Here is a 72,089-nt window from a genome sequence, read left to right as displayed (position 1 = left end):
AAATTGTTATTAATTAGCCACAAATTTCATTCATTACTAAATTCCGTTGTTAAATTGTGTGTTTCTTGTAGCGATTTATGGTGGCTTACATGACTTCATTCCCTCTAGCTCTTTCAATGCTTTTTCAAGTGCTAATGGCCCATTATGTACGATTCAATTATGAGCAACTACATACTTAATTGGTAGAGTATGTACCAAAGCCATAGGTAATGTCCATTCCTTGTTGTATGTACCAAAGTCATATCAGCAATGGCCATGCCTTGTTGTGGGGAATGGTTGAGGCAATGCACACCCAAGAGGCTAAGAGCAAAACTTTTTAGATAACATTTGAAGTTCTTTTATGAACATGAGGAACAATTCCCTACCCTATTCAACCGTTCTCTAAAATCCTTCAACTTCATTTTAATTACAGGAAAAAAAATCCCTTTGACCTTCTGTACCAGGTTTTCCGATTACAATTCAGAGGGATTTTATCGTGTGCATATTATTACAAAAACCATTTGATTTGTGTTTGCTTCCAAGTTCTTCATCTTTTTGTTTCTTGTTCTTGTTTTCAATTTCTTGAATTTAGGAGCCCCTGCTTGTTATCTCCAATAAACAATGATCATAGGGGAGTGAACAAAGCATTTCCAGCAAGAAGGATAAGAAGAGGAAGAAGAAGAGGAGGTGGGTTTTGTGTAATTGTGCGCTTTAGTTTGGATTTTTTCTTCTTTTACTTTGAGACCAAAAAAAAACAAAAAAAAAAAAAAACTAAGTTACTTATCTACTACTTTTGTATTACTGTGTGCTTGGATCTTTATTGTTTGTCCATTTATTTACTATTGTGCATTTCTCAATAAACCTATATGCTAATGGCCTTAGATTTTGAACTTTAAGTCGGGTTATTTTTTTTCCTTCACATTGAATATTTTTATTGTTTGCATATGTTTGATTCTAAGAAAAAGAGTTGGAAAGATTGATAAATCTTGCACATAGATTTTTCATTCAGAAATTTCTCAACTTTTACTGAATTTTACATAATTTGTGAAGGGCTTGTATCTAAGGCAATTCCACTCTTTCTTGCCCAAGTTTCTAAAACCAAAGAAATAGGTTCTTTGTTGGGGAAATACACTATCTCACCTTCATGAAGTTCTTGCATGTGTCCATGGCCTCAAATTAAAAGCATCATGACTACCATTATCAAGAGCTTAGCTTCAAGTGCTGGGTCTTTTTCTCTTTAACAAGCATGCTCGAAAGTTGTACATTGTTCAAAACTAAAGCACGCAATAAAATTTGCATTATTAGAATTCAAGTGGTATTTCATAACTTCATCAATAGTTTTTGCAACAAGCACTTATATTGTTCAACAATGAGCATGCCGGTTGATTTGGCTTGTTTTAGGGTTTGTGATATTTTGATTGGATTTGAATTGTTTATGGGTTGGGATTTGTTCTTTGGCTAATTTGGGAAAAATTTTCACTGGTAAGAGAGATAGACAAGAAGGAGAGTAGAAACTAGATAGAGACGACAAGATAGGAAGGAAAAATGACAAACAGAGATGAGAGGGAAAAGGTTTGCCAAAAGAGGGTGTTTACAGAGTAAAAAGATGGACAAAGAAACGAGGAGTAAAGAGGGAAAGGGAAGAGAGAAAAGAAGTAGTGGGTAACCGGGAAACTTACTATAGGAGGTTAGAGAGACTTCTTTTGTTATTACAATGAAGTTGAGAGATTTTATTTTAACAAATTCAAGTTAGGTGACTAAAATAAAATAACACCCAAAGTTGAAGGACTATTCATGCAATTAACCCGTCATTGCCCTCCGTCAGTAATTATGGATTTGAAACTTAGTTGAGTTTATATCTGGATCAAAGCCTATTTGGCATTGTGGTTGGATGGCCAAAACTGTTTTTTAGTAAAAAAAAAAAAAAATTCTATTTTAGATACTATTGAAAAAAACAGTTTGAAAAAAATATATATTTTGATTATTTTAATATTCTTATGCTTAAAACTTATCAAAATTAATTTTAAATTATTTTTAATATTCTCTAACTAATATATTTCAAAAAGTATTTTTCTCAACAATTTTAACAATAATGCTAAACAAACCCTAATCAATACTTTACTTGATTCTAACTATTATTGCAACATATCTCCAATGTTGAATAGAATATTTGTGATTCATTTTTCTTAAGTAAAATAGTTAACTTTTAAAATTTAGTAACCGATTTAAGAGTAGATTACTAAATCGATTTATAATTGGTTGCTAAATCAATTGCTAATCGATATTAGAAAACCTTAAATATACGGTTAGCAATCGATTTTAAAATCGGTTGCTAAAATCTATTGCTAATAGCAATCGATTTTAAAATCAGTTGCTAATAGTAACCAATTTATCGAATCGATTGCTAAATTAAAGAATTATTTTAATTGGTTCTAAAGTTAGCAACTGATTTGCAATCGGCTGTAAAAATTAGTTGCTAATGTTACTAAAATCGATTGTTATTTGCCTTGTTGGTTGCTAGTAACAACCGATTTTTGTAACCAATTGTAAATCAGTTGCTAAATTTTTTCTTCCAAAAATTTTTGCCCAAGTTTTATTTATTTATTTATTTATTTTATTGCAACTGATTTGCAAATTGATTGGTAGTAATAACCGATTTTTGCAACCAATTAAAATCGGTTGCTGTTAGCAATCAATTTGCAATCGATTTTTTTTCCTAAAAAAGTTTTCGTCCAATTTTTTGTTTTCTCTTTTTGATTTGCAACCGATTTGCATATCGGTTACTAACAATAACTAATTTTTGAAACTGAGTAAAATCAGTTGCTATTACCAACAGATTTTGCAACCAATTTTTGCCCCCTAAAAATTCCCGCCATTTCTTTTTTTTTTTTTTATTTGCAACTGATTTGCGAATATGTTACTAACAGCAACCAATTCCTGAAATTGATTAGATTGTCGGTTGTTATTTGAAACTGATTTGGTTGTAAGTTGCTATTTGCAACCAGCCTCATTGCAATTGACTGAATTAGTTGCTAAATCAATTAACAACCAGCCTTTTTTTTTTTTGGCAGTGACTTGTATATTACTGTCTTAAAAGGTAACTGAGAAAGCACCTATATTGCCTCATATGTCTAACCTCTTTCAAATTGTCATCCTGACTGAAAGTAAGAAGACATATTACTGCCTTAACAGGTAACTGAGAAAGCACCTATATTGCCCCATATGTCTAACCTCTTTCAAATTGTCATCCTACCTAAAAGAAAGAAGACATACGTACTCAATCTCCTTGATAATAGTGAAACTAGGAAAAGAAATTGTAGAATTAATTGAGACTTCTCGACCTATTGGCAAAGGACATTATTTGAATAGTAAAATAGTTGTTAAGTTTCCACTATCAGGAAATTGTCATATTTCTTCTCCATCAAAGTATTGATTTCTTCCTAGTCACTGTAACATTCAATTTGGAAAATCTAAGGATCCTAGACTAAAGTTTTAAGAAGTGTTGAAAAGTGATAACAACGTGTATTTCTATACCTACTCTATTCTTCAGTACATTTACAATTTTCTATGAAATATGGAGGAAAAAGAGCAAAATAATTGCCAACAATACATTATATAATACAAATAAAGCATTTAGTTGTGCATAAGGGGAAAAAAGGAAAAACAAATTTATAATAAATAGATTTTGTTAAATCTCAAAGATTACCATGATAAGTATATTATGCATGAACCGCAAATGTAATTGTTATTATGTTCTTATCACTTCTTTCATAGGGAACTAGAAATAGCTTTACACAACACATGCAAGCCAAGTCTGAAAGTTGCACTTTTAAGCATGTAATTCTAGGAATTGAGATATAGTAGTTTTGAAGAAGTTGATTCATCCTAGTAGGACTTGAAAAAGGTAGATAGAAAATCAATCTTACATATTAAGTAGTTGTTCTATGACTAACATAAATAATATTGAATATTAAAGCAATTCTATCAAGCACAAATCAAAATAGCAGAACGAAAAATGAAACTATCCATGGGATTACACATAATTTTGAGTTTGAGACCAAAGACAAATGGAAATTTAAGACATGTTCACTGCAACAAAATAAACAATTTAATATCAACATATCAAGGAAATAATTCTGTATCAAATGATACAAAAATTTATGAGGCAGCATATAATTGCTGAATATGCCTTTATGGCTCTACGTTCTCAGTTCTTCCCTATATGTGCATGCCCATGCCCATTACTATTGTTTAAATTATATGTGACAAAAAGGTTGAAAATCATACTTAATTCCCTACTAGTTCCTCCCCAATCACAGTAGCTCACAATCAACTTTTGAAGTTGCCACACACCTCTCAAAGCCATCTAACATTCAAAGATAATGAGCTATTGATAAATCTGGTAGGATAAAAATGTAAAATGTTCCTTAAGAAATTATTAGTGCATGTAGAAATTTTAATAGTCCGCATGTAAAATTTATTCATTATCATTTCAATTTCCATCCAATTGGTGGGTTATTAGTGCAATCAAATCTCTATTATACCCATGGTTTTAATTTTTAAATTGCAGTCACAGTCTCGAGTAACGAAGTAACATGAGTAATAGAGCCATAAAGATAATGACATGTCCCATGCATTTTTTTTTTAAAATTTGCAAAATTTATAAAATAAATAAATATTCAAAAATATAATTAAAACTCCAATGAAGCATAAATATATCAAATGAAGACACTTTTTTTTTATTTGCTTTCCTTTTTGTACTAGAAGAAGAAGAAAGTTAGAATAAAGACCAACCTCAATGAGTTAGATCGTTCAAAGATATAAACAAAGGGAACATGAAGCAAAGTACAATAGTGCTGTTTATCTAGTGAGATTCCAACTAGACATGAAAACCGAACAGCAATTCGTCATGGAATCTTGCTTTTACTTGCCTACTTACACATGCCTTAACTCTATGAAGAAGATGACACCAAAGCTAAATATTTATTTTCTACCAATAATAAGTTAATTAATTTACCATGCCATTTTAAATGGAATAAAGTCCAATTTCATTTACTTATTAGGGAGGTTCAATTTAGCCCAATTTTAACTTTTGGTTTAATTTAATTCAGAAATTTCAATTTATATTTAATTTAGCCCAAATTTGAGGAAGGTGCAACTCACTCATCACTTTGGTGCATGAGTTGCCTTTTTTTTTTAAATATTTTCAAAGTTAATTAATTTTTAATGTTAATTGCTTAGCAAATTATTTTTTATCTTTTAATATTAAATAATAATATGGAAAAAAATAATATTTTTATATTTTTAGTTTTATTTAATTATAATTTTCTAATTTTAAATCACTATAAGAAATGTTAAAAATAACTAAGAAAATTATCGACCACAGAATTTCCCTGGTAATTTACTGACGCTTTACGGATGAAAAAGAGAAATAAAATTTAAACCAATTTTTACCTACGAAATTACTAGCTAATTACCGACGAACGCTTTACCGATGATGTAATTTCGTAGGTAAAAGTGATGCCTAATATTGACGGTAAAATTAGCAACCAAATAAAAAAAAATACCAACCAAATATTTCATTGGTAATTACTAATGAAACGCTTTTCGTAGGTAATACTAAGGAGAAAATAGAAAACAAAATTTTTAAAAAAATACCTACAAATTTTTTTGTCGGTAATTACCAATAAAACGCTTTTCGTAGATAATATTAAAGAGAAAATAGAAAATAAAATTTCTAAAAAGCACAAAAAATTTTATCTATGAATTTTTTTAATCGATAATTACCAACGAAACGTTTTTCATAGGTAATATTAAAGAGAAAATAGAAAATAAAATTTAAAAAAAAAATACTTATGAATTTTTTTTTGTCAGTAATTACCAACGAAAAGCTTTTCGTGTGTAATATTAAGAAGAAAATAAAGAAGAAAAATTCTAAAAAGTTAAAAAAAATTTACCTACGAAAACATTTTCATCAGTTATTACCAACGAAAAGCTTTTCGTATAGAGAACAAAATTTCTAAAAAGCTTAAAAAATTTTACCTACGAAAATTTTTTCATAGGTAATTACAAACGAAAAGCTTTTCGTAGATAATATTAACAAGAAAATAGAGAAGAAAAATTCTAAAAAGCTTAAAAATTTTTACCTATAAAAATTTTTTCATTGGTAATTAACAACGAAAAGCTTTTTGTAAGTAATATTAAGAAGAAAATAGAGAAGAAAATTTCTAAAAAGCTTAAAAAATGTTACCTATGAAAATTTTTTCGTCGGTAATTAATAACGAAAAGCTTTTCGTAGGTAATATTAAGAAGAAAATAGAGAAGAAAATTTCTAAAAAGCTTAAAAAATGTTACATTTGAAAATTTTTTCGTCGGTAATTACCAACAAAAAGCTTTTCGTAGGTAATATTAAGAAGAAAATAGAGAAGAAAAAGCTGCAGCTCAATTGGTGAGAGGCGAAGCAAACCCGTGAGTGATAAGGGTTCGAATCCTAGCTCTGCAGGGCGAAGGGATTTAATTCCACAAAGCGGACAGTACCTTGTGAGTCGCAGGTCCGGCCTCTAGAAGGGTACGCTGGCAAGAAGGCCACCCATAGAGGGGCTTGAGCTGGGGCCCCCTAAGCCGGGGTGTGACAGACCTCATGGAGAAAACAATGACTAAAGCTTTAGAATTACTGGAAAGGTTGCATACCATAACTTCAAGTGGTTAAACGAGAGGGGAGATGTAAGAAAGATAGCAGGGATCCTAGAATTGGATGCCTTCAGCATGATTAATGCCTAGTTTGACCAGCTCACAAAAGACTTGATAGGATGTAGGCCAACGTAGTGGGATCAAGCAATCAATACTGCAAAAGCTGTGGGGGAGGTTATGCAACTTTAGAATGTAGTCATTACAATGAGCCTTCAACAGAGCAGCTGAACTATGTGAACAATAGAGGGAACTTCAACTAGAGACAGGTCAATAACCCTTGTTTAAATACTTATAACCCTGGATGAAGGAACCACCCCCATTTTCATGGTCCAATTCACAAAATCTGCAAAATCATCCAATAAATAAATAGCAGGGATATAGGCCACCGCCACCAGGTTTCTAAAATAGAGGTCAGAATTGTAACACCCCTATGTTCGGTAGTGCGTTCTACTGTTCCAGTGACCAGTGTTGTCCGGACAGCTAGGATGCCTAGAACTACACTTAGATATGGATGAGGAGACATAGAATAATGAAATACAAGAAAAGGAAAGACAAGAAAAATAAAGGAAAAATAATAGCAATGAAATGTAACCAAGTTAAACGAGCTGAGAACCCTAGCGATGGGTGACCGCACCGAGAAGTCACGGCGTGGACCGTTGACTAGCCCTGAACCGCGAGGGACCCTGAAAAATATTTTTAGGACTTAAATAAATACCTATTGAAGTATAAATACTATTAGAAATATCAAATAAAAATTAATTAATTAGTACAAAGAAAAGTGAGAAATCGAAAAACGGACAAAACCCTTGTTATCAGAAAAATCTGAATGCAACCCGAACAGGGGCATTGTGGTCATTTGACATCCTGAGTTGTCTTTTGACCTAAATGTCCATTAAAAATACATGATATTACACTTGGAAAATATAATGAAAAATTAAATTAGTGGTACCTAATGTAAATAGTAAAAATGGAGAGTTAAATGTGGGAAAATGAAAGTTAAGATTAAACTAATAGTTAATTTTGGCATAGTGCTCCACTAACTCATTTAAGTGGACCACTAACTCACCCTTTGGATAGCAGATTGAACTTCATCTTCAAGCTCCCAAATTCAGCCGAAAATGGTGAAAAGAAGATCCACCATAGTCGTCCACTTGAAAGCTTTATGCAAGCTTGATTTAAGCTTCGTTCTTGGCACCTTTCTTCACTAAAAGTTGTCCATACACCTTGGGCAGTAGATTGGCAGCAAGAAAACCAAGTTTTGGAGAGATTTTGAAGAGTTTCCAAAGTGGTAAGTTTGTGTTTTTGGTTAGTGCTTCATTAAAGTTAGTAAGGAGGTTTCATTAAAGTTAGTAAGGAGGTTATGGGTACTTGAATTGTAGAAAGAATTTTGGAGTTTGATGTTCTAGGGGAGATGTTTATTTTTGGCAGCCATGGAAATTCTTTGAGGACAGTTTATTTTGCTTGTAAATGGTAGATTAAAGGATTGATTAAATGTTTATGTGTGTAGGAAATTATTTGGGTAATGTATACTTAGTATATGTGAATGTGTATTTGAAATTTGAAGCTTGGAAATTAATAGAATGTAAATACATGAATCGGCAGCCTGGTTTGGTGAACCATAAGGATGTTGTTTCATGTTTGGTTTATGGAATATTAATGTTGAATTGCAGTAGTTGTTAAGGCAGCTTGGGTATATGTATGGTGGTGTAAGGTTGGACATGTAAATGAGCATGAATAGATGATTAAATTGTTGTAATTGAGTTTGACAAATTCTGCACTTATTGGTGTATGTTGAATGTGATTGTAAGCTTCCAAAACGATCAACAATATGTGGTAAAATATGTTTAGATTATGGTACAAACCAGAATGGGCATGAATGTGAAGTTTGGTAAGTGTTAAAGGTGACCTTTGATGAGTATGAACAAAATACAATAGGGCAGTTTGTGTTTTGGGCTTAAAACCTTAAGTGTGCGGCTCTAATTGGTATGAGACCAATTGGAGGTGAAACTAGGCACAAAATGTGCCAACTTTCATGAAGGAAGCTTATCAAAATTCTGCTTGTAAGGTAACTTGAAAAATGACCAAATTCGGATTAGCCATCAATCTCTTGAATTAAAAATGCTAGAAATTGTTTCTAGTGTCCTGTTTACATCTTTAATCTCTTAAAAGGCAGAACTTGATTTTCTAATTCATAAAAAAAGCTTTAGAAGCTATTCAAGGGCTGCCATAGGTGTTCTTGGTGTGGACAAGCTAGAGGGATAATATTTGGTGTCCTGAAGACGAATCTCAAAGGCGCAAACACACTGCAGTGCATCAAGAGGTTAGTGTGTTTTTTCTTGATTTAATCTAGAGTTCTAAAATTAATCTGATTAATTTTAAAATCTTAAATGGCAAATACAGATCCAAAAACATATTAAAAGAGTTTTAATATGTTGTTTATCATTGAAATCAAATAGATAAAAATAAATCTTGCATGATGCATGTGACCCTAGGTGAAAAATTTTTGAATTCAATGGTATAAACTTGTGTTTTTCACGCTTCTGTTCTTTCACATTCTTCCACTAACTGACTCCTTCACAGAACCTTAACCATAGGGATCTGCTTTGATCGAAGTTGTCTTATCTGATAATCCACTATGGCAATATGTTGCTCCTCGAGCATCAAGTCCTCATCAACTCCACCGTATCTGGCTACAGCACATGAGAAGGATCAGGAATGTACTTTCTAAGCATGGAGATGTGGAACATTGAGTGGACATGAGAAAGGCTCGGTGGTAACTCTAGCCAGTAGGCAACTGCTCCTACTCTGTTTGTGATCTCAAAAGGCCCTATGTATTAGGGTGCCAGTTTGCCTTTCTTTCGAAACCTCATGACTCCCTTCATAAGGGAGACATTTAGGAACACAGTCACCCATTGCAAATTCTACATCTTTTCACCTTGGATCTGCATAACTCTTTTGCCTACTGAAAACTGTCTTTAAACGTTCCCCAATCAAAGGAACCATATCTGAAGTAGACTGCACCAAATCTAAATCATATACTCTCACATCTCCAACTTTTATCTAACATAGAGGGGATCTACACTTCCTACTATATAATGCCTCATAAAGTGCCCTTCTGAAATAACTACCATTACATGCACCTTATCGAAAGTCATTGTTGATCCTATTTGGCCATTGAAGTATTAGCAAGACTTTTCTCCATGATAAAAGCACCTGTACTTCTTAGTTCTGTGATATTATGAGCTTCTAGTCTACTTTTTACAAAGAGGTCAATGTACCAACTCTTGCCTGTCTTATGTAATCAGCTGCATAGAACTCCATCCAAATGCCGAACATCCATATGCAATCTATCAATATTGGAAAGTGGACTGGGTCTTTTCTCTAACCTAACAAAAGTCTATGTATTCCAGAATAACTTAGTTAGCATGACTTTATCATTTTCTATTCCTCTAGAATGAGTTTTCTTTTTTTTAACTTCAACCTGAAATCTCCTTACTATTTGACATACTTTTCAACACTTTGGCACTTAGATTAAGGCTCCACTACTCTCTTAACCTATCATTTTCCATAAGTTCTCCTTTTTCACCTTTGTGCCTCTTCCTTTGAAGATGTCCGTCCCATTATCAAATTTGAGCCTTTATTTATATCTTAGTCTAACATGATTACTAGCTTCACTACTTTTAAAATTTTAGCACTACGATTTGTTCCTACAAATACATCATTCATGTTATATAACACAGTAGTGTTGACCTACTACTTGTGCTCTACAACACATGCAATTCACCATGAAAAGTTCCAATTGTTCCTCCTTCCCCTACTTGACCATTTGAACATTATTATTCCCTACTATCCTTTGTAGAAAATTACTCATTATTGTTAGTTAGGGGCTCCTTAACCTATAAGTTCCATCAAAACTAACATGGCAGTGGGAAATATGTGTTGTACTACAATCCTATACAAGATATTTCACGTGTTCACTCTCCTTGATATAGCCACATTTATTGCCCACAGCTTTTCAAATTTTAGCCTTAAATTTATCCATCAGTGAAAGTTTCATCCATTGAATCTCATCCATAGATAGCACTCCCTCCAGCTTATAGTTCAAAAGGGCTACAAGCCCTGGTAACTAATTTCATCTAACTCCGATAATTACCCTAATCGTCCATCCATCCTTAACATTAGGTATGCACTTACCGTCATTCTTATATCAAGAGATTGTGTATGAACTGGTGCTTACCAAACTCTCAAATAACTGGGTCACCTCGACCCAGCCTCTGTTCCTTACACAACCCTCTAAAGCCAAAAGCACTTACTAAACTTGAAGAGAAGGAGAAATATCCTCCTACAGTGAACTACATATGATTTCATATAATAATGTTTAACCCATGTCTCTTGGTCTTTTTCTTCAAATTTTATCATCTCATTGCAAAAATTGTGCTCTACCCATAAGGTATCAGTTGCACCAGCCATCTATTGTACCACCCTCCTACCTGAAAAAACATTTTATAATTTATTAACTTTGCTTATACTCGATCTATATTTTATACCTATCATCATTCATATCGTGCCCCTAACTTTTACTATATTCTGAAAGATATCTCTCACTACTAGATCCTTCCAATACAAACTCCACCCTTACCTATAATCATTATTTTGATCATTGAACTTCCTAATGACTTACAACCACCTATACCCGTCACTTCCCTTTCTAACCCTACTGTTGTTCTGTCATTATTGCTTTATTGAAAAGTGACCCTGTTGATCACACTAAAGACATTCCCCTAACATTCATAACAAATCTTTAACAACCTTCTCATTATCTCAATAGTCTACCTAAAGCCTATGTGTCATTATCCCTTATTCTTTTCTCATCAGGCATAATTGAATCCATTAGGTTGACTTTTATTTAATTTACTACCTACTGACTTTACTTCTCTGCCTAATAGGATAGTTCAAGCTACCATTGCACACCCTATAACTACTACTTGCTTTGGTTGCATACTTTACTTAACTTTCCTCATATTGTCAATAATCTAAAGGGTTCTTATCCCATTGCCCCTTATTCTACTTTAGGGACAGAAAACAGATGAAGTCTAATCCAAATCCTACAACTCTGAGCTCTAGGTTCAAGCTCCTAACATTGCATCAATTATAACCTGCTAGGAGTTATGCACTTCTGGGTTCCATACCTTGACAAAGGTTTTCCCTAATGTTGTCCTTTTCTAAGCTCTCTATCCTTACTTTTTTGTTTACCTTGTTTAACTTTCCTAAAACTGCATTTTGCCTCCTCTGTATCTTGACTCTACTCTTCCTAATCTTATTATAATTTGAACCTTTCAGTTTGTTTTTGAGCTAACTCCTTTTTATCTTACCCAAATTTGAACTTTGACCATTTTACTTTTTAACTCTATGCTCTTTCTTGACCTGATTGTAATATCGGAAATGTATCTTTTTATTGTCTCTACCAAGTCATCTACACCTCGATGTTACTTAGAATTGGTTTTTTTACCACTCTAACTAGTGCTTCCACTAACATTCAGGCTATCTCTCCTGTTACATTTGGACCCACTATTTTAACCTTCCTTTTTACACTTTTTCTATCTACTAATATCCTATGATTTATCTTTGTTGACCTAATGCCCTTACCCTTTCCTATGCTTAGAGCATACTCTTGTGTTGAGCAGTAAGAAGCTAAGAAAGAACTCAGGGATTAGTAGTCACACATTCACTACGCAATCTTTGTTCTTGTCTATTAGACTACAGGCTACGCTCTACTACCTCGAGGAGGAGATCTACAAAGATACTATTTTCCCATTTCCACTCAATTAGCCAAAACTTAAGATACTAGGTACCTAAATCCATCATTAAATTCAAAGACTTTATGTCCATCATGATTTGATGATTTATGTTTCCTACAGTGAAACTTGTACCCCTCTAGGACAATAGAGCCAACAACTCTCTATCACATACTATAATCCCACATAGGATGCCATTCTGTAGGTCACCAACATTGGTAGTAATCTGATATCTCTCTTGAAGGATATTACCATACTCTGCAGCACAACTGATGGTAAAAGAGGTACCATATCTACTACATTGCCACAACTACATAAGGCTATCAGCTTTCTTATTATACTATAGACTTTTCTAAAACATCTTTTCATAGGCTATAACAGTATTCGTAACCTTCAATCTACTTTAGGAATTAGAACCACACTCTACATTTCACTGTCACACAAAGAGTACTATCTTTATAAAACTCTAGGTAAAAGTACACTGTAATGACAAAACTAAGATCCCATACCTGAGACCAAATGGTCCCACTCTGTGAATGCTACCTTTACTTTGTGACTATACTGAAACCTCTAATCTTAAAGCAACTCCTCATATAACTCTAGCTGATGTGAGAGTGACCGAGTCATTAACTCTGGTTACCATCCAACTATAATCTTTTAACATTCTAACTGAAGGGTTTTAAACCCCTATTTAGGAGTTCCAAACTCCTTTGTAGAATTAGAACTCTGTTCTGGCATAACTGTATCAAAATAGAGGCTGTCTGCAAACACCCTTAGGAAACACATTAGGGATGCACGTAGTTCTATACAATAATCCTATGTCAATACTGTAATCTGCAGCTTACAACACAAACATTGAGAACATTACATAGTTACTACGGTGCATTTCAACAGACTAGGTTTCCTAATCTCTTGTCTCTCTTAAACTCACTAATAGCATAAACTTAATGTGATGGGGCTATCCACTGATGACTGCCAGTAGTGATAGCCTCACCCCTATTTAAGGCAACTATACTACCATAGCTCGCCTTTATGTACTCATTCCTTGCATTAGATCGGCACATCATTTAGCCCTACTATGATAGAAACGCAACATTTTTTTGGAGTACATATTCCTAAGGCAAACTTTAACGCATTTGCTAACTTTAACTCACATCACCATGTACTCCACAAAAATTGAACCACTAAACTAAAGCACTCTTACACTCTCCAAGGAATAATGCAAAATCTAAAAATAAGGAATTATAAAAAAAGACGAAATAGAATCCCATACTCTGCATATGACAACTCTAGTTACACACTTTCCCATGAATCTAAAGCCTAAGCTCTGATACCAACTTTGTCACGACCTAAATTATGGGTTGGACCAGCATTAGGACTTGGGTCAGTATAAGACCCCCAAAGCCCATAGTAAGCCTAACTATTTTAGCCCAACCATGAAACCCATATTCTAAGTCTCAATTTAAGAAACTAACCGGACAGAGTCTGACCTTAACCTGGATTATCCAACTAGGAGTTCTTGACTCACTCGACCTGTAATCACAAAATATATCCATTTGGGGAGCTCAGCTCACCCTCATAATACTTATTAAGGGCTCAAAAAAAATACTACGAAGTTGATGGGACCCATCAAATTTTTTATGTCAAAAAATTTTGAAATTTATATCACCGCAAAGCTCTTGCCAAGTAGAGCACGCCGGTGATCTCAGAATCTCCGTGGAGTTCCTAGTCTAGGAGAAATCTAGCCCAAAAGTGGAAATAGGCTAAAACTTTCCAGGCTTGAATTGGACAAATAACTTGACAAAAATTTATGTTCTTAGTGTCTTTGGAAAGCTCTCAAAGTGTAGAGGTTGATTGGGACTGGACCCAATCCGATTGGTGACCAGATCGACCATAATCGACCTTACAAGTTGAAGAGTCGTGCTGCTCATAGGAGGGACTTCAACTCGATTTTTCGGCTTCCTAGGGCTGCAGCCAGCGGTGGGGATGGTTGCTGGTGGTGTTCCGTTGAGCTGGGGAGGAGGGGCAGGTAGTGGTCGGTGGTGGGGAGGAGAGAGGAGAGAGAAAATGAAGAGGGAAGGGGAGGTGCCTAGTGCGACACAGGAGGGAGGAAGAAAAAGGGAAAATGGGCCCTTTTGTAAGGGTTTGATAGAGCAGGAATCTACAAGTATTAATTCATAAAATTTTCTATTTTTGTAAGGGTTTTCTTGGATAAAATAATGGTTTGGTTGAAATAAGTTTTGGATGATGTTTGGGTAATTTGGGTTATTAAAGTTTCCATTAAAAATTTTGAGTTCTAGGATTGTAATGTGTTTTGCAATAGGTTTAGTATAAGAGGCAAATTTTGTTTTAATAATGCTTTTTGTTTGTTGGGTTAAAGGTTAGTCTTTTTAATAATGCTTCAGTGTAATTAGAGGCAAATTTTGTTTGTGGGGAGGAGGAAGAGGCTTTAGAGCTGGAGGCTTTGTGTACTAATGTAAAGGAGTCTTTAAGAGATGTATTGGAAGGAGAAGTGGGTCTAATTAATCTTGAATTAATTGGAGGAGGTGAAGGCTATAATGGTACATAAGTATTTTTTATATAATCGTTAACTGTAATTTTCTTTTTAATAGGAGTGCTCATTAATTTTGATCTTAAGCTTTCCCTGTAAAAATTCATGTGTAAGAAAATCAAGTAAAGAGTTAGAAGATCCTTTGATATATTCAATTATAAAATCAAAACATCCTAAAAGAGTTTGTCATCTTGCAAAAACTTATTTCGAAATCAAATTTCTAACATATTTTTGTAAAACATCTTCAGCAACTGAACAATCAATGCATAATAAAAATTTTTTGTTTACTAAATCATCTTGAAATTTTGTAATATATAAAACAATAGATAAAACTTCTTTTTTAATTGTAGAATAATTTGTGTGGGTTGCATAATCTCTTTTTGGGATGTTCCAATTATATAATTGATTTTCAATTTTAACAATATCAGAATCTAATATATCAAACTCTTGATGGTTAAAGTTCAGATGGAATGGAAGAAGAAGAAGAAGAAAGATCTCTTCTACTAATGGACCGGAACAAAGAAGATATTATAGTAATAGGAATGAGAAACTTATTGCGATCTAGTAAATTGATTATTTATATAAACAAAATTTCATTTAATTAGAATTTATATATATAATTTTATCATTTATTGGTCTTTGTAAATATATGAACGTAATTGATATTTTTTTTTAATAATGTAAATAATATAGATTAAGGGTATTTTTTGTTAGTTTGAAAATTCATTCACTCATTCACACATTTATATATAAAAAAATAAAAATAAAATAAAAAAACTATATTATAGAATAAATAAATTATAGATTTATAGTATCAATCTAAAATTGATATTATATAAATGACTTCATTTTATAGTTTTCACTAATTTATAAGAGTCATTTTAATTTTTTATATAATATATATTCTTAAAACACAAAATAATAAATATTTTAAAATTTATTAATTGATTAATATTTAAATTTTTTAAAATTATATATATAAAAATAAATTACGGGTATATACAACAAATTAAAATAAAACTAAAATTATGAAAAATGCTTAATGAAGAATATCATAGATTTAAGTTATAATTATTAATTTTGTTTAATTAAAAAATATTTAAAATTTAGCTTTTTAATTAATTAAAATAATTAAACTATATTAATATTAACCATTATAAAAATAAAAAAAAAAATAAAATTGACCTGCATTCATTAAAACAACGTCGTTTCACAAGAAAAATCTAAACCTAAACCCTCAGATTTTTTTTTTGTCCCTTCAACATGCAGCCGCCGCCTACCCAGTCACAAACCATATTTGAGGAATGCACTGCTTCTCTCTAAAATCGACACGCCACAAAGACACCGATACCTATTTTTTTTAATAATGTAAATAATATAGATTAAAGGTATTTTTTGTTAGTTTGAAAATTCATTCACTCATTCACACATTTATATATAAAAAAATAAAAATAAAATAAAAAAATTATATTATAGAATAAATAAATTATAGATTTATAGTATCAATCTAAAATTGATATTATATAAATGACTTCATTTTATAGTTTTCACTAATTTATAAGAGTCATTTTAATTTTTTATATAATATATATTCTTAAAACACAAAATAATAAATATTTTAAAATTTATTAATTAATTAATATTTAAATTTTTTAAAATTATATATATATAAATAAATTACGGGTATATACAATAAATTAAAATAAAACTAATATTATGAAAAATGCTTAATAAAGAATATCATAGATTTAAGTTATAATTATTAATTTTATTTAATTAAAAAATATTTAAAATTCAACTTTTTAATTAATTAAAATAATTAAACTATATTAATATTAATCATTCTAAAAATAAAAAAAAATAAAATTGAGCTGCATTCGTTAAAACAACTTAGTTTCACAGAAAAATCTAAACCTAAACTCTCAGATTTTTTATTTTTTATCCCTTCAACGTGCGGCCGCCGCTGCCCAGTCACAAACCATATTTGAAGACTCGTTTCTCTCTGAAACTGACACGCTCACAGCACACCGATACCCTCACTGTCATCGCCCCGCAATCTCGTAGAGTCATTCCTCACCCATCAAGCTCGTCCATCCCACGACCCTCAAGCTCGCCGCAGCTCAGAAATCTTTGCTTCTTGCCGCTCGTCCCTTCGACTCCTCCCTCTTATCTCAAGCTCCTCCCTGCGCTTCAGCTGAGGTAAGTTCATCTTCCATATCTTCTGCTAAATATTGTCTAAACATGTCTGATTTTGAGTTATTCTGGTCATTACAAGATTCATGGGGTTTGAGTCACCTTATAGATAAACCTGAAATTGAAATTTTTTTCTTCAAAGGCTATGGTTATTGATTTCGGAAATGGGATGTGTTTTGTTCTATATTGTCAAAAACCATTTTTATTTTTCTCAAAATTATTAACTATGAATTATACTGCTTTTGTAAATATGTTTATTTTTTCTTTTTTATTTCCCTAACTTTTTTTTTACCCATTTCTTCTGCTAGGCCATTTTTTTATTTTATTTCATTTGTTCTTGATTGATGCTATCACCTTCAAATCATTTCTTCAAGTTGAGAACTTGCTGGCTGCTGCTGATAATTTATGTCAACATTTAGTACCATTTCTTATTCTTTAAGTTATAATCTTATAATTATAATTGCTTAACATTTTTTTCCGTAATAATTGCTTAACATTGGCTTCTGCTATTTAGGGTATTTTGAGATGTCAACATTAGGTAACAGTGAGGCTGCCTCTGTTTCTCGGCCATCTGAGAGTTGTAAAGATTACGTTTCCATGAATATTTCAAAAGATTAGTGTTGTATTTATGAACTTGTTGTTTTATAATTCGTGATTTAATATGTTGTTATTTGACATGTTTGATACAATTTATATACTATGATTAATATTTTTATCATGTTTTATGTATTATGTTTGTTTAAATTATATAAACTTTGGTGAATATTTAATGTGATATGTTTAATTGTTTCTAAAAGTTTTTCTTTTGCAACACTTTATTGAAGTTTCTCTATAGTTTCAGGTTCAGGTTTCCTATCTTTTTCCCCCCTTATTTTCCAGCAAAAAGGATAATAAAATAATGGGTTTGGGCCGGTTAGGGAAGTATGCTGTTACTAGTTATCGGATTTGGTATGGGTTGGGGTAATGAAATATATATTTCATTTGGGTTTGAGACAGGCATGGGTAGTTATATTCTTCACGGGTTTGGGTTCAGATAAATTGAAATTCCTGGGTACCCTACCCATTGTACTATTTGGTTCAACCTCCATACTTATCTGGTTATTCTCTCTCTCTCTCTCTCTCTCTCTCTCTCTCTTTATGTTTGCATAAGATTGTGTGCGAGTAACAGAGGTTTTAATTTGTTGGTCTTGTGAATTTTGCTGCAATTTTAATACCAAGATGGAGACTCAAAGAAAGAAAAGAAAAGAACACAAAATTTGTTTTCATGAACTTGTAGTCTCGGTCTCCCCCATTTCTTTGAATTTATTATTTTTTGTTTTCTAGTTGAAGGCTAATTTATTGGGAAGTGAAGAAATGTTACGGCCATGTGGGATAAAGGGGCAGAAGCGGAAGAAGAGAGAGGAGAGATATGATAAAGAGGAAGATGAAGTGGAAGCTGAAGAGCAATCCATAGAAAGAGCGAAAAGAGCTATGGTTGAAGAAAAAGAAATGGCTATGGAAACCAGCGGGAAGGAAGAAGAAGAATTAGAAGGGCAAACACATGAAATGGCAGGCATCCCAATTGCTCCAAGTGATTTAAAAACAAAAAAGCCTGGGCTTATATTTGTGCTTGAGAGGGCCTCTTTGGAAGTTGCTAAAGTTGGAAAGGTGTGTAATGCTCATTGGGGTCCTTTTTTCTTATAGATGCTTTTGGGTCGATGAAAGTTTTGCATAAATGAATATAGATGTTTAGAGTTGTGTGACTGTAAATTGCATTAATTGGAGTCGAATTATGGCTTTAGGCTCTTAAGATTGTAGATTTTTGTCCAAGATTTCTACTCTATCTAATTAGTTCTCTTCGTGCAGAGTTACCAGATTTTGAATTCTGACGATCATGCAAATTTCTTGCGGAAAAATAACAAAAATCCAGCTGATTATAGGCCTGATATTGTTTATCAGGTTAGTGCATTTTAGGATTCATTGCTATTGTTTGCCGCCAATGATTTTTCTTTAAGTCCCAGTTTAGAACCATTATTGGTCTCGGTTTTATTTGGTTATAGACACAGTATAAATGTTGGTCAATGATGTGAGTTGCCTTAATAACTGAGGCTTCTTTTGGTTAGCTTGCTTTTCTTTTTCTGAGCAAAAATCAAAAAGCGAAATTTGTTAAACATGCAATAAAAGCAAACAATTTATTGAAATATAAATCAATAATTCTCTCTCTCTCTCTCTCTCTCTCTCTCTCTCTTATGAAGTGTTATACTTTCTTATTCTTACATTTGTTTTTAAGCAAAATCAAAATCAGTAAAAAGTGCATTTTAGAAAGCGCAAACAAACCAGGTGGAGGCTAAAGTTAATGATATGTTATTTCTGAAAGGAAGAAATCATTTTGGAATAGGGATGACATGGAAATTTTTTTTGCCATGTTAAAACCTCATTTCAAATTAATTTTGTTTCTTATGTTATGATTGTTGATGATGATGCCAGGCTCTCCTATCAATATTAGATAGTCCAGTAAATAAGGCTGGGAGGTTGCGAGCTGTGTATGTGAAAACAGATAAGGGTGTTCTTTTTGAAGTTAAACCACATGTGCGTATACCAAGGACATATAAACGATTTGCTGGAATTATGTGTAAGTTAAGCTAATCTGATCCAGTCACTTAAATATAATGCTGATTGTCATGATCTTTTGTTTGCTTTGAGGTGCTCTTACTGTTTACTACCTTATTAAATCTTGCAGTGCAGCTGCTTCAGCAACTGAGTATAACTGCTGTTGGTAAGCGTGAGAAGCTTTTGCGTGTAATCAAGAATCCTGTGACCCAGTACCTGCCTGTCAACTCTCGTAAAATAGGTAAGCTTCAAGTTTTTCGGCTGTTCCCTTTAATGGACAATTACTACTTGCTAGCAATGATAGATTTTCTGGATTTTGCATCAGGGTTCTCATATAGTTCAGAAAAACTGGTTAAAATGAACAAGTATGTAGCTGCAGTCAGTGATGATGTGGATATTGTTTTTGTGGTATGTTCAAAACTAACAAATGCTTTTATACCACTTGCTTTCTCATTGAGACTTGTAGCCTGATCTCTCACCTTATAATTCCAGGTTGGTGCAATGGCCCATGGAAAAATTGATTGTGATTATATAGATGATTTCATAGCAAGTAAGTTCTTCCTAGATCACTTACTTCCTTTTATGTAATTATATTTCTATTAAAATTTGCATTTTTCTTATTGTGCATGTGAATTTTTCCATTTTATATTAAAACAAAAAATTCTTGTTTTGCCCGTGCTTTTGTGATAGCTTTTTCCCTCCCCACTTTTCCTGTTCCTTAGTCTAAATCTTATAAGCTGATGGCTCACAATTTTTAGTTCATGTAAAGATCCAAGTCTTATCCATCAAGATCTGGCTGTGTTGAAGGCTATGGATCAAAAGCTGACTTAATGCAATTGTAACACTTTCTTATCAAGTATTTTCTTGCTTTTATATCTGATTAACAAGAAAAGTAATGTATAGCATGCATGCCTGTCTTCTTGTCAATACTTTTGCTTATTTCTGGAATTTAGACTCGTAAGTCTGGTTATACTTAGATTTGAGTTAATTTGGTTGGCTTTCTGAATTATATTCAGCTTTTCATCTATTTTATGGTTTGAATCCATTTCCAACAAGTGCATATTATCGCTAAGATGGGCAATGGAAACCTAATTGGATAATGTTAGCAATTGGATTACCAAAACAAGTAGATTGATTTTAGGGGACAATTAGTACTATTCTTACTTTTAATCTATTGGAGAGAAGGTTGCAGGATTTCTTGGCCATAGATGGGGAAATTTTTAATAGCCCTATGCATTATGATTGGTTCTTATCTGTCTTAGCATAACAGTTCACTACAACTCAATTCAACTCAATTAAGCTTTTATCTCAAAAATTTGGGGTCGGCTACATAGATTCTCTTTCTCCACTTTAAATGATTTTGGATTAAATCCTCCGAAATGTGTAATGCTTCTAGGTCATGTTGTATTACTCTTCTCCAAGTCAATTTAGGTTTATTCCTTCTTTTCTTTCTATCCTCTAACCTAATGTGCTCTACTTGTCTAACTAGAGCCTCCGTGTGTCTATGCTTCACATGACCAAACCACCTCAATCTCTCTTCTCTCAACTTATCCTCAATTGGCACCACTCCTACCTTTTCTCTAATTCTCTCATAATCATTACGGACTTTATCTAGTCTAGTATGGCCATTCATTGACCTTAACATTCTCATCTTCGCAACTCTCATTTTACATATATACGATTCCTTCAGTGTCCAACACTCTCTACCATATAACATGGCCAGTCGTATGGCTGTACGGTAAAATTTTCCTTTCAACTTATTGGGAATTTTGCGATCACATAAAACTCTTGTGGCATGTCTCAACTTCAACCATCCAGCTTTAATCCTATGACTTAACATTCTTCTCACATCCCCCATCTACTTGAAGGACTGAGCCGAGATATTTAAAGTGATTACTTTGGGACAGTACCACTCTATCCAAATGAACTCCTTCCCTATCATCAGTTCGGCCTTCACTGAACTTGCAATGTATATATTCTGTCTTCGTTCTACTTAATTTAAAGCTTTGACTCTAGAGTACTTTTCCAAAGCTCTAGCTTTCTATTGACTCCTTCTCGTGTCTCATCTATCAAAACTATGTTATCTGCAAACATCGTGCACCAAGAGATATTGTGAATATTCATGAACTTGATCCACATTCAAGATGTCTAATCAACCTAATGCAATGTATGTATTGTGAATATCAAAACTTGCCTTACAAGAATAAAGGCTGTTACGGCTTTTAAGTAATAGTCGGTGATAGCTTTTACCTTTTAGTAACGGCTGTTATGCACCAAATTTTAAAATCCCGTTATTTAACAACGATAACAGTAATGGTAGGGCAATTTTCCTTTACATAATGGTTGTTATGTAATGTCCGCTATTTAAAACCATGATTCCTCCTTCCTCGTTTCTGGTTAAGAACATCTCTGTTGATTGAAGCTTAAGCTCCCGTTCTATTTTCCTTGCCACATCCATCTGGGATGTCCATTTCATGCGAACGGATTCTTACTTGGATGTCCTCTCATAATCCGTTGAGAAAGTACCCCATATAGTACTGGTTGGAGATCCTTGAGCCGTGCAAGCTACAAAATCATCAATAAATTCTTGTAGACCCCAGCTAAGGCCATACGGTTTCTTGTTGCCTCTCACCTCAATAACACTGCTCAATGATAAAGTTTCCGTTAAAAGTTGGGATATAAACTTTCAAACGGAATTCTTAAGGTTCCCACTGATTTTGTCTATTCTCTCCATGTTCTCGCCAAGTCTTTTGTCTCTTATTACCACGAGTTCCAACAACCTGAGCGTAGCCACCATTTTCTTGATCAAATTCATCATTGCTAACAGTTGGTTTACAGCCTGCTGGATTACGTTGAGCAGCAGATGGGTTGTGAGCATATTCTTGTTCTCCTCTTCCTCCATCTTCTGCACTCATTATCACCCATCCTAATTGCATCCAGCCTGTTGCAGATTTCCTCCATTTGTCACTTTGAATCTCTGTTCCATAGCCTGCAGCTGTGACAGCCCTTGTTCTTGAGCAATAGGCTGGTTGTGTCCTACTTGTCTGCCACATCAGATATTCCTGCTCTGATGCCAACATATGCAGTGAATTGCTAAAGAAAATTAGCAAACACTGATTTTCTAAACATAAGGAACTCTGAAACTGGGTATTGATTCTCTGTTCTTAGTAAAATTTTGAAGTCTGATACAAAATAACAGAAAGACATGCTTTTATATTTCATGTGGAATCCTAAATCTGCTGAGAAAAGGAAGTGAAGACCCTAAACAAAAAAATAACTAAGAGGAATAAGAATCCTTTTTAAAATAAGAAACCAAAAAACCAAAACCAAAACCAACCAACTTAAAATAGGAAAACTAACTGAGCTTATTTTTCTTTTCCTACATCACAATCTTTTGTAGCTTTTTGGAGCACAATTATACAAAGTTGTCCTGGATGTTGGCATACAATTCATGTTGAGAATCCATTAATTAACATGGTTTGGTATGTTCACTAATATGCATGGGATTTGGGCAGTGATTTCATTATTTTCATTAGAAATTTGCTTTTCATGTCATGGGGATATTTATCTGATAGCATCAACTTCACTTAAGATTGTACCATCCATATATATATATATATATATATATTATTTGCATTCCGACCAGTTCATTTATGGCTTAATTTTTTTCCCACCAGTTTCTGGATATCCGCTGAGCGCTGCCTGGTGTATCTCAAGGATTTGTGAGGCTGTGGCTGACAAATGGGATGTATTGTAAGCTGTTATTGTTTAAAGTCGAATGAGAGCTGGTTGTTGCCCGACTGCCATTTTTTTCCCCTCAACCATGAGCAGAATTACAAAAGTTGAAGATTATCGTGAGATGCTGAAACTAAAAGTTAGAATAGAATAGTTGCAGATATAGCGAAATCACCAAGGTTGCCCATTAGAGTAATTTCTTATCTATCACCTTATCGATTATTTATGTAGAAGTATTCTTGCGTATATCATTTAATATTTGTTATGAATTTCTGATTAAATAACTCATTTTAAGAAAATATTTTTTAAACTAAATTTCCTCTGTTTCTTGTTAATTGAATTCTAATTTATTAGTTGGATATTAAATTTAATATCAATAATATCAAATCAACAAATTTGATTATACATGAGAACTATAAGCATTCTCTAAAACTTTCCCATGTTAGGATAGTTAAAACTTAGTTAATAGCAAAAAATAAGATTAATTGATACAATTATTTTTCAAATTGGAACATATTATGCAGTTATTTTTTTAAATTAGAACATGATATCCTAAGTTTAATATGAAAAAGGTTGAATAAATAAGTTCATTTTTAAATTTTACTAAAAATTTTGGTTATATTTTAAATTTTTAAAACGTTTAATGTAAATGTTTTCATGTGTAAAAATGAAATTAAAATTCCCCTTACATTTTCAGTCAGCAAATTACGATATAAGCGTGAATGGAATTTATACTCATTTTAAGGGTATTTTAATTTCACTTTATAGAAATTGAGGCATGTTAAGAGATATTTTAAAAATTGAGGATGTCATAAAATGTTATTAAGAAAATTCAGGTGTGAAATTGTGTATTCGATTTTATGAAAAATAATAAAAATATTATATATATAAAAAATAAAAATTTGAAGAAAATATGTATTTATTTAGGATCATTAACTAAATATTAATTTCAATTTTATTAAAAAAAATTTGTATATTAAAATTACAATAAGAAAAAAAAAAGTTGATTAAGTGAAACTCTTTGGTCTAAACAATACGCCAAAATCAAAAGGACGCAACTCTTATGTATTAGAAAATATAAATTTGCATGAATTTAATTTAATTTTTTTATATTCCCATGTTGTAAATATAGTTAGTGAATATTTAGCTAAAAAAATTATTTTAAAAAACTTAAAAAACAAAATAAAAGTAATGTGATTATATAATAATTCAATTCAATTTTTATTTTTTACTGAGGCGAAAAAATAACTTTACAAAAATATGCCACCTCTCTTAATAGAGTGCGAAAATGCCACCTCTCTTAATAGAGTGCGAAAAGAAGTACCACATGATATAACTTATTTTTTATATTTATTTTTTTTTATAAAAAATTAACTTCTTATATTAAATATTAATTTTTTATTTAAATATTTTTAAATTTTAGCTACTAAAATATTATTTCTAAAAAAATAATTATCTAAAATTCATTTGGGGTCGGGTATATAGATTCTCTTTCTCCATCCTAAACGATTTTGGGTTAAATTCTTGGAAATGTGTAATGCTTCTGGATCATATTGTACTACTATCCTCCAAGTCAATTTATGTCTACCCTTTTTTTTTTAATCCTCTAACCTAATGTGTTATACTTGTCTAACTGAAGCCTCCGTATGTCTACGCTTCACATGACCAAACCACCTCAATCTTCCTACTCTCAACTTATCCTCAATTGGCACCACTCCTACCTTTTCTCTAATACTTTCATTACGGACTTTATCTAGTCTAGTATGACCACTCATCCACCTTAACATTCTCATCTTCGCAACTCTTATCTTAGACACATACAACTCCTTCAGTGCTCAACACTCACTACTATATAACATGGCCGGTCGTATGGCTGTACAGTAAAATTTTACTTTCAACTTATTGAGAATTTTGTGGTCACATAAAACTTCTGTGGCACTTCTCCACTTCAACCATCCGGCTTTAATCCTATGACTAACTTCCTCCTCACATCCCTCATCTAGTTGAAGGATTGAGTCGAGATATTTAAAGTGATTACTTTGGGGCAGTACCACTCCATCCAAACTAACTCCTTCCCTATCACCAGTTCGGCCTTCACTGAACTTGCAATGCATGTATTCTGTCTTCATTCTACTTAACTTAAAATCCCTTGACTCTAGAGTACTTCTCCAAAGCTCTAACTTTCTATTGATTCCTTCTCGCGTCTCATCTATCAGAACTATATAATCTGTAAACATAATGCACCAAGGGATACTCTCTTGTATATGTTTTGTTAATTCATCTAAAATTAATGTAAAAAGTAAGGGCTTATAGCTGAACCTTGGAGTAATCCAATTGAGATAGGAAAATCTCTTGTGTCCCCTCCCACTGTACGCACAATAGTAGTTGCTCCTTCATACATATCTTTCAACACTTGTATGTACCTAATAGATACATTTTTTTGTTCTAACACTCTCCATAAGACATCTCTTGAAACACTATCATAAACCTTCTCCAAATCGATAAAAACCATGTGTAGATCTTTCTTCACATCTTTATATTTCTCCATTAAGCTTCTAATGAGAAAGATCGCTTCCATAGTTGAACGACCTGGCATGAAACCAAATTGATTGAGAGAGATAGAAGTGTCATGACGTAGTCGATGTTCCACAACTCTCTCCCACAACTTCATAGTATGGCTCATGAGTTTAATTCCCCTATAGTTTAAGCAACCAGCGTAAAAATTTCGTCACACCTCATGATATAGATACAATTCTTTTACAATTTTAAAAATTATAAAACGTTACTAATAATAATTTTTTCAACCAAATTTTTGTCATATTATAAAAGAGTGAATTATTTTTTAATATATATATATATAAAAGAATTTTAATACAGTAATTCAAATATCATCACGTGACATTTTTTCTATTTTATTTTTCATCATTTAAAAAATAATATATTATTCAACCTATCTATTTATTAACATTTGAAATAAAAATATAATTAATTAAAAATTGTATCATTAACAAAATTTTATAGAGTAAACAATAATTTAATTTTTGAGATTTGATAAAACTTACAACTTAGTCTCTATATTTTAAAAACTAATCAATTTAGCATTTGAGATTTGACAAAACTTATAATTTAATCCTTGCTAATAGAATTCTGTAAAGTTACCCTTGGTTTTAGCAAAAATAACCAAAATACATTTATCTTTATTTTTAATTCGAAAATAATTTAGTCTCTAAGGTTTTATTTTCTTAATAATTTAGTCCTTGAGGTTTTAATTTATTAACAATTTAGTCCTTATATTTTTAAAATATGGGTCCCATTAAATTAAAAAATTTTAAACTTAAATTATTAAAATATGAATTAATTACTTTAAGATTCTTAAAAATTTTGGTTAATTGAAAAATCATCCACATAACTTACAAATTTATCCTTAAATATTATAACTATTTATAAATTAGACCTATTAAATTTGTAAAATTCTATTTGTCATTATTATTTTAATAATTTATATATATATATATAAAAGAAAAAAATGAATATGGATGCAATTATTAAAATAAATCTTCAAGTACTAAATTGTTTTTAGATTAAAAATAGTGTTAAAAGCATCTTGATATTTTTGCAAAATTTAATGGGGAATTAACCATAATTGTAATGGTAGGGACTAACTTATAGATTTATTAAAATGTCAAGGACTAAATTGATTGGTCTATTGGGACTAATTTGTACGTTTAACCAAATTTTAGGGATTAAATTTTCAATAAAATAAAATCTTAAGGACTAAATTTTTTTCAGATTGAAAATAGAGTTACAGGTATTTTGATCATTTTTTCTAGAATTAACAGTAACTTAATTGAAATTCTAATGGCAGGGACTAAATTGTAGATTTGTCAAATCTCAAGGACTAAATTACTTGATTTTGAAATTAAAGGGACTAAGTTGTAAGTTTTATTAAATCTCAGTGGCTAAATTGTACTTTACCCAATTTTATAATATGATTATGAAAATATGATATATAAAATATAATACATTCGCATATTAAAGCTAAGCATTAAAAATAGTTTTGTAAGAGTGTTCCAATTAGTATAACGAGAGGGCTTAAAAAGTTCACTTGTGGCACGCCACTTTTTTATGTTTATTTTTATATTTTTCATATAAAAATTAATATTAAATAATGACTTTTATTTAAATAATCTTAAATTTAAACTACTAAAATCTTACAAATAAAAGGGTTAACTGCAAAAAAAAAAAAAGTTTTTCAATTTTTGTAATTAAATCTTAAAATTTGTATAATTGTCACTCTCTCATGTTTGATTAATGTCTCAAATTGACATAACTGTCAATAAACTATTAGTATATTTCAACAAATAAGAAATTATAAATCAAATTCTGTTATACTTTTTTTTTGTCTTTATTAATACTTTAACTTTGCTCTGCAAATCATTAATTAATGTCTCATTTTAATCACAATATTCACTGAGTTGCATCTTTTTCAATAATTTTGTTGCTAATTCTATAAATTTCTCCTGAAGAGTATTTCTTTCTTTAAGCAAATGTATCAGTAGCTCATTCTCCGGACAGTGGATTAAACCACTGGAACAAAGAACAATGATTCTCCTTAATAATTGTCCATTAATATCAGTTATTAACAAGCTTATAAAGTGTAGCCCCTAACTAAAATAGTCAAAATAAAAGCCATTACAATTACCTCCCAAGCATTACATACTAACGGTTTATTGATGGTCGAGTCAATTTGAGAAATCAATCAAACAAGATGGTTTAATTGGCAATTATGCAAACTTTAGGATTTAATTGTAAAAATTGACAAACTTTTTTTTTGGCAATTAACCTTTTTTTTATAAGATTTTAGTAGTTGATATTTGAGAATATTTAAATAAAAGTTATTATTTAAATATACAATTTAGTAACAAAAATTAATAATGAACTTAATCTATTGCTAATTAGTAACGGAATAGAAATAAAATTCATATATTAAAATTAGTAATGGATTAGTAATAAACAAATTTCATTGCTAATTTTTATGGTAAATGGTTAGCGCACAATTTAGTAACATAATAACAATGGAGTTTAGTAATGGACATAATTTCATTGCTAATTTTAGCAATAAAAAAAAAATAGCACAATTTAATTAGCAACGATTTAGCAACTTCATTTATATATTTGGTTATGAATATGTGTATGTGCGGAGCTAGACTGCCTTAGTTTATATTGTAGTATTTTATGCTTATGTAGGCCTTATATTAGGCCTAGTTATCGGCTTTGGATACATTAAAGTCTACTGTTTGATGGCCTTAAGCCTATCCAATTCTTAGTGCTAGTCACGACCCATTGGGTTGGGTCATGATAAAGAAAAGTAAGTCAATCCCTTGGTTGTGCAAAAATTCAAAAGGATGCACAAGATCAGAGAAAATAAAAAGGTTACTGTTGAAAGGATACTTTTGTTAATTCTATAAACTGCTGACTCTTGGTAAAAGAAAGGCTAGTTGAGCAGTAAGACACTCTCCTAGAGAAGTGCATATTGATGGATTGAAGACTTTTGGTTTCGGTACACATGATGGCTTTAAAGTGGCTCTTAGAGGTGCATGCTTACATAAGTGATAGTAGCATGGCTAGCTCTTGATGGGCTTGGTGGAGAAATTGAGTTATTTGTGATGCCTCAAATACTTAGTTTAAGAAAAAGGCTTCTTTTCAAGGGGAGCAAGCCTAGTGTAAAAGAGACTGACATTTAAGGAAGAAATTTTTTGGGAAAAATGTAAGTGTGAGTGAGTTATAATTCCTCCTTTGAAAAAGAGATGAGATGAGATGAGATGAGTAGAGAACATATAAATAGAAATAACCCATACACCTATTACCTTAAGGTTTTTGGTTGGATGTAGTGTCAAGTGTATCAATGTGGTTCTTTCACAAGGTCTATCAATAAGGATTCTCCCAATGCATTTTGTGCTCCTTGGATCTCTAATATATGAGAGATATCTCAAACACCAACCAAAACATATAAATTGTTCTTATAAAGGTTGTCAAGTATCGATAGTGAAACTTAAGAGTGAATGACTATTCTTTTTATTATTGATAAGTACGAAGGGAAAGGTTATGAATGTATTTAGCTTGACTCTTACTCATGAAAAGAATTTGAATAGTAGAGAGGAACTCTTGAAGTGTATCTTTAAGGAATGGACATGGAACCATCATAAATCCATAAATCCAAGTGTTTGATATTCTCTTCCCTTGCATTTTTATTTTCAACACTTTTACCTTGAGTTAAATGTAGACTTTGTGTTAAGGAATGCGCAATTATTATATGTGAATATTTCATATGGTTGGTTTATTGATTTTATACTTCAAATAGCTTGATTTTCTATTTCTTTGGCTATGCATTTAAGAATTATATTCTACTATATTTAAGAGCCAAAACAGAGGACATTGCTTTGTTACTGCGACACTCATTTGAACTAAATGCTATGATCATTTGCTGCACATAAATCATCTTTGTTACATAGACTTTAGATTGTCTAACCTTGATTTTTCATGTAAGCAATGGACAAAAAATTAAAAAAATAGCTCAATTCACCTTTCTTAAATTCTATTTTTTAGCTATAATATTTACTATGATCAGTATGTTATATGTGTGAGTGTGGAGAAATTATAAAATAAAATAGTGATTCCACGTAGGATGCTCTACATGGAATGGCAAGCCAATAGAATATAGACAAGTGTATATAAAGGGGTCCCATCAAATAAAACTATCAGATGGTGTATTTTCAAAAAAAATAATTACTCAACCGTTTTAAATATTTGTCAATATCTAATTGGTTTGTTATTCCATGTAAACTGTCTGCATAAAATCATGGTTTTACCATATAATTACTCGTGAGTGTGGCTATTCTTATTGTAATTATTTTGATGAGTTTTGTGATGACATGGATCTAAAGATAGTTTTTGTATTACTAAAGATAGATTTATGTGCATATAGTTGACAGTGTTTGAGATATACTTAAACTCATAAGGATATTTATAAGATACAACAGCTAACGTTTATTACATAATCAGATATACAAATACAAAAACTATTATACAATGATAAACCTTATCACCCTCTTGCAATTCTAACCAGGGATGGGTATAATTGTTAATTTAGCTCATAGAATCTCATGACGTGGATGAGGCAGAGGTTTGGTTAGAATGTCGACAAGCTGATCCTTTGTGGATTAGTAGTTGGCCTTGTGTGACTTGATCTTGAACACAGTGATAGTCTACTTCAATGTGTTTCATGAAACAGTGAAAAAGGGGTTAGTAGTGAGATATGTTGTGCCAATATTATCACAATATAGTGTTATAGTTTTGTGTATGTAATATGCCGACATCTTTTATTAATGATTGAATCCAAGTGACTTCAGTAGTGGTTGTGCTAATGGCATGACATTCAGACTCTATAGGGGACTTTGCTGTGGTATTTTGCTTTTTAGATAGCCACAAGACTAAGATGGTGCCCATATTTATCACATACCCATTGGTAGACTTTCTGTCATCAATATTGGATGCCAAATCAGCATCTGAATAGGCATGGAGTTCGAAGTTACTAGAAGGACAGATAAGCAAACCATGAGTTTTTATAGCCTGAAGATAATGAAGAATCCTTTTGACAGCTACCCAATATTTCTTAGACGGTGAATGCATGTATTGAGAAGCTTTATGCATTGAGATGATACACTTGTATTATATAGATGTTTTTGGGCACAATTGTACTATATTGCATGGCATTTAGGTAGATAATTGTATACATATTTGTTAGTTTCATTAGTTTTTGATAATTTAGCTAATCTTCACTAAATTTCATATTTTCTACACATTTTCAGGTGTTCTAAAAGAAATCCAAGGCATAAGAGTGAAGAAGAAAAGCTTGGAAGGACTTGAAAGCAAGGAAAGTTACTGATATAATTTACACGAGTCGTGTAAACACAACCATGACCCTGTGTAACCTTCTGCCAGGGGAGAATTGAAGAAATCATAAGAAAGCTTCGGTACACGGGTCATGTAAATCACCCCGTGTACCATCCAAGGACCCGTGCAACCTTCTGATTAAAGAAGCTTGAAGAACTAAAGGGAAGGAGATAGTACACGGATCATGTACTTTAACCCGTGTAAAGTCACATACCCCATGTAACCTTTTGCCTCCCATTTGAAAAAAAGCCGAAGTCACTCCAGAAACTTACATACCCCAGGCCGTGTAGTGACACACAGGCCATATACTATGCAGTAGCTAGCTTCCTAATTCGATTCTAGCTCTTATTTTGGCATGCCATTCAGACTTCTACTGCCCTTAGGATTTTAAAACTTAACCCTAGGACACCTAATATAAATAAGAGCAAGTAAAGAGCATAAGAGAGGAGGGGAGGGGATTAATTTTCTTTTGAAAAGGAAGAGAGGAAAAAAGAGAAAAGGGAAAACCTTTAAGAGAAGACTTCCAGAAAACCCTAGTTCCCAAGCTGTCTTGAAGGAGGATTACATCCGCACCAAGGAAGAGATTTTTTAGCCAAAGTTCCACAAGTTCAAAGCTGTAGAATCTTTCTCTCGGTTCTTTTGTTCTAATTCTTCATATTAGTTTTGTGCTCTCTTATTTTCATTACATTATGTTTGTTAAACTCACCATGAGTGAGTAGTTCCTTTAATTCTGGAATTAGGAGAGTAGCATTCTTAATTTTTATTATGGATATATATTGAGTTTTATGGAATTGAGTTTTGAGCTTTGATTCAATTTCTTATGTTCTTAATGCATGCTATGTGTTGGTACCTACTTAGCTATGATCTAATATATTAATTAAGGAACTAAAAGGAGAAGATTAATATCAGAAAATCAAGATTTTGAACCTATGAAATCTGATCTAGAGATAGGCCGATGACCTTTGTGAATCTCCATAATTAATAACAGACCTTAAGGGATTCTAATTAGGACTGATCAGATTAATTAAAATACACCTTAGATACCTTGAGAGAGGATCTAGGATACTTTAGGATTAATTTCCATCAAAGTAACAACACTCATTCCATTGATAAAACAAAGTTAAAATCATAACAAGGTTAAGGTGTGAAATCTTAATTCTGGAATTGTCTACCCAAGAAGAATTCTCTTTAAGTTCTCGGATTTATTTTCCTTTGTTTCTAATAGTTATTCAGCACTAGTTTAAATTTCATTCCCTCATAACTTTGGATAGTTTAAACAATCAAAATTGATATCTAGCTTAGTACTTATGCTTATAAATTCCTCATGAAAATGATACTATACTTATCACTTTATTACTTATTAGCGATTCGTGCACTTGTGGGGTTGTATAACCAAAGAAATATGTTTTTGGCAATCGTTGTTAGGAAATTTAGTAATATTAAGCGATAGGCAATTTGGCTGATTTAAACATTTATTTTCATTATTTTAAATTAGTTAATTTGATTTTATCTTTTGTTTCTTTTTCAAGTTGTTAAATTCAATTTATGACCAGAACAACTAAACCTAAAGAAGAATTGCTTGAATTGGATCCTAAAATAGACAAAACTTTAAGAACCATCAGGAGAGAAAAGAGAAACCAAGAGCCAGCACCAGAACCTGAAATTCTTGAAACTCTAGTCATGGCTAACAACAACAATAGATCAAGACCCTTGAGGCACTATGGAGTTCTGACTATCCAAGGATTCCAATCTGGTGTTACTAGGCCTACAGTTGAGGCCAACAATTTTGAACTCAAACTAGCATTGCTTTAAATGATTCAGCAAACTAAATTTGGAGGCTTACCCATGGAAGATCCACATTATCACCTACAGTGCTTTCTCACTTTGTGTGACACTTTGAAAATGAATGGGGTCACTGATCAAGCTATTAGACTCTGAGCATTCCCATTCTCACTTCAAGATAAGGCAAGAAAGTGGCTACTTTCTCAATCAGCTGGAACATTCACCACTTGGGAGGATCTTTCACAAGCCTTCGTAGCAAGGTATTTCCCACCTGCGAATACTGTAAAATTGAGGCTAGAACTGAACACTTTCAGATAAAAGGAAGGAGAGTCACTCAATGATGCATGGGAGAGATACAAAGACCTTCAAAGGGAATGTCCACACCATGGCCTAGAAGATTGGCTCATTGTTCAAAATTTCTATAATGGATCGCTACCATCCACAAGGAGTTCAGTCGACTCAGCAGTAGGAGGGGACCTCATGGAGAAAACAATGACTAAAGCTTTAGAATTACTGGAAAGGTTGCATACCATAACTTCGAGTGGTTAAACGAGAGGGGAGATGTAAGAAAGATAGCAGGGATCCTAGAATTGGATGCCCTCAGCATGATTAATGCCTAGTTTGACCAGCTCACAAAAGACTTGATAGGATGTAGGCCAACGTAGTGGGATCAAGCAATCAATACTGCAAAAGCTGTGGGGGAGGTCATGCAACTTTAGAATGTAGTCATTACAATGAGCCTTCAATAGAGCAGCTGAACTATGTGAACAATAGAGGGAACTTCAACTAGAGACAGGTCAATAACCCTTATTTAAATACTTATAACCCTGGATGAAGGAACCACCCCCATTTTCATGGTCCAATTCACAAAATCTGCAAAATCATCCAATAAATAAATAGCAGGGATATAGGCCACCACCACCAGGTTTCTAAAATAGAGGTCAGAATTGTAACACCCCTATGTTCGGTAGTGCGTTCTACTGTTTCAATGACCAGTATTGTCTGGACAGCTAGGATGCCTAGAACTATACTTAGATATGGATGAGGAGACATAGAATAATGAAATACAAGAAAAGGAAAGACAAGAAAAATAAAGGAAAAATAATAGCAATGAAATGTAACCAAGTTAAACGAGCTGAGAACCCTAGCGATGGTGATCTTGCAGGAAGTCACGGCGTGGACCGTTGACTAGCCCTGAACCTCGGGGAACCCTGAAAAATATTTTTAGGACTTAAATAAATACCTATTAAAGTATAAATACCATTAGAAATATCAAATAAAAATTAATTAATTAGTACAAAGAAAAGTGAGAAATCGAAAAACGGACAAAACCCGGTGTTACCGAAAAATCGGGAATGCAACCCGAACAGGGGCATTGTGGTCATTTGACATCCTGAGTTGTCTTTTGACCTAAATGTCCATTAAAAATACATGATATTACACTTGGAAAATATAATGAAAAATTAAATTAGTGGTACCTAATGTAAATAGTAAAAATGGAGAGTTAAATGTGGGAAAATGAAAGTTAAGATTAAACTAATAATTAATTTTGGCATAGTGCTCCACTAACTCATTTAAGTGGACCACTAACTCACCCTTTAGACAGCAGATTGAACTTCATCTTCAAGCTCCCAAATTCAGCCGAAAATGGTGAAAAGAAGATCCACCATAGTCGTCCACTTGAAAGCTTCATGCAAGCTTGATTTAAGCTTCGTTCTTGGCACCTTTCTTCACTAAAAGTTGTCCATACACCTTAGGCAGTAGATTGGCAGCAAGAAGACCAAGTTTTGGAGAGATTTTGAAGAGTTTCCAAAGTGGTAAGTTTGTGTTTTTGGTTAGTGCTTCATTAAAGTTAGTAAGGAGGTTATGGGTACTTGAATTGTGGAAAGAATTTTGGAGTTTGATGTTCTAGGGGAGATGTTTATTTTTGGCAGCCATGGAAATTCTTTGAGGACAGTTTATTTTGCTTGTAAATGGTAGATTAAAGGATTGATTAAATGTTTATGTGTGTAGGAAATTATTTGGGTGATATATACTTAGTATATGTGAATGTGTATTTGAAATTTGAAGCTTGGAAATTAATAGAATGTAAATGCATGAATCGGCAGCCTGGTTTGGTGAACCATAAGGATGTTATTTCATGTTTGGTTTATGGAATATTAATGTTGAATTGCAGTAGTTGTTAAGGCAGCTTGGGTATATGTATGGTGGTGTAAGGTTGGACATGTAAATGAGCATGAATAGGTGATTAAATTGTTGTAATTGAGTTTGACAAATTCTGCACTTATTGGTGTATGTTGAATGTGATTGTAAGCTGCCAAAATGATCAACAATATGTGGTAAAATATGTTTAGGTTATGGTACAAACCAGAATGGGCATGAATGTGAAGTTTGGTAAGTGTTAAAGGTGACCTTTGATGGGTATGAACAAAATACAATATGGCAATTTGTGTTTTGGGCTTAAAACCTTAAGTGTGCGGCTCCAATTGGTATGAGACCAATTGGAGGTGAAACTAGGCACAAAATGTGCCAACTTTCATGAACGAAGCTTACCAAAATTCTGCTTGTAAGGTAACTTGAAAAATGACCAAATTCGGATTAGCCATCAATCTCTTGAATTAAAAATGCTAGAAATTGTTTCTAGTGTCCTGTTTACATCTTTAATCTCTTAAAAGGCAGAACTTGATTTTCTAATTCATAGAAAAAGCTTTAGAAGCTATTCAAGGGCTGCCATAGGTGTTCTTGGTGTGGACAAGCTAGAGGGATAACATTTGGTGTCCTGAAGACGAATCTCAAAGGCGCAAACACACTGCAGTGCATCAAGAGGTTAGTGTGTTTGTTCTTGATTTAATCTAGAGTTCTAAAATTAATCTGATTAATTTTAAAATCTTAAATGGCAAATACAGATCTAAAAACATATTAAAAGAGTTTTAATATGTTGTTTATCATTGAAATCAAATAGATAAAAATAAATCTTGCATGATGCATGTGACCCTAGGTGAAAATTTTTTGAATTCAATGGTATAAACTTGTGTTTTTCACGCTTCCGTTCTTTCACATTCTTCCACTAACTGACTCCTTCACAGAACCTTAACCATAGGGATCTGCTTTGATCGAAGTTGTCTTATCTGATAATCCACTATGGCAATATGTTGCTCCTCGAACATCAAGTCCTCATCCAACTCCACCGTATCTGGCTACAGCACATGAGAAGGATCAGGAATGTACTTTCTAAGCATGGAGATGTGGAACATTGAGTGGACATGAGAAAGGCTCGGTGGTAACTCTAGCCAGTAGGCAACTGCTCCTACTCTGTCTGTGATCTCAAAAGGCCCTATGTATTGGGGTGCCAGTTTGCCTTTCTTTCGAAACCTCATGACTCCCTTCATAAGGGAGACCTTTAGGAACACATAGTCACCCATTGCAAATTCTACATCTTTCCACCTTAGATCTGCATAACTCTTTTGCCTACTGAAAACTGTCTTTAAACGTTCCCCAATCAAAGGAACCATATCTGAAGTATACTGCACCAAATCTAAATCATATACTCTCACATCTCCAACTTTTATCTAACATAGAGGGGATCTACACTTCCTACTATATAATGCCTCATAAAGTGCCCTTCTGAAATAACTACCATTACATGCACCTTATCGAAAGTCATTGTTGATCCTATTTGGCCATTGAAGCATTAGCAAGACTTTTCTCCATGATAAAAGCACCTGTACTTCTTAGTTCTGTCATATTATGAGCTTCTAGTCTACTTTTTACAAAGAGGTCAATGTACCAACTCCTGCCTGTCTTATGTAATCAGCTGCATAGAACTCCATCCAAATGCCGAACATCCATATGCAATCTATCAATATTGGAGTGGACTGGGTCTTTTCTCTAACCTAACAAAAGTCTATGTATTCCAGAATAACTTAGTTAGCATGACTTTATCATTTTCTATTCCTTTAGAATGAGTTTTCTTTTTTTTAACTTCAACCTGAAATCTCCTTACTATTTGACATACTTTTCAACACATTGGCACTTAGATTAAGGCTCCACTACTCTCTTAACCTATCATTTTCCATAAGTTCTCCTTTTTCACCTTTGTGCCTCTTCCTTTGAAGATGTCCGTCCCATTATCAAATTTGAGCCTTTATTTATATCTTAGTCTAACATGATTACTAGCTTCACTACTTTTAAAAATTTAGCACTACGATTTGTTCCTACAAATACATCATTCATGTTATATAACACTGTAGTGTTGACCTATTACTTGTGCTCTACAACACATGCAATTCACCATGAAAAGTTCCAATTGTTCCTCCTTCCCCTACTTGACCATTTGAACATTATTATTCCCTACTATCCTTTGTAGAAAATTACTCATTATTGTTAGTTAGGGGCTCCTTAACCTATAAGTTCCATCAAAACTAACATGGCAGTGGGAAATATGTGTTGTACTACAATCCTATACAAGATATTTCACGTGTTCACTCTCCTTGATATAGCCACATTTATTGCCCACAACTTTTCAAATTTTAGCCTTAAATTTATCCATCAGTGAAAGTTTCATCCATTGAATCTCATCCATAGATAGCACTCCCTCCAGCTTATAGTTCAAAAGGGCTACAAGCCCTGGTAACTAATTTCATCTAACTCCGATAATTACCCTAATCGTCCATCCATCCTTAACATTAGGTATGCACTTACCGTCATTCTTATATCAAGAGATTGTGTATGAACTGGTGCTTACCAAACTCTCAAATAACTGGGTCACCTCGACCCAGCCTCTGTTCCTTACACAACCCTCTAAAGCCAAAAGCACTTACTAAACTTGAAGAGAAGGAGAAATATCCTCCTACAGTGAACTACATATGATTTCATATAATAATGTTTAACCCATGTCTCTTGGTCTTTTTCTTCAAATTTTATCATCTCATTGCAAAAATTGTGCTCTACCCATAAGGTATCAGTTGCACCAGCCCTCTATTGTACCACCCTCCTACCTAAAAAAACATTTTATAATTTATTAACTTTGCTTATACTCGATCTATATTTTATACCTATCATCATTCATATTGGACCCCTAACTTTTACTATATTCTGAAATATATCTCTCACTACTAGATCCTTCCAATACAAACTCCACCCTTACCTATAATCATTATTTTGATCATTGAACTTCCTAATGACTTACAACCACCTATACCCGTCACTTCCCTTTCTAACCCTACTGTTGTTCTGTCATTATTGCTTTATTGAAAAGTGACCCTGTTGATCACACTAAAGACATTCCCCTAACATTCATAACAAATCTTTAACAACCTTCTCATTATCTCAATAGTCCACCAAAAGCCTATGTGTCATTATCCCTTATTCTTTTCTCATCAGGCATAATTGAATCCATTAGGTTGACTTTTATTCAATTTACTACCTACTGACTTTACTTCTCTGCCTAATAGGATAGTTCAAGCTACCATGGCACACCCTATAACTACTACTTGCATTGGTTGCATACTTTACTTAACTTTCCTCATATTGTCAATAATCTAAAGGGTTTTTATCCCATTGCCCCTTATTCTACTTTAGGACAAAAAGATGAAGTCTAATCCAAATCCTACAACTCTGAGCTCTAGGTTCAAGCTCCTAACATTGCATCAATTATAACCTGCTAGGAGTTATGCACTTCTGAGTTCCATACCTTGACAAAGGTTTTCCCTAATGTTGTCCTTTTCTAAGCTCTCTATCCTTACTTTTTTATTTACCTTGTTTAACTTTCCTAGAACTGCATTTTGCCTTCTCTGTATCTTGACTCTACTCTTCCTAATCTTATTATAATTTGAACCTTTCAGTTTGTTTTTGAGCTAACTCCTTTTTATCTTACCCAAATTTGAACTTTGACCATTTTACTTTTTAACTCTATTCTCTTTCTTGACCTGATTGTAATATCGGAAATGTATCTTTTTACTACGCAATCTTTGTTCTTGTCTATTAGACTACAGGCTACGCTCTTCTACCTCGAGGAGGAGATCTATAAAGATACTATTTTCCCATTTCCACTTAATTAGCCAAAACTTAAGATACTGGGTACCTAAACCCATCATTAAATTCAAAGACTTTATGTCCATCATGATTTGATGATTTATGTTTCCTACAGTGAAACTTGTACCCCTCTAGGACACTAGAGCCAACAACTCTCTATCACATACTATAATCCCACATAGGATGCCATTCTGTAGGTCACCAACATTGGTAGTAATCTGCTATCTCTCTTGAAGGATATTACCATACTCTGCAGCACAACTGATGGTAAAAGAGGTACCATATCTACTACATTACCACAACTACATAAGGCTATCAGCTTTCTTATTATACTATAGACTTTTCTAAAACATCTTTTCATAGGCTATAACAGTATTCGTAACCTTCAATCTACTTTAGGAATTAGAACCACACTCTACATTTCACTGTCACACAAAGAGTACTATCTTTATCAAACTCTAGGTAAAAGTACACTGTAATGACAAAACTAAGATCCCATACCTGAGACCAAATGGTCCCACTCTGTGAATGTTACCTTTACTTTGTGACTATACTGAAACCTCTAATCTTAAAGCAACTCCTCATATAACTCTAGCTCATGTGAGAGTGACCGAGTCATTAACTCTGGTTACCATCCAACCATAATCTTTTAACATTCTAGCTGAAGGGTTTTAAACCCCTATTTAGGAGTTCCAAACTCCTTTGTAGAATTATGTAACACCCCTGATTTTATATATTATTATTGGGCTTCGTGTAGGTATCCTCAATTCGCGGAAATTCGACAGCTGATCTGTGGAAATTCGCCCATGCACTGCACGAAAAGTCTTCGAATTGGACCGAGGTTTTGGCTAGCCCCCATTGTCAGACGTCCCAAGCGCGTTCCCGAAGTCGGAATCGGCAAAGGTAAACCCGAACCTTGTTTTTACGTAATTTTCTAGTGCTTAAATAGGATTAAAAATCCGTAAAATATTCGTGGTAGCTTAGAAAATTATGATTCTTTTTGCAATAGCTTAGTAATATTGCTAAGGACCGCGGGGCAAAGTTTTAGAATTTTTAGAGCTTATTTGGGTAGTTTTTGCAAAAATGGTCAATTATAAGGACTAAATTGAAATTTTACATATTGTGATGGATGATTGATTTGATGGGCCCAGGAGGGGCTATGTGATGTGATTGAGTTGTGGATATATGGATTGTGAGTATAGAAGTGTGTTTTAAGCCCTTTTGCAGGTTGGGTAGGTCCTAGGTATAGGGGAGACTCTGCCGGATTTTCGGCACGACTTAGGACGTAATTGGTCTTTTTCTTTGTTTGTATTGAGTGAGATTGTATTAAATAATTGTAATATAATTGTCAGGTGAGCCGGGACAACCTTCTTCCTCCGCCCAGCCGCCACAGTAATTTGTCGTCAAGTCTGTGAGTAAAATATTAATTTTAATTGTAATTTCGATATTATTATATGTTCAGCATGCTCATGCATCACTTATATGCATATATTTATGTAGTTAAACTCTAGGCACGAATTATGTTGCATTCATAACTGTTAATGTGCCATGAATGTTGTTGTGGTAATTTGGAGCAGTGTGCGTGCGTTGGCGTGCGTGTGATGTGGTGTGGACTATGGATAGGGCCAGGCGATCACGCTTGAGTAATTCTGGGACCCGATCCTTCGAGGGGTAGTCACGGCTTGAGTAATTCACTGGGACCTCGATTTGGTTATTAAGTGGAAGTCCGAGCTTGAGTAATTCACGCACCAGTTGGATTTAAGAGAGTCAGATAGGGATCACCCCATATGTTATGATTGATACTACAGGTGTGTGAGTGCTCCAAATTACCTTTTGATGTTATGATGTGAAAATGTTGTTGATGTTGCATTTCACTCTACAGGTGCATTAGTCCTAGATAGTTATAGAGATTATGGTTAAAATTGATATTTTACTCTCTCGAGTCGAACGCTACTCCTCTGCTCAAAAATTTTTACAGCCACAGGAGGATATTTTGTTCGGGTTAACTCGCTTTTTACCTCGCAGTTGTTTATCAATATTGTATAATTTTAATTACTCCTAGAATTTCCGCATGTGTTAGCAAGAATTATTTGAAATTGGTCCGTAATATTATATTCATGTTGGACTGTAAACTTAATATTTTAAGTCTGCTTGATGGATTGGATGAGGAGCCGAGCTCCCATTTATTATTATGTTGATGAGTATGTGGAGGGTGAGCCGAGCTCCCCAATGGATTGTTTATTGTGTTTACAGTCGGTGAGTCGAAAACTCCCCGTTGGAAAGTCCATTTTATGGCCGGACTCTGTCCGTTTGTTTTCTTGATATTGGGCCCAAATGGGCCTTAGAGTTGGGTTAATGAATAGTTAAGGCTTACTACGGGCCTCGGGGGCTTTAGGCTGGCCCAGGTCCTAGTGCCGGTCCGGCCCATAGGTTGGGTCGTGACAAATTAGAACTCTGTTCTGGCATAACTGTATCAAAATAGAGGCTGTCTGCAAACACCCTTAGGAAACACATTAGGGATGCACGTAGTTCTATACAATAATCCTATGTCAATACTGTAATCTGCAGCTTATAACACAAACATTGAGAACATTGCATAGTTACAACGGTGCATTTCAACAGACTAGGTTTCCTAATCTCTTGTCTCTCTTAAACTCACCAATAGCATAAACTTAATGTGACGGGGCTATCCACTGATGACTGCCAGTAGTGATAGCCTCACCCCTATTTAAGGCAACTATACTACCATAACTCGCCTTTATGTACTCATTCCTTGCATTAGATCGGCACATCATTTAGCCCCACTATGATAGAAACGCAACATTTTTTTGGAGTACATATTCCTAAGGCAAACTTTAACGCATTTGCTAACTTTAACTCACATCACCATGTACTCCACAAAAATTGAACCACTAAACTAAAGCACTCTTACACTCTCCAAGGAATAATGCAAAATCTAAAAACAAGGAATTATAAAAAAAGACGAAATAGAATCCTATACTCCGCATATGACAACTCTAGTTACACACTTTCCCATGAATCTAAAGCCTAAGCTCTGATACCAACTTTGTCACGACCTAAATTATGGGTTGGACCAGCATTAGGACTTGGGTCAGTATAAGGCCCCCAAAGCCCATAGTAAGCCTAACTATTTTAGCCCAACCATGAAGCCCATATTCTAAGTCTCAATTCAAGAAACTAAACGGACAGAGTCTGACCTTAACCTGGATTATCCAACTAGGAGTTCTTGACTCACTCAACCTGTAATCACAAAATATATCCATTTGGGGAGCTCAGCTCACCCTCATAAGACTTATTAAAGGCTCGAAGAAAATACTACGAAGTTCATGGGACCCATCGAATTTTTTATGTCAGAAAATTTTGAAATTTATATCACCGCAAAGCTCTTGCCAAGTAGAGCACGCCGGTGATCTCAGAATCTCCGTGGGGTTCCTAGTCTAGGAGAAATCTAGCCCAAAAGTGGAAATAGGCTAAAAATTTCCAGGCTTGAATTGGACAAATAGCTTGACAAAAATTTATGTTCTTAGTGTCTTTGGAAAGCTCTCAAAGTGTAGAGGTTGATTGGGACTGGACCCAATCCGATTGGTGACCAGATCGACCTTAATCGACCTTACAAGTTGAAGAGTCGTGCTGCTCATAGGAGGGACTTCAACTCGATTTTTCGGCTTCCTAGGGCTGCAGCCAGCGGTGGGGATGGTTGCTGGTGGTGTTCCGGTGAGCTGGGGAGGAGGGGGAGGTAGTGGTCGGTGGTGGGGAGGAGAGAGGAGAGAGAAAATGAAGAGGGAAGGGGAGGTGCCTAGTGCGACACAGGAGGGAGGAAGAAAAAGGGAAAATGGGCCGGTTCGATTCAACTGGCCCGATCCAGTTCTATTTAATTCAGCCGATTCGGTTCAAGGTACCCGAAATTGAATTTTTTTACTCTGCCCTAGGTCCCAAAATGAGGCCTAAAAATTCCATAAAAATTATAGAAAATTCAAAAAAAATTGTGGAGTCCAAATATATTTTTAAATTTGCCATGTGACTTTTAAATTAATTTTTAAAAATAGATGAAATTTATTGTCTTAAGAAAATCAAACCCAATTTTAAAAATCTAGAAAATTCAAATTTAATTTCCATAATATTTAACAAAGTAAAATATTATAATTTACATATAAAATAATTATTTAAAAATTCAGGGTGTTACAGGAGAAGGTATGAGTAGAAGAGAAGAAACATGTAGAGAGAAAAATAAGGGAGGATAAGAGAGAAATAAGTAGGAGATTATTAGATAGTTTAGGTATAAAAAATAATTATAGAACTAAATAATTAATAGAGTCAAATTACAATGACTAACTAATGTATTTTTTCAAAATATAGGGATTAACTAATTATTTTTACTAAAATAGAGGAATTAAATAATAGTTTAACTAGTATTAACCAATAGAAAAATTAATGGAGGAACTAAACAGTTTATGAAATCTAAATAAGAGGACTAAATAGTATATTTCTCATAATATAGAGATCAAATAATTAATTTCATTAAAATATAGAAACTAAACAATAATTTACTCTTATTAAAATATTTTATTTTTTATTTTAATACTACTATTTATATTACTATAATTATCATGCATAAATATTTGAATTTATTATATTATTTTTTTGTTTAACTTTGTTATATTGTTACAATCGTAAATATGATCTAATTTGTATGGTATTAAATATCGGTACTAATAGAATGCCAATATCCTGTGGACTTAATGTTGCCATGAAAATTTTCCATCTCATCCGAACAATTTTGTTATATTATATTGTTTTATTGTTATGATCGTAAATATGATCTAATTAGCATAGTATTAAAATTCTATACTAATAGAATGGCAATATCATGTCCACTTGACATTATCATGAGAAAAATGAAAATAACCTAATATCATGTCACTCTCTTCAGTCTGTCTCTCACTTTTTCTTTTCTTTTATTATTTTTATGTCTTTTCTTTCTCTCTTTCTCTTTCTCTTTTATCCTCTCAGATATTTTTATTGCAATAATTTCAAATTAATAAATAATAAATAAAAAAATACATAAAAACATAGTAATTAATAGTGATATATTATCAATAAACAAGAGGAAGGGATCTTTGCAACTAGTTCAGAGATAGTATAATGAAGATGTTTTGCTTGAAAATATAATTTGAAATTGATTTGTTTTAACAAAGAAATTTTTATAATATGAACTTTATTAAAAACAAAATTATAAGAAACTTATAAGGCAGAGAAAGCTTTTTGGACACAGAGATCAGCTCGATTCTTTCTCATACAGAACATATAAAATAAAACACTATTTACAGACTAGGACTCTCGGACTTAACAAACTCTGAAGTCTGCATCGTAACTTCAATAATATAGACTCAATTATTACATATGACTTTTATAGAAGAAAATGACACAATAATTTTGCACGCTTTAATAGTACAAATAGATGAAGCTGTAAAGATTCCAAATAATGCTTCTTGACATCATTTATGACGATAATTTGCTTGAGAAAAATCATAGCCATAATAGTCATCCTCATTTTGAGGTGTAAATTCCTCAGGAGCTTCGATCTGCCTGGCTGTTTCTATAACATTTCTTTCTCTTACTTCAAAGTTTGATTCGTCATCGATGTCACTACTCTTCTCTGAAGACTTTGAAACTTGATCATAAGCCATTTTTAAGAGTTTTTTAAAATCTTCTAGAGACTTGACACCTGGTAAAAGAGCTTGAAGTTTGCTTTTGTTTGTCAAAAAATTAGCTTTGTTGGGGTAGAAGCTAATTGAGCTTTAACTCCATGATGTTGTAACCATTTTGTAATCTCCTTTTGACAAGCTAACTGGAGTTTAAACTTTGACCACCATTTAACTCTAAAAGTTCTTTGTAATATTGCATATGAATTCTCTTGATCTTGTGCGACATCAAAGGCCCAAGAGAAAATCCAAGGAACTCCAAATGTAAAAGAATAAGAAAGCATTGGATTTAACTTTAAATTCTTCATTTCTCTTTTATAAAGATCAAATCCTTCCCAGATTTGTAAAGTCATAATTTCTCTAATGAGACCAAAATAACTCCACCAATTTAAGAACCAGTGAGGAAAGTGTGAGGGACATGTCTTTGACCAGGAAAAGAACCAAGTGTGAGTCCAGTTCCTGACAAAAAAGGCATTCCACCTTGCAGTCTTGTAATCAAAATAATTGTAACAAGCTAGCTTAAAATTAATTGAGAACTTCTTTCCTGTGTAATGGCTTTGCTTCCAATCTATAATTGTTAAAATCTTATTAATTTTAGCTTTGCTATAAGAGATCTTGTGAGGTTCCTTCTCATCAAAATACATGCTCAAGTTTGATAGAGCAGGAATCTACAAGTATTAATTCATAAAATTTTCTATTTTTGTAAGGGTTTTCTTGGATAAAATAATGGTTTGGTTGAAATAAGTTTTGGATGATGTCTGGGTAATTTGGGTTATTAAAGTTTCCATTAAAAATTTTGAGTTCTAGGATTGTAATGTGTTTTGCAATAGGTTTAGTATAAAACTTGGTTGGGTTAAAGGTTAGGCTTTTTAATAATGCTTCAGTGTAATTAGAGGCAAATTTTGTTTGTGGGGAGGAGGAAGAGGCTTAAGAGCTGGAGGCTTTAGGTACTAATGTAAAGGATTCTTTAAGGGATGTATTGGAAGGAGAAGTGGGTCTAATTAATCTTGAATTAATTGGAGGAGGTGAAGGCAAGGTTGTAATGGTACATAAGTATTTTTTATATAATCGTCAACTGTAATTTTCTTTTTAATAGGAGTGCTCATTAATTTTGATCTTAAGCTTTTCCCTGTAAAAATTCATGTGTAAGAAAATCAAGTAAAGAGTTAGAAGATCCTTTGATATATTCAATTATAAAATCAAAACATCCTAAAAGAGTTTGTCATCTTGCAAAAACTTATTTCGAAACCAAATTTCTAACATATTTTTGTAAAACATCTTCAGCAACTGAACAATCAATGCGTAATAAAAATTTTTTGTTTACTAAATCATCTTGAAATTTTGTAATATATAAAACAATAGATAAAACTTCTTTTTTAATTGTAGAATAATTTGTGTGGGTTGCATAATCTCTTTTTGGGATGTTCCAATTATATAATTGATTTTCAATTTTAACAATATCAGAATCTAATATATCAAACTCTTGATGGTTAAAGATTCAGATGGAATGGAAGAAGAAAGATCTCTTCTACTCATGGACCGGAACAAAGAAGATATTATAGTAATAGGAATGAGAAACTTATTGCGATCTAGTAAATTGATTATTTATATAAACAAAATTTCATTTAATTAGAATTTATATATATAATTTTATCATTTATTGGTCTTTGTAAATATATGAACGTAATTGATATTTTTTTTTAATAACGTAAATAATATAGATTAAGGGTATTTTTTGTTAGTTTGAAAATTCATTCACTCATTCACACATTTATATATAAAAAAATAAAAATAAAATAAAAAAATTATATTATAGAATAAATAAATTATAGATTTATAGTATCAATCTAAAATTGATATTATATAAATGACTTCATTTTATAATTTTCACTAATTTATAAGAGTCATTTTAATTTTTTATATAATATATATTCTTAAAACACAAAATAATAAATATTATAAAATTTATTAATTAATTAATATTTAAATTTTTTAAAATTATATATATAAAAATAAATTACGAGTATATACAATAAATTAAAATAAAATTAATATTATAAAAAATGCTTAATGAAGAATACCATAAATTTAAGTTATAATTATTAATTTTATTTAATTAAAAATATTTAAAAATAACTTTTTAATTAATTAAATAATTAAACTATAAATATATTAATCATTATAAAAATAAAAAAAAATAAAATAAAACAACTCGTTTCACAATAAAAATCTAAACCTAAACCCTCAGATTTTTTTTTTTTATCCCTTCAACGTGCGGCCGCCGACCCTCACTGTCATCGCCCCGCAATCTCGTAGAGTCATTCCTCACCCATCAAGCCCGTCCATCCCACGACCCTCAAGCTCGCCGCAGCTCAGAAATCTTTGCTTCTTGCCGCTCGTCCCTTCGACTCCTCCCTCTTATCTCAAGCTCCTCCCTGCTCTTCAGCTGAGGTAAGTTCATCTTCCATATCTTCTGCTAAATATTGTCTAAACATGTCTGATTTTGAGTTATTCTGGTCATTACAAGATTCATGGGGTTTGAGTCACCTTATAGATAAACCTGAAATTGAAATTTTTTTCTTCAAAGGCTATGGTTATTGATTTCGGAAATGGGATGTGTTTTGTTCTATATTGTCAAAAACCATTTTTATTTTTCTCAAAATTATTAACTATGAATTATACTGCTTTTGTAAATATGTTTATTTTTTCTTTTTTATTTCCCTAACTTTTTTTTTTACCCATTTCTTCTGCTAGGCCATTTTTTATTTTATTTCATTTGTTCTTGATTGATGCTATCACCTTCAAATCATTTCTTCAAGTTGAGAACTTGCTGGCTGCTGCTGATAATTTATGTCAACATTTAGTACCATTTCTTATTCTTTAAGTTATAATCTTATAATTATAATTGCTTAACATTTTTTTCCGTAATAATTGCTTAACATTGGCTTCTGCAATTTAGGGTATTTTGAGATGTCAACGTTAGGTAACAGTGAGGCTGCCTCTGTTTCTCGGCCATCTGAGAGTTGTAAAGATTACGTTTCCATGAATATTTCAAAAGATTAGTGTTGTATTTATGAACTTGTTGTTTTATAATTCGTGATTTAATATGTTGTTATTTGACATGTTTGATACAATTTATATACTGTGATTAATATTTTTATCATGTTTTATGTATTTTGTTTGTTTAAATTATATAAACTTTGGTGAATATTTAATGTGATATGTTTAATTGTTTCTAAAAGTTTTTCTTTTGCAACACTTTATTGAAGTTTCTCTATAGTTTCAGGTTCAGGTTTCCTATCTTTTTCCCCCTTTATTTGCCAGCAAAAAGGAGAATAAAATAATGGGTTTGGGCCGGTTAGGGAAGTATGCTGTTACTAGTTATCGGATTTGGTGTGGGTTGGGGTAATGAAATATATATTTCATTTGGGTTTGAGACAGGCATGGGTAGTTATATTCTTCACGGGTTTGGGTTCAGATAAATTGAAATTCCTGGGTACCCTACCCATTGTACTATTTGGTTCAACCTCTATACTTATCTCTATACTTATCTGGTTATTCTCTCTCTCTCTCTCTCTCTCTCTCTCTCTTTATGTTTGCATAAGATTGTGTGCGAGTAACAGAGGTTTTAATTTGTTGGTCTTGTGAATTTTGCTGCAATTTTAATACCAAGATGGAGACTCAAAGAAAGAAAAGAAAAGAACACAAAATTTGTTTTCATGAACTTGTAGTCTCGGTCTCCCCCATTTCTTTGAATTTATTATATTTTGTTTTCTAGTTGAAGGCTAATTTATTGGGAAGTGAAGAAATGTTACGGCCATGTGGGATAAAGGGGCAGAAGCGGAAGAAGAGAGAGAAGAGATATGATAAAGAGGAAGATGAAGTGGAAGCCGAAGAGCAATCCATAGAAAGAGCGAAAAGAGCTATGGTTGAAGAAAAAGAAATGGCTATGGAAACCAGCGGGAAGGAAGAAGAAGAATTAGAAGGGCAAACACATGAAATGGCAGGCATCCCAATTGTTCCCAGTGATTTAAAAACAAAAAAGCCTGGGCTTATATTTGTGCTTGAGAGGGCCTCTTTGGAAGTTGCTAAAGTTGGAAAGGTGTGTAATGCTCATTGGGGTCCTTTTTTCTTATAGATGCTTTTGGGTCGATGAAAGTTTTGCATAAATGAATATAGATGTTAGTTGTGTGACTGTAAATTGCATTAATTGGAGTCGAATTATGGCTTTAGGCTCTTAAGATTGTAGATTTTGTTTTATCAGTTTGTCCAAGATTTCTACTCTATCTAATTAGTTCTCTTCGTGCAGAGTTACCAGATTTTGAATTCTGACGATCATGCAAATTTCTTGCGGAAAAATAACAAAAATCCAGCTGATTATAGGCCTGATATTGTTTATCAGGTTAGTGCATTTTAGGATTCATTGCTATTGTTTGCCGCCAATGATTTTTCTTTAAGTCCCAGTTTAGAACCATTATTGGTCTCGGTTTTATTTGGTTATAGACACAGTATAAATGTTGGTCAATGATGTGAGTTGCCTTAATAACTGAGGCTTCTTTTGGTTAGCTTGCTTTTCTTTTTCTGAGCAAAAATCAAAAAGCGAAATTTGTTAAACATGCAATAAAAGCAAACAATTTATTGAAATATAAATAAATAATTCTCTCTCTCTCTCTCTCTCTCTCTTATGAAGTGTTATACTTTCTTATTCTTACATTTGTTTTTAAGCAAAATCAAAATCAGTAAAAAGTGCATTTTAGAAAGCGCAAACAAACCAGGTAGAGGCTAAAGTTAATGATATGTTATTTCTGAAAGGAAGAAATCATTTTGGAATAGGGATGACATGGAAATTTTTTTTGCCATGTTAAAACCTCATTTCAAATTAATTTTGTTTCTTATGTTATGATTGTTGATGATGATGCCAGGCTCTCCTATCAATATTAGATAGTCCAGTAAATAAGGCTGGGAGGTTGCGAGCTGTGTATGTGAAAACAGATAAGGGTGTTCTTTTTGAAGTTAAACCACATGTGCGTATACCAAGGACATATAAACGATTTGCTGGAATTATGTGTAAGTTAAGCTAATCTGATCCAGTCACTTAAATATAATGCTGATTGTCATGATCTTTTGTTTGCTTTGAGGTGCTCTTACTGTTTACTACCTTATTAAATCTTGCAGTGCAGCTGCTTCAGAAACTGAGTATAACTGCTGTTGGTAAGCGTGAGAAGCTTTTGCGTGTAATCAAGAATCCTGTGACCCAGTACCTGCCTGTCAACTCTCGTAAAATAGGTAAGCTTCAAGTTTTTCAGCTGTTCCCTTTAATGGACAATTACTACTTGCTAGCAATGATAGATTTTCTGGTTTTTGCATCAGGGTTCTCATATAGTTCAGAAAAACTGGTTAAAATGAACAAGTATGTAGCTGCAGTCAGTGATGATGTGGATATTGTTTTTGTGGTATGTTCAAAACTAACAAATGCTTTTATACCACTTGCTTTCTCATTGAGACTTGTAGCCTGATCTCTCACCTTATAAGTCCAGGTTGGTGCAACGGCCCATGGAAAAATTGATTGTGATTATATAGATGATTTCATAGCAAGTAAGTTCTTCCTAGATCACTTACTTCCTTTTATGTAATTATATTTCTATTAAAATTTGCATTTTTCTTATTGTGCATGTGAATTTTTCCATTTTATATTAAAACAAAAAATTCTTGTTTTGCCCGTGCTTTTGTGATAGCTTTTTCCCTCCCCACTTTTCCTGTTCCTTAGTCTAAATCTTATAAGCTGATGGCTCACAATTTTTAGTTCATGTAAAGATCCAAGTCTTATCCATCAAGATCTGGCTGTGTTGAAGGCTATGGATCAAAAGCTGACTTAATGCAATTGTAACACTTTCTTATTAAGTATTTTCTTGCGTTTATATCTGATTAACAAGAAAAGTAATGTATAGCATGCATGCCTGTCTTCTTGTCAATACTTTTGCTTATTTCTGGAATTTAGACTCGTAAGTCTGGTTATACTTAGATTTGAGTTAATTTGGTTGGCTTTCTGAATTATATTCAGCTTTTCTTCTATTTTATGGTTTGAATCCATTTCCAACAAGTGCAGATTATCGCTAAGATGGGCAATGGAAACCTAATTGGATAATGTTAGCAATTGGATTACCAAAACAAGTAGATTGATTTTAGGGGACAATTAGTACTATTCTTACTTTTAATCTATTGGAGAGAAGGTTGCAGGATTTCTTGGCCATAGATGGGGAAATTTTTAATAGCCCTATGCATTATGATTGGTTCTTATCTGTCTTAGCATAACAGTTCACTACAACTCAATTCAACTCAATTAAGCTTTTATCCCAAAAATTTGGGGTCGGCTACATAGATTCTCTTTCTCCACTTTAAATGATTTTGGGTTAAATCCTCCGAAATGTGTAATGCTTCTAGGTCATGTTGTATTACTCTTCTCCAAGTCAATTTAGGTTTATTCCTTCTTTTCTTTCTATCCTCTAACCTAATGTGCTCTACTTGTCTAACTGGAGCCTCCGTGTGTCTATGCTTCACATGACCAAACCACCTCAATCTCTCTTCTCTCAACTTATCCTCAATTGGCACAACTCCTACCTTTTCTCTAATTCTCCCATAATCATTACGGACTTTATCTAGTCTAGTTTGGCCATTCATTCACCTTAACATTCTCATCTTCGCAACTCTCATTTTACATATATACGATTCCTTCAGTGTCCAACACTCTCTACCATATAACATGGCCAGTCGTATGGCTGTACGGTAAAATTTTCCTTTCAACTTATTGGGAATTTTGCGATCACATAAAACTCTTGTGGCATGTCTCCACTTCAACCATCCAGCTTTAATCCTATGACTTAACATTCTTCTCACATCCCCCATCTACTTGAAGGACTGAGCCGAGATATTTAAAGTGATTACTTTGGGACAGTACCACTCTATCCAAATGAACTCCTTCCCTATCATCAGTTCGGCCTTCACTGAACTTGCAATGTATATATTCTGTCTTCGTTCTACTTAATTTAAAGCCCTTTGACTCTAGAGTACTTTTCCAAAGCTCTAGCTTTCTATTGACTCCTTCTCGTGTCTCATCTATCAAAACTATGTTATCTGCAAACATCGTGCACCAAGAGATATTGTGAATATTCATGAACTTGATCCACATTCAAGATGTCTAATCAACCTAATGCAATGTATGTATTGTGAATATCAAAACTTGCCTTACAAGAATAAAGGCTGTTACGGCCTTTAAGTAATAGTCGGTGATAGCCTTTACCTTTTAATGCGGCTGTTATGCACCAAATTTTAAAATCCCGTTATTTAACAACGATAACAGTAATGGCAGGGCAATTTTCCTTTACATAATGGTTGTTATGTAATGTCCGCTATTTAAAACCATGATTCCTCCTTCCTCGTTTCTGGTTAAGAACATCTCTGTTGATTGAAGCTTAAGCTCCCGTTCTATTTTCCTTGCCACATCCATCTGGGATGTCCATTTCATGCGAACGGATTCTTACTTGGATGTCCTCTCATAATCCGTTGAGAAAGTACCCCATATAGTACTGGTTGGAGATCCTTGAGCCGTGCGAGCTACAAAATCATCAATAAATTCTTGTAGACCCCAGCTAAGGCCATACGGTTTCTTGTTGCCTCTCACCTCAATAACACTGCTCAATGATAAAGTTTCCGTTAAAAGTTGGGATATAAACTTTCAAACGGAATTCTTAAGGTTCCCACTGATTTTGTCTATTCTCTCCATGTTCTTGCCAAGTCTTTTGTCTCTTATTACCACGAGTTCCAACAACCTGAGCGTAGCCACCATTTTCTTGATCAAATTCATCATTGCTAACAGTTGGTCTACAGCCTGCTGGATTACGTTGAGCAGCAGATGGGTTGTGAGCATATTCTTGTTCTCCTCTTCCTCCATCTTCTGCACTCATTATCACCCATCCTAATTGCATCCAGCCTGTTGCAGATTTCCTCCATTTGTCACTTTGAATCTCTGTTCCATAGCCTGCAGCTGTGACAGCCCTTGTTCTTGAGCAATAGGCTGGTTGTGTCCTACTTCGTCTGCCACATCAGATATTCCTGCTCTGATGCCAACATATGCAGTGAATTGCTAAAGAAAATTAGCAAACACTGATTTTCTAAACATAAGGAACTCTGAAACTGGGTATTGATTCTCTGTTCTTAGTAAAATTTTGAAGTCTGATACAAAATAACAGAAAGACATGCTTTTATATTTCATGTGGAATCCTAAATCTGCTGAGAAAAGGAAGTGAAGACCCTAAACAAAAAAATAACTAAGAGGAATAAGAATCCTTTTTAAAATAAGAAACCAAAAAACCAAAACCAAAACCAACCAACTTAAAATAGGAAAACTAACTGAGCTTATTTTTCTTTTCCTACATCACAATCTTTTGTAGCTTTTTGGAGCACAATTATACAAAGTTGTCCTGGATGTTGGCATACAATTCATGTTGAGAATCCATTAATTAACATGGTTTGGTATGTTCACTAATATGCATGGGATTTGGGCAGTGATTTCATTATTTTCATTAGAAATTTGCTTTTCATGTCATGGGGATATTTATCTGATAGCATCAACTTCACTTAAGATTGTACCATCCATATATATATATATTATTTGCATTCCGACCTGTTCATTTCTGGCTTAATTTTTTTCCCACCAGTTTCTGGATATCCGCTGAGCGCTGCCTGGTGTATCTCAAGGATTTGTGAGGCTGTGGCTGACAAATGGGATGTATTGTAAGCTGTTATTGTTTAAAGTCGAATGAGAGCTGGTTGTTGCCCGACTGCCATTTTTTTCCCCTCAACCATGAGCAGAATTACAAAAGTTGAAGATTATCGTGAGATGCTGAAACTAAAAGTTAGAATAGAATAGTTGCAGATATAGCGAAATCACCAAGGTTGCCCATTAGAGTAATTTCTTATCTATCACCTTATCGATTATTTATGTAGAAGTATTCTTGCGTATATCATTTAATATTTGTTATGAATTTCTGATTAAATAACTCATTTTAAGAAAATATTTTTTAAACTAAATTTCCTCTGTTTCTTGTTAATTGAATTCTAATTTATTAGTTGGATATTAAATTTAATATCAATAATATCAAATCAACAAATTTGATTATACATGAGAACTATAAGCATTCTCTAAAACTTTCCCATGTTAGGATAGTTAAAACTTAGTTAATAGCAAAAAATAAGATTAATTGATACAATTATTTTTCAAATTGGAACATATTATGCAGTTATTTTTTTAAATTAGAACATGATATCCTAAGTTTAATATGAAAAAGGTTGAATAAATAAGTTCATTTTTAAATTTTACTAAAAATTTTGGTTATATTTTAAATTTTTAAAACGTTTAATGTAAATGTTTTCATGTGTAAAAATGAAATTAAAATTCCCTTTACATTTTCAGTCAGCAAATTACGATATAAGCGTGAATGGAATTTATACTCGTTTTAAGGGTATTTTAATTTCACTTTATAGAAATTGAGGCATGTTAAGAGATATTTTAAAAATTGAGGATGTCATAAAATTTTTTTATGAAAATTCAGGTGTGAAATTGTGTATTCGATCTTATGAAAAATAATAAAAATATTTATATATAAAAAATAAAAATCTGAAGAAAATATGTATTTATTTAGGATCATTAACTAAATATTAATTTCAATTGTATTAAAAAAAATTTGTATATTAAAATTACAATAAGAAAAAAAAAGTTGATTAAGTGAAACTCTTTGGTCTAAACAATATGCCAAAATCAAAAGGACGGAACTCTTATGTATTAGAAAATATAAATTTGCATGAATTTAATTTAATTTTTTTTATATTCCCATGTAAATATAGTTAGTGAATATTTAGCTAAAAAATTATTTTAAAAAACTTAAAAAACAAAATAAAAGTAATGTGATTATATAATAATTCAATTCAATTTTTATTTTTTACTGAGGCATAAAAATAACTTTACAAAAATATGCCACCTCTCTTAATAGAGTGCGAAAAGAAGTACCACATGATATAACTTATTTTTTATATTTATTTTTTTTATAAAAAATTAACTTCTTATATTAAATATTAATTTTTTATTTAAATATTTTTAAATTTTAACTACTAAAATATTATTTCTAAAAAAATAATTATCTAAAATTCATTTGGGGTCGGGTATGTAGATTCTCTTTCTCCATTCTAAATGATTTTGGGTTAAATTCTTGGAAATGTGTAATGCTTCTGGGTCATATTGTACTACTATCCTCCAAGTCAATTTAGGTCTACCCTTTTTTTTTTAATCCTCTAACCTAATGTGTTATACTTGTCTAACTGAAGCCTCCGTATGTCTACGCTTCACATGACCAAACCACCTCAATCTTCCTACTCTCAACTTATCCTCAATTGGCACCACTCCTACCTTTTCTTTAATACTTTCATTACGGACTTTATCTAGTCTAGTATGACCACTCATCCACCTTAACATTCTCATCTTCGCAACTCTTATCTTAGACACATACGACTCCTTCAGTGCTCAACACTCACTACCATATAACATGGCCGGTCGTATGGCTGTACAGTAAAATTTTACTTTCAACTTATTGAGAATTTTGTGGTCACATAAAACTTCTGTGGCACTTCTCCACTTCAACCATCCGGCTTTAATCCTATGACTAACTTCCTCCTCACATCCCTCATCTAGTTGAAGGATTGAATCGAGATATTTAAAGTGATTACTTTGGGGCAGTACCACTCCATCCAAACTAACTCCTTCCCTATCACCAGTTCGGCCTTCACTGAACTTGCAATTCATGTATTCTGTCTTCATTCTACTTAACTTAAAATCCTTTGACTCTAGAGTACTTCTCCAAAGCTCTAACTTTCTATTGACTCCTTCTCGCGTCTCATCTATCAGAACTATATAATCTGTAAACATAATGCACCAAGGGATACTCTCTTGTATATGTTTTGTTAATTCATCTAAAATTAATGTAAAAAGTAAGGGCTTATAGCTGAACCTTGGAGTAATCCAATTGAGATAGGAAAATCTCTTGTGTCCCCTCCTTTGTACGCACAATAGTAGTTGCTCCTTCATACATATCTTTAAACACTTGTATGTACCTAATAGATACATTTTTTTGTTCTAACACTCTCCATAAGACATCTCTTGAAACACTATCATAAACCTTCTCCAAATCGATAAAAACCATGTGTAGATCTTTCTTCACATCTTTATATTTCTCCATTAAGCTTCTAATGAGAAAGATCGCTTCCATAGTTGAACGACCTGGCATGAAACCAAATTGATTGAGAGAGATAGAAGTGTCATGACGTAGTCGATGTTCCACAACTCTCTCCCACAACTTCATAGTATGGCTCATGAGTTTAATTCCCCTATAGTTTAAGCAACCAACGTAAAAATTTCGTCACACCTTATGATATAGATACAATTCTTTTACAATTTTAAAAATTATAAAACATTACTAATAATAATTTTTTCAACCAAATTTTTGTCATATTATAAAAGAGTGAATTATTTTTTAATATATATATATATAAAAGAATTTTAATAACGGTAATTCAAATATCATCACGTGACATTTTTTCTATTTTATTTTTCATCATTTAAAAAATAATATATTATTCAACCTATCTATTTATTAACATTTGAAATAAAAATATAATTAATTAAAAATTTTATCATTAACAAAATTTTATAGAGTAAACAATAATTTAATTCTTGAGATTTGATAAAACTTACAACTTAGTCTCTATATTTTAAAAACTAATCAATTTAGCATTTGAGATTTGACAAAACTTATAATTTAATCCTTGCTAATATAATTCTGTAAAGTTACCCTTGGTTTTAGCAAAAATAACCAAAATACATTTATCTTTATTTTTAATTCGAAAATAATTTATTCTCTAAGGTTTTATTTTCTTAATAATTTAGTCCTTGAGGTTTTAATTTATTAACAATTTAGTCCTTATATTTTTAAAATATGGGTCCCATTAAATTAAAAAATTTTAAATTTAAATTATTAAAATATGAATTAATTACTTTAAGATTCTTAAAAATTTTGGTTAATTGAAAAATCATCCACATAACTTACAAATTTATCCTTAAATATTATAACTATTAATAAATTAGACCTATTAAATTTGTAAAATTCTATTTGTCATTATTATTTTAATAATATATATATATATATATATATATATATATATATATATATATATATATATATATATATATAAAAGAAAAAAATGAATATGGATGCAATTATTAAAATAAATCTTCAAGTACTAAATTGTTTTTAGATTAAAAATAGTGTTAAAAGCATCTTGATATTTTTGCAAAATTTAATGGGGAATTAACCATAATTGTAATGGTAGGGACTAACTTATAGATTTATTAAAATGTCAAGGACTAAATTGATTGGTCTATTGGGACTAATTTGTACGTTTAACCAAATTTTAGGGATTAAATTTTCAATAAAATAAAATCTTAAGGACTAAATTTTTTTCAGATTGAAAATAGAGTTACAGGTATTTTGATCATTTTTTCTAGAATTAACAGTAACTTAATTGAAATTCTAATGGCAGGGACTAAAGTATAGATTTGTAAAATCTCAAAGACTAAATTACTTGATGTTGAAATTAAAGGGACTAAGTTGTAAGTTTTATTAGATCTCAGTGGCTAAATTGTACTTTATCCAATTTTATAATATGATTATGAAAATATGATATATAAAATATAATACATTCGCATATTAAAGCTAAGCATTAAAAATAGTTTTGTAAGAGTGTTCCAATTAGTATAATGAGAGGGCTTAAAAAGTTGACTTGTGGCACGCCACTTTTTTATGTTTATTTTTATATTTTTCATATAAAAATTAATATTAAATAATAACTTTTATTTAAATAATCTTAAATTTAAACTACTAAAATCTTACAAAAAAAAGGGTTAACTGCAAAAAAAAAAAAAAAAAGTTTTTCAATTTTTGTAATTAAATCTTAAAATTTGTATAATTGTCACTCTCTCATGTTTGATTAATGTCTCAAATTGACTTAACTGTCAATAAACTATTAGTATATTTCAACAAATAAGAAATTATAAATCAAATTCTGTTATACTTTTTTTTTTGTCTTTATTAATACTTTAACTTTGCTCTGCAAATCATTAATTAATGTATCATTTTAATCACAATATTCACTGAGTTGCATCTTTTTCAATAATTTTGTTGCTAATTCTATAACTTTCTCCTGAAGAGTATTTCTTTGTTTAAGCAAATGTATCAGTAGCTCATTCTCCGGACAGTGGATTAAACCACTGGAACAAAGAACAATGATTCTCCTTAATAATTGTCCATTAATATCAGTTATTAACAAGCTTATAAAGTGTAGCCCCTAACTAAAATAGTCAAAATAAAAGCCATTACAATTACCTCCCAAGCACTACATACTAACGGTTTATTGATGGTCGAGTCAATTTGAGAAATCAATCAAACAAGATGGTTTAATTGGCAATTATGCAAACTTTAGGTTTTAATTGTAAAAATTGACAAACTTTTTTTTTGGCAATTAACCTTTTTTTTATAAGATTTTAGTAGTTGATATTTGAGAATATTTAAATAAAAGTTATTATTTAAATATACAATTTAGTAACAAAAATTAATAACGAACTTAATCTATCGCTAATTAGTAACGGAATAGAAATAAAATTCATATATTAAAATTAGTAATGGATTAGTAATAAACAAATTTCATTGCTAATTTTTATGGTAAATGGTTAGCGCACAATTTAGTAACATAATAACAATGGAGTTTAGTAATGGACATAATTTCATTGCTAATTTTAGCAATAAAAAAAAATAGCACAATTTAATTAGCAACGATTTAGCAACTTCATTTATATATTTGGTTATGAATATGTGTATGTGCGGAGCTAGACTGCCTTAGTTTATATTGTAGTATTTTATGCTTATGTAGGCCTTATATTAGGCTTAGTTATCGGCTTTGGATACATTAAAGTTTACTGTTTGATGGCCTTAAGCCTATCCAATTCTTAGTGCTGGTCACGACCCATTGGGTTGGGTCATGATAAAGAAAAGTAAGTCAATCCCTTGGTTGTGCAAAAATTCAAAAGGATGCACAAGATCAGAGAAAATAAAAAGGTTACTGTTGAAAGGATACTTTTGTTAAGTCTATAAACTGCTGACTCTTGGTAAAAGGAAGGCTAGTTGAGCAGTAAGACACTCTCCTAGAGAAGTGCATATTGATGGATTGAAGACTTTTGGTTTCGGTACACATGATGGCTTTAAAGTGGCTCTTAGAGGCGCATGCTTACATAAGTGATAGTAGCATGGCTAGCTCTTGATGGGCTTGGTGGAGAAATTGAGTTATTTGTGATGCCTCAAATACTTAGTTTAAGAAAAAGGCTTCTTTTCAAGGGGAGCAAGCCTAGTGTAAAAGAGACTGACATTTAAGGAAGAAATTTTTTGGGAAAAATGTAAGTGTGAGTGAGTTATAATTCCTCCTTTGAAAAAGAGATGAGATGAGATGAGTAGAGAACATATAAATAGAAATAACCCATACACCTATTACCTTAAGGTTTTTGGTTGGATGTAGTGTCAAGTGTATCAATGTGGTTCTTTCACAAGGTCTATCAATAAGGATTCTCCCAATGCATTTTGTGCTCCTTGGATCTCTAATATATGAGAGATATCTCAAACACCAACCAAAACATATAAATTGTTCTTATAAAGGTTGTCAAGTATCGATAGTGAAACTTAAGAGTGAATGACTATTCTTTTTATTATTGATAAGTACGAAGGGAAAGGTTATGAATGTATTTAGCTTGACTCTTACTCATGAAAAGAATTTGAATAGTGGAGAGGAACTCTTGAAGTGTATCTTTAAGGAATGGACATGGAACCATCATAAATCCATAAATCCAAGTGTTTGATATTCTCTTCCCTTGCATTTTTATTTTCAACACTTTTACCTTGAGTTAAATGTAGACTTTGTGTTAAGGAATGCGCAATTATGATATGTGAATATTTTATATGGTTGGTTTATTGATTTTATACTTCAAATAGCTTGATTTTCTATTTCTTTGGCTATGCATTTAAGAATTATATTCTACTATATTTAAGAGCCAAAACAGAGGACATTGCTTTATTCTGCGACACTCATTTGAACTAAATGCTATGATCATTTCTTTGCACATAAATCATCTTTGTTACATAGACTTTAGATTGTCTAACCTTGATTTTTCATGTAAGCAATGGACAAAAAATTAAAAAAATAGCTCAATTCACCTTTCTTAAATTCTATTTTTTAGCTATAATATTTACTATGATCAGTATGTTATATGTGTGAGTGTGGAGAAATTATAAAATAAAATAGTGATTCCACGTAGGATGCTCTACATGGAATGGCAAGCCAATAGAATATAGACAAGTGTATATAAAGGGGTCCCATCAAATAAAACTATCAGATGGTGTATTTTCAAAAAAAATAATTACTCAACCGTTTTAAATATTTGTCAATATCTAATTGGTTTGTTATTCCATGTAAACTGTCTGCATAGAATCATGGCTTTACCATATAATTACTCGTGAGTGTGGCTATTCTTATTGTAATTATTTTGATGAGTTTTGTGATGACATGGATCTAAAGATAGTTTTTGTATTACTAAAGATAGACTTATGTGCATATAGTTGACAGTGTTTGAGATATACTTAAACTCATAAGGATATTTACAAGATACAACAGCTAACGTTTATTACATAATCAGATATACAAATACAAAAACTATTATACAATGATAAACCTGATCACCCTCTTGCAATTCTAACCAGGGATGGGTATAATTGTTAATTTAGCTCGTAGAATCTCATGACGTGGATGAGGCAGAGGTTTGGTTAGAATGTCGACAAGCTGATCCTTTGTGGATTTGTAGTTGGCCTTGTGTGACTTGATCTTGAACACAGTGATAGTCTACTTCAATGTGTTTCATGAAAGAGTGAAAAAGGGCTTAGTAGTGAGATATGTTGTGCCAATATTATCACAATATAGTGTTAGAGTTTTGGGGCGGTAATATGCCGACATCTTTTATTAATGATTGAATCCAAGTGACTTCAGTAGTGGTTGTGCTAATGGCATGACATTCAGACTCTATAGGGGACTTTGCTGTGGTATTTTGCTTTTTAGATAGCCACAAGACTAAGATGGTGCCCATATTTATCACATACCCATTGGTAGACTTTCTGTCATCAACATTGGATGCCAAATCAGCATCTGAATGGGCATGGAGTTCGAAGTTACTGGAAGGACAGATAAGCAAACCATGAGTTTTTATAGCCTGAAGATAATGAAGAATCCTTTTGACAACTACCCAATATTTCTTAGACGGTGAATGCATGTATTGAGAAGCTTTATGCATTGAGATGATACACTTGTATTATATAGATGTTTTTGGGCACAATTGTACTATATTGCATGGCATTTAGGTAGATAATTGCATACATATTTGTTAGATTCATTAGTTTTTGATAATTTAGCTAATCTTCACTAAATTTCATATTTTCTACACCTTTTCAGGTGTTCTAAAAGAAATCCAAGGCATAAGAGTGAAGAAGAAAAGCTTGGAAGGACTTGAAAGCAAGGTAAGTTACTGATATAATTTACAGTCGTGTAAACACAACCATGACCACTGTAACCTACGCGGGGAGAATTGAAGAAATCATAAGAAAGCTTGGTACGGGTCATGTAAATCACCAGTGTACCATCCAAGGACCCATGCAACCTTACGATTAACGAAGCTTGAAGAACTAAAGGGAAGGAGATAGTACACGGATCATGTACTTTAACCCGTGTAAAGTCACATACCCCATGTAACCTTTTGCCTCCCATTTGAAAAAAGCGAAGTCACTCCGAAACTTACATACCCAGTAGTGTAGTGACACACGGGCCATATACTATCTGATAGCTAGCTTCCTAATTCGATTCTAGCTCTTATTTTGGCATGCCATTCAGACTTCTACTGCCCTTAGGATTTTAAAACTTAACCCTAGGACACCTAATATAAATAAGAGCAAGTAAAGAGCATAAGAGAGGAGGGGGGGGGGGGGGGATTAATTTTCTTTTGAAAAGGAAGAGAGGAAAAAAGAGAAAAGGGAAAACCTTTAAGAGAAGACTTCCAGAAAACCCTAGTTCCCAAGCCGTCTTGAAGGAGGATTGCATCCGCACCAAGGAAGAGATTTTTTAGCCAAAGTTCCACAAGTTCAAAGCTGTAGAATCTTTCTCTCGGTTCTTTTGTTCTAATTCTTCATATTGGTTTTGTGCTCTCTTATTTTCATTACATTATGTTTGTTAAACTCACCATGAGTGAGTAGTTCCTTTAATTCTGGAATTAGGAGAGTAGCATTCTTAATTTTTATTATGGATATATATTGAGTTTTATGGAATTGAGTTTTGAGCTTTGATTCAATTTCTTATGTTCTTAATGCATGCTATGTGTTGGTACCCACTTAGCTATGATCTAATATATTAATTGAAGAATTAAAAGGAGAAGATTAATATCAGAAAATCAAGATTTTGAACCTATGAAATCTGATCTAGAGATAGGCCGATGACCTTTGTGAATCTCCATAATTAATCACAGACCTTAAGGGATTCTAATTAGGACTGATCAGATTAATTAAAATACACCTTAGATACCTTGAGAGAGGATCTAGGATACTTTAGGATTAATTTCCATCAAAGTAACAACACTCATTCCATTGATAAAACAAAGTTAAAATCATAACAGGGTTAAGGTGTGAAATCTTAATTCTGGAATTGTCTACCCAAGAAGAATTCTCTTTAAGTTCTCGGATTTATTTTCCTTTGTTTCTAATAGTTATTCAGCACTAGTTTAAATTTCATTCCCTCATAACTTTTGATAGTTTAAACAGTCAAAATTGCTATCTAGCTTAGTACTTATGCTTATAAATTCCTCATGAAAATGATACTATACTTATCACTTTATTACTTATTAGCGATTCGTGCACTTGTGGGGTTGTATAACCAGCAAATATGTTTTTGGCACCGTTGTTAGGAAATTTAGTAATATTAAGCGATAGGCAATTTGGCTGATTTAAACATTTATTTTCATTATTTTAGATTAGTTAATTTGATTTTATCTTTTGTTTCTTTTTCAAGTTGTTAAATTCAATTTATGACCAGAACAACTAAACCTAAAGAAGAATTGCTTGAATTGGATCCTAAAATAGACAAAACTTTAAGAACCATCAGGAGAGAAAAGAGAAACCAAGAGCCAGCACCAGAACCTGAAATTCTTGAAACTCTAGTCATGGCTAACAACAACAATAGACCAAGACCCTTGAGGCACTATGGAGTTCTGACTATCTAAGGATTCCAATCTAGTGTTACTAGGCCTACAGTTGAGGCCAACAATTTTGAACTCAAACTAGCATTGCTTTAAATGATTGACAAACTAAATTTGGAGGCTTACCCATGGAAGATCCACATTATCACCTCTGATGCTTTCTCACTTTGTGTGACACTTTGAAAATGAATGGGGTCACTGATCAAGCTATTAGACTCTGAGCATTCCCATTCTCACTTCAAGATAAGGCAAGAAAGTGGCTACTTTCTCAATCAGCTGGAACATTCACCACTTGGGAGGATCTTTCACAAGCCTTCGTAGCAAGGTATTTCCCACCTGCGAATACTGTAAAATTGAGGCTAGAACTGAACACTTTCAGATAAAAGGAAGGAGAGTCACTCTATGATGCATGGGAGAGATACAAAGACCTTCAAAGGGAATGTCCACACCATGGCTTAAAAGATTGGCTCATTGTTCAAAATTTCTATAATGGATCGCTACCATCCACAAGGAGTTCAGTCGACTCGGCGGTAGGAGGGGACCTCATGGAGAAAACAATGACTAAAGCTTTAGAATTACTGGAAAGGTTGCATACCATAACTTCAAGTGGTTAAACGAGAGGGGAGATGTAAGAAAGATAGCAGGGATCCTAGAAGTGGATGCCTTGGCATGATTAATGCCTAGTTTGACCGACTCACAAAAGACTTGATAGGATGTAGGCCAGCGTGGTGGGATCAAGCAATCAATCTTGCAAAAGGCGTGGGGAAGTTATGCAACTTTAGAATGTAGTCATTACAATGAGCCTTCAATAGAGCAGCTGAACTATGTGAACAATAGAGGGAACTTCAACTAGAGACAGGTCAATAACCCTTATTTAAATACTTATAACCCTGGATGAAGGAACCACCCCCATTTTCATGGTCCAATTCACAAAATCTGCAAAATCATCCAATAAATAAATAGCAGGGATATAGGCCACCACCACCAGGTTTCTAAAATAGAGGTCAGAATTGTAACACCCCTATGTTCGGTAGTGCGTTCTACTGTTCCAGTGACCAGTGTTGTCCGGACAGCTAGGATGCCTAGAACTACACTTAGATATGGATGAGGAGACATAGAATAATGAAATACAAGAAAAGGAAAGACAAGAAAAATAAAGGAAAAATAATAGCAATGAAATGTAACCAAGTTAAGCAATGAGAACCCTAGCGATGGGTGGCCTTGCAGGAAGTCACGGCCTGGACCGTTGACTAGCCCTGAACCGCGGAGAACTCTGAAAAATATTTTTAGGACTTAAATAAACACCTATTGAAGTATAAATACCATTAGAAATATCAAATAAAAATTAATTAATTAGTACAAAGAAAAGTGAGAAATCGAAAAACGGACAAAACCCGGTGTTAACAAAAAATCGGGAATGCAATCCGAACGGGGGCATTGTGGTCATTTGACATCCCGAGTTGTCTTTTGACCTAAATGTCCATTAAAAATACATGATATTACACTTGGAAAATATAATGAAAAATTAAATTAGTGGTACCTAATGTAAATAGTAAAAATGGAGAGTTAAATGTGGGAAAATGAAAGTTAAGATTAAACTAATAGTTAATTTTGACATAGTGCTCCACTAACTCATTTAAGTGGACCACTAACTCACCCTTTAGACAGCAGATTGAACTTCATCTTCAAGCTCCCAAATTCAGCCGAAAATGGTGAAAAGAAGATCCACCATAGTCGTCCACTTGAAAGCTTCATGCAAGCTTGATTTAAGCTTCGTTCTTGGCACCTTTCTTCACTAAAAGTTGTCCATACACCTTGGGCAGTAGATTGGCAGCAAGAAGACCAAGTTTTGGAGAGATTTTGAAGAGTTTCCAAAGTGGTAAGTTTGTGTTTTTGGTTAGTGCTTCATTAAAGTTAGTAAGGAGGTTATGGGTACTTGAATTGTAGAAAGAATTTTGGAGTTTGATGTTCTAGGGGAGATGTTTATTTTTGGCAGCCATGGAAATTCTTTGAGGACAGTTTATTTTGCTTGTAAATGGTAGATTAAAGGATTGATTAAATGTTTATGTGTGTAGGAAATTATTTGGGTAATGTATACTTAGTATATGTGAATGTGTATTTGAAATTTGAAGCTTGGAAATTAATAGAATGTAAATGCATGAATCGGCAGCCTGGTTTGGTGAACCATAAGGATGTTATTTCATGTTTGGTTTATGGAATATTAATGTTGAATTGCAGTAGTTGTTAAGGCAGCTTGGGTATATGTATGGTGGTGTAAGGTTGGACATGTAAATGAGCATGAATAGATGATTAAATTGTTGTAATTGAGTTTGACAAATTCTGCACTTATTGGTGTATGTTGAATGTGATTGTAAGCTTCCAAAATGATCAACAATATGTGGTAAAATATGTTTAGATTATGGTACAAACCAGAATGGGCATGAATGTGAAGTTTGGTAAGTGTTAAAGGTGACCTTTGATGAGTATGAACAAAATACAATAGGGCAGTTTGTGTTTTGGGCTTAAAACCTTAAGTGTGCGGCTCTAATTGGTATGAGACCAATTGGAGGTGAAACTAGGCACAAAATGTGCCAACTTTCATGAAGGAAGCTTATCAAAATTCTGCTTGTAAGGTAACTTGAAAAATGACCAAATTCGGATTAGCCATCAATCTCTTGAATTAAAAATGCTAGAAATTGTTTCTAGTGTCCTGTTTACATCTTTAATCTCTTAAAAGGCAGAACTTGATTTTCTAATTCATAAAAAAAGCTTTAGAAGCTATTCAAGGGCTGCCATAGGTGTTCTTGGTGTGGACAAGCTAGAGGATAACATTTGGTGTCACGAAGGCGAATCTCAAAGGCGCAAACACACTGCAGGTGCATCAAGAGGTTAGTGTGTTTGTTCTTGATTTAATCTAGAGTTCTAAAATTAATCTGATTAATTTTAAAATCTTAAATGGCAAATACAGATCCAAAAACATATTAAAAGAGTTTTAATATGTTGTTTATCATTGAAATCAAATAGATAAAAATAAATCTTGCATGATGCATGTGACCCTAGGTGAAAAATTTTTGAATTCAATGGTATAAACTTGTGTTTTTCACGCTTCCGTTCTTTCACATTCTTCCACTAACTGACTCCTTCACAGAACCTTAACCATAGGGATCTGCTTTGATCGAAGTTGTCTTATCTGATAATCCACTATGGCAATATGTTGCTCCTCGAACATCAAGTCCTCATCCAACTCCACCGTATCTGGCTACAGCACATGAGAAGGATCAGGAATGTACTTTCTAAGCATGGAGATGTGGAACATTGAGTGGACATGAGAAAGGCTCGGTGGTAACTCTAGCCGATGAGCAAGCTGCTCCTACTGCATGCGTGATCTCAAAAGGCCCTATGTATTGGGGTGCCAATTTGCCTTTCTTTCGAAACCTCATGACTCCCTTCATAAGGGTAAGACCTTTAGGAACACATAGTCACCCATTGCAAATTCTACATCTTTCCACCTTGGATTTGCATAACTTTTTTGCCTACTGAAAACTGTCTTTAAACGTTCCCCAATCAAAGGAACCATATCTGAAGTATACTGCACCAAATCTAAATCATATACTCTCACATCTCCAACTTCTATCTAACATAGAGGGGATCTACACTTCCTACTATATAATGCCTCATAAAGTGCCCTTCTGAAATAACTACCATTACATGCACCTTATCGAAAGTCATTGTTGATCCTATTTGGCCATTGAAGTATTAGCAAGACTTTTCTCCATGATAAAAGCACCTGTACTTCTTAGTTCTGTGATATTATGAGCTTCTAGTCTACTTTTTACAAAGAGGTCAATGTACCAACTCCTGCCTGTCTTATGTAATCAGCTGCATAGAACTCCATCCAAATGCCGAACATCCATATGCAATCTATCAATATTGGAAAGTGGACTGGGTCTTTTCTCTAACCTAACAAAAGTCTATGTATTCCAGAATAACTTAGTTAGCATGACTTTATCATTTTCTATTCCTCTAGAATGAGTTTTCTTTTTTTTAACTTCAACCTGAAATCTCCTTACTATTTGACATACTTTTCAACACATTGGCACTTAGATTAAGGCTCCACTACTCTCTTAACCTATCATTTTCCATAAGTTCTCCTTTTTCACCTTTGTGCCTCTTCCTTTGAAGATGTCCGTCCCATTATCAAATTTGAGCCTTTATTTATATCTTAGTCTAACATGATTACTAGCTTCACTACTTTTAAAATTTTAGCACTACGATTTGTTCCTACAAATACATCATTCATGTTATATAACACTGTAGTGTTGACCTACTACTTGTGCTCTACAACACATGCAATTCACCATGAAAAGTTCCAATTGTTCCTCCTTCCCCTACTTGACCATTTGAACATTATTATTCCCTACTATCCTTTGTAGAAAATTACTCATTATTGTTAGTTAGGGGCTCCTTAACCTATAAGTTCCATCAAAACTAACATGGCAGTGGGAAATATGTGTTGTACTACAATCCTATACAAGATATTTCACGTGTTCACTCTCCTTGATATAGCCACATTTATTGCCTGACTTTTCAAATTTTAGCCTTAAATTTATCCATCAGTGAAAGTTTCATCCATTGAATCTCATCCATAGATAGCACTCCCTCCAGCTTATAGTTCAAAAGGGCTACAAGCCCTGGTAACTAATTTCATCTAACTCCGATAATTACCCTAATCGTCCATCCATCCTTAACATTAGGTATGCACTTACCGTCATTCTTATATCAAGAGATTGTGTATGAATTGGTGCTTACCAAACTCTCAAATAAGCTGGGTCACCTCGACCCGACCTGCATTCCTTACACAACCCTCTAAAGCCAAAAGCACTTACTAAACTTGAAGAGAAGGAGAAATATCCTCCTACAGTGAACTACATATGATTTCATATAATAATGTTTAACCCATGTCTCTTGGTCTTTTTCTTCAAATTTTATCATCTCATTGCAAAAATTGTGTTCTACCCATAAGGTATCAGTTGCACCAGCCATCTATTGTACCACCTTCCTACCTGAAAAAACATTTTATAATTTATTAACTTTGCTTATACTCGATCTATATTTTATACCTATCATCATTCATATCGTGCCCCTAACTTTTACTATATTCTGAAAGATATCTCTCACTACTAGATCCTTCCAATACAAACTCCACCCTTACCTATAATCATTATTTTGATCATTGAACTTCCTAATGACTTACAACCACCTATACCCGTCACTTCCCTTTCTAACCCTACTGTTGTTCTGTCATTATTGCTTTATTGAAAAGTGACCCTGGTGATCACACTAAAGACATTCCCCTAACATTCATAACAAATCTTTAACAACCTTCTCATTATCTCAATAGTCTACCTAAAGCCTATGTGTCATTATCCCTTATTCTTTTCTCATCAGGCATAATTGAATCCATTAGGTTGACTTTTATTCAATTTACTACCCTCGACTTTACTTCTCTGCCTAATAGGATAGTTCAAGCTACCATTGCACACCCTATAACTACTACTTGCTTTGGTTGCATACTTTACTTAACTTGCCTCATATTGTCAATAATCTAAAGGGTTCTTATCCCATTGCCCCTTATTCTACTTTAGGGATAGAAAACAGATGAAGTCTAATCCAAATCCTACAACTCTGAGCTCTAGGTTCAAGCTCCTAACATTGCATCAATTATAACCTGCTAGGAGTTATGCACTTCTAGGTTCCATACCTTGACAAAGGTTTTCCCTAATGTTGTCCTTTTCTAAGCTCTCTATCCTTACTTTTTTGTTTACCTTGTTTAACTTTCCTAGAACTGCATTTTGCCTCCTCTGTATCTTGACTCTACTCTTCCTAATCTTATTATAATTTGAACCTTTCAGTTTGTTTTTGAGCTAACTCCTTTTTATCTTACCCAAATTTGAACTTTGACCATTTTACTTTTTAACTCTATTCTCTTTCTTGACCTGATTGTAATATCGGAAATGTATCTTTTTATTGTCTCTACCAAGTCATCTACACCTCGATGTTACTTAGAATTGGTTTTTTTACCACTCTAACTAGTGCTTCCACTAACATTCAGGCTATCTCTCCTGTTACATTTGGACCCACTATTTTAACCTTCCTTTTTACACTTTTTCTATCTACTAATATCCTATGATTTATCTTTGTTGACCTAATGCCCTTACCCTTTCCTATGCTTAGAGCATACTCTTGTGTTGAGCAGTAAGAAGCTAAGAAAGAACTCAGGGATTAGTAGTCACACATTCACTACGCAATCTTTGTTCTTGTCTATTAGACTACAGGCTACGCTCTACTACCTCGAGGAGGAGATCTACAAAGATACTATTTTCCCATTTCCACTCAATTAGCCAAAACTTAAGATACTGGGTACCTAAACCCATCATTAAATTCAAAGACTTTATGTCCATCATGATTTGATGATTTATGTTTCCTACAGTGAAACTTGTACCCCTCTAGGACACTAGAGCCAACAACTCTCTATCACATACTATAATCCCACCTAGGATGCCATTACAGAGTCACCAACATTGGTAGTAATATGCTATCTCTCTTGAAGGATATTACCATACTCTGTGACTGTTGATGGTAAAGAGGTACCATATCTACTACATTGCCACAACTACATAAGGCTATCGACTTTCTTATTATACTATAGACTTTTCTAAAACATCTTTTCATAGGCTATACTTGATTCGTAACCTTCAATCTACTTTAGGAATTAGAACCACACTCTACATTTCACTGTCACACAAAGAATACTATCTTTATCAAACTCTAGGTAAAAGTACACTGTAATGACAAAACTAAGATCCCATACCTGAGACCAAATGGTCCCACTCTGTGAATGCTACCTTTACTTTGTGACTATACTGAAACCTCTAATCTTAAAGCAACTCCTCATATAACTCTAGCTCATGTGAGAGTGACCGAGTCATTAACTCTGGTTACCATCCAACCATAATCTTTTAACATTCTAGCTGAAGGGTTTTAAACCCCTATTTAGGAGTTCCAAACTCCTTTGTAGAATTAGAACTCTGTTCTGGCATAACTGTATCAAAATAGAGGCTGTCTGCAAACACCCTTAGGAAACACATTAGGGATGCACGTAGTTCTATACAATAATCCTATGTCAATACTGTAATCTGTAGCTTACAACACAAACATTGAGAACATTACATAGTTACTACGGTGCATTTCAACAGACTAGGTTTCCTAATCTCTTGTCTCTCTTAAACTCACTAATAGCATAAACTTAATGTGACGGGGCTATCCACTGATGACTGCCAGTAGTGATAGCCTCACCCCTATTTAAGGCAACTATACTACCATAACTCGCCTTTATGTACTCATTCCTTGCATTAGATCGGCACATCATTTAGCCCCACTATGATAGAAATGCAACATTTTTTTGGAGTACATATTCCTAAGGCAAACTTTAACGCATTTGCTAACTTTAACTCACATCACCATGTACTCCACAAAAATTGAACCACTAAACTAAAGCACTCTTACACTCTCCAAGGAATAATGCAAAATCTAAAAACAAGGAATTATAAAAAAAGACGAAATAGAATCCTATACTCCGCATATGACAACTCTAGTTACACACTTTCCCATGAATCTAAAGCCTAAGCTCTGATACCAACTTTGTCACGACCTAAATTATGGGTTGGACCAGCATTAGGACTTGGGTCAGTATAAGGCCCCCAAAGCCCATAGTAAGCCTAACTATTTTAGCCCAACCATGAAGCCCATATTCTAAGTCTCAATTCAAGAAACTAACCGGACAGAGTCTGACCTTAACCTGGATTATCCAACTAGGAGTTCTTGACTCACTCGACCTGTAATCACAAAATATATCCATTTGGGGAGCTCAGCTCACCCTCATAATACTTATTAAAGGCTCGAAGAAAATACTACGAAGTTCATGGGACCCATCGAATTTTTTATGTCAGAAAATTTTGAAATTTATATCACCGCAAAGCTCTTGCCAAGTAGAGCACGCCGGTGATCTCAGAATCTCCGTGGGGTTCCTAGTCTAGGAGAAATCTAGCCCAAAAGTGGAAATAGGCTAAAACTTTCCAGGCTTGAATTGGACAAATAGCTTGACAAAAATTTATGTTCTTAGTGTCTTTGGAAAGCTCTCAAAGTGTAGAGGTTGATTGGGACTGGACCCAATCCGATTGGTGACCAGATCGACCATAATCGACCTTACAAGTTGAAGAGTCGTGCTGCTCATAGGAGGGACTTCAACTCGATTTTTCGGCTTCCTAGGGCTGCAGCCAGCGGTGGGGATGGTTGCTGGTGGTGTTCCGGTGAGTTGGGGAGGAGGGGGAGGTAGTGGTCGGGGGTGGGGAGGAGAGGAGAGAGAAAATGAAGAGGGAAGGGGAGGTGCCTAGTGCGACACAGGAGGGAGGAAGAAAAAGGGAAAATGGGCCGGTTCGATTCAACTGGCCCGATCCAGTTCTATTTGATTCAGCCGATTCGGTTCAAGGTACCCGAAATTGAATTTTTTTACTCTGCCCTAGGTCCCAAAATGAGGCCTAAAAATTCCATAAAAATTATAGAAAATTCAA

At 33.1% G+C, this 72,089-nt stretch overlaps 3 protein-coding genes and 1 pseudogene across 5 annotated transcripts; 2 read left to right on the top strand and 2 right to left on the bottom strand.

The window, feature by feature from the left end:
- The first annotated feature begins 16,972 nt into the window (after window positions 1-16,972).
- On the top strand, window positions 16,973-23,847 carry LOC110653026 (uncharacterized). 3 transcript variants are annotated; one of them, XM_058146444.1, is made up of 8 exons: window positions 16,976-17,214; window positions 18,532-18,855; window positions 19,054-19,146; window positions 19,675-19,819; window positions 19,928-20,038; window positions 20,123-20,205; window positions 20,290-20,347; window positions 23,475-23,847. In XM_058146444.1, exons 2-8 carry the CDS (start codon window positions 18,562-18,564, stop codon window positions 23,552-23,554), a joined length of 864 nt encoding a protein of 287 aa, XP_058002427.1. In that variant the 5' UTR covers window positions 16,976-17,214; window positions 18,532-18,561; the 3' UTR covers window positions 23,555-23,847. The 3 variants fall into 3 exon arrangements, with proteins under 3 accessions (XP_058002428.1, XP_058002429.1, XP_058002427.1); XM_058146445.1 differs by lacking the exon at window positions 20,290-20,347 and having other exon boundaries at window positions 16,973-17,214; window positions 20,102-20,205; XM_058146446.1 differs by lacking the exon at window positions 20,290-20,347 and having other exon boundaries at window positions 16,974-17,214.
- LOC131179678 (uncharacterized) lies at window positions 20,307-54,110 on the top strand. The gene is made up of 8 exons (XM_058146443.1): window positions 20,307-20,347; window positions 48,802-49,125; window positions 49,333-49,425; window positions 49,946-50,090; window positions 50,199-50,309; window positions 50,394-50,476; window positions 50,561-50,618; window positions 53,738-54,110. The coding sequence occupies exons 2-8, from the start codon at window positions 48,832-48,834 to the stop codon at window positions 53,815-53,817; spliced, it is 864 nt and encodes a 287-aa protein (XP_058002426.1). The 5' UTR covers window positions 20,307-20,347; window positions 48,802-48,831; the 3' UTR covers window positions 53,818-54,110.
- On the bottom strand, window positions 36,348-36,779 carry LOC110667170 (uncharacterized). The gene is made up of 2 exons (XM_021827931.2): window positions 36,579-36,779; window positions 36,348-36,464 (listed from the first exon to the last, which is right to left on the bottom strand). The coding sequence occupies exons 1-2, from the start codon at window positions 36,777-36,779 to the stop codon at window positions 36,348-36,350; spliced, it is 318 nt and encodes a 105-aa protein (XP_021683623.2).
- A 9,705-nt stretch (window positions 54,111-63,815) lies between the features above and the next one.
- LOC131169834 (small nucleolar RNA R71) lies at window positions 63,816-63,916 on the bottom strand (annotated as a pseudogene).
- Between the last annotated feature and the right edge of the window lie 8,173 nt (window positions 63,917-72,089).

The sequence above is a fragment of the Hevea brasiliensis genome, chromosome 1, assembly GCF_030052815.1.
Source record: "Hevea brasiliensis isolate MT/VB/25A 57/8 chromosome 1, ASM3005281v1, whole genome shotgun sequence".
NCBI classification, from domain to species: Eukaryota; Viridiplantae; Streptophyta; class Magnoliopsida; order Malpighiales; family Euphorbiaceae; genus Hevea; species Hevea brasiliensis.
This window is presented reverse-complemented; position numbering and strand designations above follow the sequence as displayed.

Excerpts from the sequence above, each read along its gene's own strand:
- LOC110653026 (XM_058146444.1), top strand. The coding sequence starts at position 18,562 with ATGTTACGGCCATGTGGGATAAAGGGGCAGAAGCGGAAGAAGAGAGAG. Across the intron at positions 19,820-19,927 it reads ACGATTTGCTGGAATTATGT|TGCAGCTGCTTCAGCAACTG; the intron begins GTAAGTTAAGCT and ends TAAATCTTGCAG. Across the intron at positions 20,206-20,289 it reads ATGTGGATATTGTTTTTGTG|GTTGGTGCAATGGCCCATGG; the intron begins GTATGTTCAAAA and ends TTATAATTCCAG.
- LOC110667170 (XM_021827931.2), bottom strand. The coding sequence starts at position 36,779 with ATGGTTCCTTTGATTGGGGAACGTTTAAAGACAGTTTTCAGTAGGCAA. Across the intron at positions 36,465-36,578 it reads CTTTTGAGATCACAGACAGA|CCAGATACGGTGGAGTTGGA; the intron begins GTAGGAGCAGTT and ends CATGTGCTGTAG.
- LOC131179678 (XM_058146443.1), top strand. The coding sequence starts at position 48,832 with ATGTTACGGCCATGTGGGATAAAGGGGCAGAAGCGGAAGAAGAGAGAG. Across the intron at positions 50,091-50,198 it reads ACGATTTGCTGGAATTATGT|TGCAGCTGCTTCAGAAACTG; the intron begins GTAAGTTAAGCT and ends TAAATCTTGCAG. Across the intron at positions 50,310-50,393 it reads TGTCAACTCTCGTAAAATAG|GGTTCTCATATAGTTCAGAA; the intron begins GTAAGCTTCAAG and ends TTTTTGCATCAG.